This window comes from Vicia villosa, linkage group LG6, assembly GCF_029867415.1.
Source record: "Vicia villosa cultivar HV-30 ecotype Madison, WI linkage group LG6, Vvil1.0, whole genome shotgun sequence".
NCBI classification, from domain to species: Eukaryota; Viridiplantae; Streptophyta; class Magnoliopsida; order Fabales; family Fabaceae; genus Vicia; species Vicia villosa.
Window position 1 is genome coordinate 147,893,342 of NC_081185.1, and position 72,089 is coordinate 147,965,430.

At 33.6% G+C, this 72,089-nt stretch overlaps 7 protein-coding genes across 7 annotated transcripts; 2 read left to right on the plus strand and 5 right to left on the minus strand.

Annotated features, from left to right (window-relative positions):
• Positions 1-1,602: 1,602 nt before the first annotated feature.
• Positions 1,603-7,809, minus strand: LOC131610408 (nicotinamide adenine dinucleotide transporter 1, chloroplastic-like). The gene is made up of 9 exons (XM_058882355.1): positions 7,434-7,809; positions 7,234-7,329; positions 6,495-6,601; positions 4,954-5,002; positions 3,793-3,905; positions 2,903-2,997; positions 2,705-2,793; positions 2,529-2,623; positions 1,603-2,165 (listed from the first exon to the last, which is right to left on the minus strand). Exons 1-9 carry the CDS (start codon positions 7,519-7,521, stop codon positions 1,929-1,931), a joined length of 969 nt encoding a protein of 322 aa, XP_058738338.1. The 5' UTR covers positions 7,522-7,809; the 3' UTR covers positions 1,603-1,928.
• A 2,304-nt stretch (positions 7,810-10,113) lies between these two features.
• LOC131610409 (protein DEHYDRATION-INDUCED 19 homolog 5-like) lies at positions 10,114-13,005 on the minus strand. Its single transcript, XM_058882356.1, has 5 exons — positions 12,725-13,005; positions 12,476-12,630; positions 12,095-12,172; positions 11,465-11,730; positions 10,114-10,472 (listed from the first exon to the last, which is right to left on the minus strand). The coding sequence occupies exons 1-5, from the start codon at positions 12,765-12,767 to the stop codon at positions 10,367-10,369; spliced, it is 648 nt and encodes a 215-aa protein (XP_058738339.1). The 5' UTR covers positions 12,768-13,005; the 3' UTR covers positions 10,114-10,366.
• A 13,145-nt stretch (positions 13,006-26,150) lies between these two features.
• On the plus strand, positions 26,151-32,084 carry LOC131610410 (syntaxin-42-like). Its single transcript, XM_058882357.1, has 8 exons — positions 26,151-26,586; positions 26,830-27,106; positions 27,562-27,651; positions 27,944-28,021; positions 31,001-31,078; positions 31,158-31,223; positions 31,438-31,518; positions 31,665-32,084. Exons 1-8 carry the CDS (start codon positions 26,387-26,389, stop codon positions 31,770-31,772), a joined length of 978 nt encoding a protein of 325 aa, XP_058738340.1. The 5' UTR covers positions 26,151-26,386; the 3' UTR covers positions 31,773-32,084.
• Positions 32,085-33,707: 1,623 nt separating this feature from the next.
• Positions 33,708-38,085, plus strand: LOC131610411 (cellulose synthase-like protein D5). The gene is made up of 3 exons (XM_058882358.1): positions 33,708-34,783; positions 34,872-35,676; positions 36,072-38,085. The coding sequence occupies exons 1-3, from the start codon at positions 33,813-33,815 to the stop codon at positions 37,848-37,850; spliced, it is 3,555 nt and encodes a 1,184-aa protein (XP_058738341.1). The 5' UTR covers positions 33,708-33,812; the 3' UTR covers positions 37,851-38,085.
• A 2,361-nt stretch (positions 38,086-40,446) lies between these two features.
• On the minus strand, positions 40,447-43,161 carry LOC131612695 (uncharacterized). The gene is made up of 2 exons (XM_058884459.1): positions 40,996-43,161; positions 40,447-40,731 (listed from the first exon to the last, which is right to left on the minus strand). Exons 1-2 carry the CDS (start codon positions 43,159-43,161, stop codon positions 40,447-40,449), a joined length of 2,451 nt encoding a protein of 816 aa, XP_058740442.1.
• Positions 43,162-54,506: 11,345 nt separating this feature from the next.
• LOC131610412 (probable galacturonosyltransferase-like 7) lies at positions 54,507-57,270 on the minus strand. The gene is made up of 2 exons (XM_058882359.1): positions 55,625-57,270; positions 54,507-55,215 (listed from the first exon to the last, which is right to left on the minus strand). Exon 1 carries the CDS (start codon positions 56,735-56,737, stop codon positions 55,643-55,645), a length of 1,095 nt encoding a protein of 364 aa, XP_058738342.1. The 5' UTR covers positions 56,738-57,270; the 3' UTR covers positions 54,507-55,215; positions 55,625-55,642.
• Positions 57,271-64,903: 7,633 nt separating this feature from the next.
• LOC131614958 (uncharacterized) lies at positions 64,904-65,344 on the minus strand. Its single transcript, XM_058886487.1, has one exon. It carries the CDS (start codon positions 65,342-65,344, stop codon positions 64,904-64,906), a length of 441 nt encoding a protein of 146 aa, XP_058742470.1.
• Positions 65,345-72,089: the final 6,745 nt, after the last annotated feature.

Genomic DNA, 72,089 nt, shown 5'->3' on the forward strand with positions numbered 1-72,089 from the left:
AACCAACTTGAGCAATTGTTGCATTTCTGTTCTAGGACCCCTTATGTCTTTTTGTATCTTACTCTTATGTTTGTATATTTGCGTGATCCGAGTGACATTCTCCGGGTCACGCTCTTGCAATGACAATAATATGTGTCTTGGTGGAACATGACGTTTTGTCAAATCAACAATATGTTGCTTATCATCTGTATTTAGTCGACTTACGAAAGCATGACCTTCAAATCTATCAAGTAAGCCGTGGTTGTGTACTCCACATTTTACATCGATCTTCCATCCAGAACCATCTTTCAACGATGTTGACCTAATTTTGAAAGGACAACCACATCTCTTACTAGCACTTTGGGTTTCGCTATCTGTTTTTTTGTATTTTCCACCTTTATCACAACCAAATACTAATTTATCACTTCTTCCTCTCTTGCCTGTTTTGATATCTGAACGAGCTATTATAACTGTCACTTTATTCCTTATTCCAACCTCCTTAATCCAACTTATCGCCTCTTCTCTTGTAGCAAATTTTTGACCAATTACAAAAACATCAGTTGTATCCACACATGTTTGAGTTACATCGCATTTCTTCAAAGGAGGATCCACACCTAAATATATAAAATTAATTTAGTTTAATATATAATTAAAAAAAAAAAGGAACCGGAATACCCACAAAGGGGATATCCGGTTGAGACACACAACAAACCGGAACACCCACCCCTGGAATATCCGGTTGCGCAAAATTGAAAAAAACGAACTGAAACACCCACCCCTGGGTTGTCCGGTTTTGGATTTTACTAACCGGAAATCTGCATTTTCGGATATCCGGTTTAGGCAACGTCACAGTCTCCAACCCTCATTCGTCCGTACAAACAGTAAAAATGAAAAAATAAAAAAAATAAAAAAAAGTTAAAAGTAAAAAAAAAAGGATAAAATTGGAATTTTTTTAAAATTGTAGGGGTATTGGAATAAACGCTGGGGTACGGGGTATAATTTTCCGTGTACGTGTATGCTTAAACTTACTTAATTAGAATCACAATTACGTTATATTTACATAATTCAAATTGAATTGAATTAATTAATGAACTTAAGTTTAAAATATGTAATTGGTGAACTAAACTCCACAAATTAATTGTTTTGTTTCATTCATTATACCCTAATGTCGTAATCTAGCCATCTAATAATGAGGTGAAAAACACCCATCCATCCGCAATGAATTTTGTAGAAACATTCTCTTGTCGGCATTCGCTTCCTGCTGTTAAACGTTTTGTCTGGTCTGGTATTCCAAGTCCCACTCAAGATTTTGACAGCATAACTCTTTCAATAAAGGTTAATTCGTAAGCTTCTTGTTTTTTTCTGAGGCACTTAAACCATAAGCTTACACACCATATTCTGGTCATCTCATGCAAGAGATACACGAGTCTATTTGTATGTCTTAGGACCTGGGCATTAATATTACACTACTAGAAGAGTAAGGGATTTCACACAACCATATCAAGCAAGCGATAAACGAGTCTAGTCGTATGACCGCATCAACAATGACTTTATATGTGAACCAAGATTAATGATGTGGTGAGTATTTGAATGCTAATCGCAAAAAATGTGAAGCAGCAGTAATTGTAGAGTTTTAAAATGATAAAATAAGAATATTCAACAGTATTCTATCCAACTAAAATAAATGACATCCTCGTAGTCTCGTACCATTATCATCTTTATCATCATTATCATACTCAAATCTATAACTATCCATCGGTCTCCGTACGTAGTACAAACACAATAATCTTGCAGAAGTTTGGCCAGGGAATTCTATCTCAATTGTTGTGGAAATGATGTGTTGATCTACCTTAAAATAACTAAAAATATAAAGAATGGTATATGCATTGCCAGGAGAATCGTTACTCAGCTGGACTTGTTAATGTTTTGGATCTACTGCTATAATCAAATCACAAAATATGAGGTTGTGGATCAGAAGGAAAATGAGAAACAAGAAAACGGTGTATCATTTCAAAGCTGGTGAATGTGATTACGGCAGCTGGTGTTGTCCTCAGAAGGTTGGTGGCACATCCTCGGTAAAAACCTGGTATGCCTTCTTGTTGAAAAACCTTTCTAATACAGTCTGTCATACCAGAGTATCGTTTCTCTGAATGATGCCCTTGTTCTTGCAATCTGGAACGTACAACCTGCAAACAAAATGTTACAATATGTTACTTTATGATATTTGTCTGCCCAAAGAATGAAAATAAGTCATATCAAATTCAAGAATCCCAGCTCAATTCACAGGGATATGGCTCTCTAAGTAGACAATGAAAGAGAGGAGAGGATAAAAAAAGTGGATGCTCAGAATATTCGAAGAAAAAGCTAATTGCAAGGAAGAAAGTATCATTCTAGGATTCCTTAAACAGTGAAGAATGATTTTACGCGATTTTCCCATCAAATGATTGGCAAATATTATTTCATTCGCAAGACCAGGCATCTAGAAGTATGCTTACCTACGATTGTGCAAAAATATCTTGAACTAAATTAAGTGTCAGTCAGCAAAATACCTCATGGGGATATGTCAATGTGGATGCAAAAATTTTGGAGACTGATGAAGCAATAGCAACATCACGTGCACCAAGTTTATCAACTGCTGCGTCATCTGATACAAAATAGTGTTCAAACTAAGTAACTGCCAAAACTTTCAATAGTTCACAAAGAACAAGAACAGACATTAACTTACCTTGATTTGCTAGATAAAATTTTATTGTTTCATACATCGGAAATTGAATGGCAACATGACTGATACCAGCTAGAGCAGGTACAAGGCCACTGTTTATAGTAAATAATATTCCAAACGTCATTGAAGTGTTAATTATTAATTATAATGTCCAGTCCAATGACCATATCTTGTTGCATTCATGATTAAAAAAATACCAACCTGTACAGCCCCCGTATGCCCTCCTCATGCGCAATTCTCCTCAACGCAGATAGTGTGCTCTTATATGGCACAACACCAGGTCTCATTCCCTGGGTCTGCATTAAAAAGGCAGCAAACTTACAGTGCAGAATACACAAACATGCACTGATTATAAGCAAGACAAAAGATGCTTTGTAGTTCTTCTATTGTTTCTCTAAGATTTCACTTCATAATGATATAAGTAAGATGGTGTTTATCAATACTATTATGAGGAAATTTGTACACTTAAATATATGTAAAATGTATCTACATTACAATAGTTGTTTTGTGCGCTAGATCTTTTATCCAACCCATCCCACTAAATAGAGGTTTTAATTTTATTATCTTCCATAGATGCTATACATACCCAGCAAACAATAATGCACTAATTGCATATTGATACACCACAAAGAGTACAAGTAGCTCATGCATTATGCCAACTAGATGAGAATGGTTGATAAAATAATTTTAGGATTATAGAATAAATAGAAATTAGAGTAGTTAGGAGTTGTTATTAGAAGTTAGTAAGTTGGGGTTGGGGTTATTATAGAGAGCATGTGTATAAATAAGAGAACGCAAAGGGAAGAGAGCATCTTTGAATACTGTAATTGTAAATAGAGTTTAGTCTATTATGAAGAGGAAACCCTTGAGGAGAGATTCTATCCTAATCTATCCTATTTCTTAATAAAACGGTCGCCTTTGGAATTTAATTCTTGAGCTCCTAGTTATTTATACATATACTCTCGATAAGAACCCCAACTAACTACTAATAACAACTCTTAACTGCTCTAATTTCTCCGAATTCTATTCTATAATCCTAACGGATAATCAAATAATTAGAAGAACATTCAGCATGAATTGAAGAAACGCACTTGAAGTCTAGTCTTGACAACCCAAAGTGGATTTGTAAACAAGGTAGTTGCAGCTCCAGCCCCAGCAGCAGCTACCATATTAGCTCCAACAGGAAGGTGATGATGGTTTTCATCTGCATGTATATACTATAGCTATTATAATTTGTACATCCCTATGACTTCTAAAATCCTAAGAAGCCCGCACATAGTATGTCACAGATACAGGGACACAAGAATTTTTAGAAGAGAAAAATGGTACACAGCCGAGATACGTTAATACACACATACAATAAACAGAATAATTGAGATCAACATAAATGGACAGCATTTATTACGATACATTCACATGACGAATTCTTCGTTAGTGTATATGAACGTATCAGTAGTCAATATATGATGATCAATATTCATTAAAAAAAGATACTTGGTGATCATAATAAGTCAGCATAGTTACATGTCTTCAGTGATCATAATACATGGTGTGAGTGTGTGTGTGTGTGTGTGTGTGTGTGTGTGTGTGTGTGTGTGTGTGTGTTTTCTGCAACATAAATGCACAATGTTTATTGAGAGGCATTCACGACATTGCTAATTGTTCATTATTAATCGATAAACATATCAATAGTCATTAGTCAATATATGATGATCAAGATCTCCAAAAAAAAGTTAGTAGGCAGAGTGCTCTTAAAATTTGGGTTAGATCTAACTCAACCGTATAAAAGCGGTTTTTAAGGAGGGAGAAATCTCTCATTTACAAACTCATTTTCAAACTATGTCTCTTCTAATGTGACACTCTTAACGTTTTCATATCTTTCAACCACCCATACCGAAATATATTCCTGCTACTACGAATGTATCAAAGAAAAACATACAATTTTGTGCCATAGTTAGTAAGACGTATAGAAAATGTATTCACATCCAAATGACAATTGATTCTTTAGTTGGTAAGATGTATTTGAAAAATATAGGAGGAGATTTTTTTTTAAAGAATAAAAAATTATTAGGTACTTTTAGGCACGTGTCAGACACCAATACTTTTCCAGTTTTAAAGTATCTTGGCTTCATAACAAAGTAAGTTGGCAGCTCCAAAAATAATAATCAATAAGTGGGCTATGTAAGTCACAAAGAATTGTCAACAGCCCCCCTGATTTGGTCCAGTATAAAAGAAAGCAGCAATGGACTAACCATCAGAATGAAGAAGGCTTTTGAGCTGGTCATACATAGTAAAATAAACCTGCAAGTTTACAATACAGTTAGAACACTTGGTTATAACATAACATATTCAGTATTCTGCTTTCAAATAGCATGTAGACAAACTAAATTTCGAGATTTGTATAGACTAATGAAATAAACCAACAAATAGTAAAGCTAAATTGATTAGGCAACAAAAAAAAATGGTGTGAGCTAAAAGATCAAAGGATTTTACTAGCTTGGCCATAAAAATACTATTGAGCCTTGTTGTAATACCGACATGACAGCTCTACTGTGACTCACAACTATCAAGAATTACTGGGGTCAGCGGCATGTGTTCAACTAGTTTAGCTTCAGTTTTAGGCTGGAGGTATTTTAGCAATTTCAATTGGTGTCATAAAGTCCAGTGCTTAGTCTTCTCCATGTATCTGCTACTTGTGTTAGTTATTCCATAATTGATTTGACTTAAATGGCTTGTCCACGTCTTCTCTTTTTGTGGACAGATGGCTTGTCCACTATGTTACTCGGTAACTGGTAATATTAAGTTTAACTTGGGCCTTAAATCATGAACAATTGGCCCCCAAGCTCTGACTAGTCCTATTTAAACTACATTCACAACTATAAAAACTCCCATTATTCTAAGGCAATATACATCATCTATACATCTTCACTTTTTCCCCTTACTATAAGACTTAATTGGAGAATTTTAACTGCCTTCTATCTTAGTACCTTCAATCCCATTAATAAGATTTTGGTACACTCATTGTATGTATCATCTTCATTGCAGACCATAATCAGCATTTATAAGCAACTTGGATTCATTATACAAAATGCAAGGGAGATAGAAGATGTCAACCATAGGAATCAAATAAAGTGGAAGAAAGGGAAGAATACTTTTGAGTGTAATTTGGTAAAACATAATCATAAATATTCACAAAATGACTAATACACAAAATTAAAGAGATCATCTTTCGTCATAGTTAATGAGCCTAAAACATAGAGTAATAAAACTTAAGCAGAGAAGAAGAATAAAACAAAATTGAACAAAAAGTAGGAACAAGAGAGCAACGATTATCTGGGTGCAAGAACATAACATTACTCTTCAAAGGGTTCAGATTGAAATTTATACACTTAAAAAAGACAGCAGTTTTATTTTAAAAATTGAGGAATTTATCCCTAAAATTCTAATAGCGGGTGCGATAGCGGTTTGGACCAAATTAGTGTCCGCTACAACCGCTATTTCTGACAGCGGCTCGCGGACCAATAGTGCCAAACCCTACCACCGCTATGCTATTTCACTATAGCGCTGCTATAGCGTGCTATTGGCAACATAGCAAATATCCACAACAAAACTGTTTTGCAACTGTCATCCTGTCCCAAGCCATGAATGAGGTAGGAATTCATTACTTATCATAGATATAAATATTAGACAGGAATGAAATAAATTTTTGGATTCTATTTTTTGTATACTTCATTAAGAATATAATACACGCAAATTTACAAATGAAACGTTGATGAGGAGAGCAAGGACTCACAGCCCAATTTGGAAGCAAAGCTAGCACAGTGGGAGCCAGTCCACGGTACATTCCACGTAACCCCTCCTTGTGAAATATCTGTTTCAAACTGCCGACTATTACACTGCCTGACAACATGAAATTGCAGTATTCAGTTTCAATAATCCATACTAATATCAAATTTTCATATTGTTGTTTGATCCTTCATGTAATAATATTAAAAAAGCTCACATCTGAAGCAGGGGTGGAGCTAGCCCTTTTGAGTTGGTTCAATAACTTATAAGAAATGCACATATACCCCTATATATTTTGCATTCTAAACCCCGGAATATATTGTTTTTGCACCACTAGTCCAAGAGGCCATAAATTGGTTTTTTCTTCCACACCCCAGGTCAGTGTCCTAGACACGTCACAGTATTCAAGTATTTTAATTCTCAAAGTAAAATACTTCCTCCATTTCAAAATTAAGGAATCCAATAAAGTTGTTAACAAAATGAATGTAGTTTGAGGTTTTTGTACCGGATTAAGAAATGCAATAAAGTTGTTAAAAGAGACTGCAAACTAATGTTTTTAATATAGCGATCATTTCTACATTTATAAATGAGAACATCATTCATTTTGAAATAAAGGGAGTACTAAACAGCGAGCATTTCGAATTATCTAAACGGCAACTCTTCATTGTCTTGTTTTTTAATCACGATTCAAATGATTTTGATAAAAAAAATCACAAATTGATAGAAGCACGAAGCAAATTATATACCTTTAACAGTTCCATTAGCGAACTTGGGCACACCATGAACCTGAAACCTAGTTTTAATAACATCTAAAGGACAAACAAACGTAGCAGCAATGACTCCTACATCAAAATCAAACACAAATCAACAAACAAAATCAATCAGAAAAATCAAAACAAACAAATTCCACGAAATTCAAATAAATTGTGATGAGATAATTGAGTACCGGCGGAAGCACCGGAGGCGGCATTGAAGAGGATACATTTGGGGACAATATTAGTGGCGGCGGCGGTATGGGGATCGGAGGAAGGCATGGTTTGTGAAATCGATAGATAGAGAAGCGAAGGTGAAAAGGGAGTCCTCTCTGGAGAGGGCAATGGCGGAGGAGCAAGGTCGCATGGCCTGAGATTGGGGAGGAGATGGAGAGACGGAGTCTCGTTCGATGGATCGAATCAAGGGTGAATCATTTGAGAAATGGGATTAGGGTTTGAAGAAAGTCAACGCAATAGTCAACTTTGTCACCTCACCACAAGCGTTCTCGTTCCTCTGCTTCTCCGTCGTTGAACCACAAGTATCGAAATATCATTTCCCTTTGTTTCAACTTGGTGGGTCCTATATCTATCAATAACTTTAATGTTTTAATTTCTTATGATTCTTACTTGATCCAGTCAAAATTTTCCGCCAAAAAATATCATCTTATTAATTACTAAAGCCTACCCCTTTCAAACATTCTTAATTGACATTTTAAAATTTCAATATTAATTATACTAATACTTGTTGATCAAGGAACCATAAAATGTTTGGTAAAATGATAGAGTAGAGTTTTAATGTTATTAGGTGAATCTTTGTTTTAGCATTATGACGTTAAAGTCAATAAAAGAATAAAAGAATAGAGTGGGTTATGCATTAGAGAGATAATATATTTAGACTCGTACGAGATGTTTTATATTTGAATAATGGTTATAAATACTCCTTACCATTTGGGTGTGAAATGTGAGAGATTGACTGATGACATATAATTGTAGGAAACAACCCCTAGTGTGGATCTTAGGTAGAGGACCATAGTAGTTAAATTGTATCTCCGGAACTTTAACTGAGTAGACATTGTTGATAATTTGGCTTTCTCCTTTTTAGTCAATGGATGGCCTAAAACAATTGTCCATAAAGTTTGATATGGCGCAACAATGAGAAGTCTTTAGAAAAACTAAGTTTGGCTTATTGTGTAGGGTTTATCAGTTGGAGAAGTGGAAAAGATTTTGGGGTCGACCCAAGTGGCCTTGGAAATGAAATCTTAGTCTCATCATTGAAATGTCTCGTAACAACATGACTCTAGTTCTTTAGATTGTGCATGGCGCTTCCTTCTATGATGCTTAATTCTACTCGAGCGTCGTTACAATATTAAGGCAAGTCAGACACTTATTTTTCATCTGTCCATTTTCTTTTATTTGGGACCGTTGATTTACCTGTTTTGCCCTAATATATAAAGATTATTTCACCTTCCTAGCCATATTTCAACTTTGTACAAATTGTATGTCTTGTCTTCTTTTATGAACCCTGATTGTTTTCCTCTTAAATCTAATGACTCGTGTTCTTCCTCTTAAATTTGATGACTCGTGTTCTAACTATTTCTTTTCTTCTTTGAGTCGTGCATTTTCTCATTTCATCTGAATTCCCAAAATTGTTATTTGTTTTCATCATTTCATCGAGCTTTAGCTTTTTCAAACAACATGACTCTAGTTCTTTAGATTGTGCATGGCGCTTCCTTCTATGATGCTTAATTCTACTCGAGCGTCGTTACAATATTAAGGCAAGTCAGACACTTATTTTTCATCTGTCCATTTTCTTTTATTTGGGACCGTTGATTTACCTGTTTTGCCCTAATATATAAAGATTATTTCACCTTCCTAGCCATATTTCAACTTTGTACAAATTGTATGTCTTGTCTTCTTTTATGAACCCTGATTGTTTTCCTCTTAAATCTAATGACTCGTGTTCTTCCTCTTAAATTTGATGACTCGTGTTCTAACTATTTCTTTTCTTCTTTGAGTCGTGCATTTTCTCATTTCATCTGAATTCCCAAAATTGTTATTTGTTTTCATCATTTCATCGAGCTTTAGCTTTTTCAAGTATCATTTCTCTCCTTGCTTACTGCTTGTTATTTCCCTTTATTTGCTTTTTTCATGACAGATGTGGGAGACGATCCTGCAAATGTTCTAGAAATTTCTAGTGATGCTTCATCTTGCATTGAAATACAAAACCAAAAAATAACAAACGTCACTTCTTTAGTAGTTAACTTGCACTCATTATTCTTTGTGACAGCTCTTGCTCCGATGGGAATTGTATCCAAAATGGCAGTGAGCCCTTGAGTTTCTATCCCGGTGGAAAAACAAAGGGTTATGTTGGCCTCGTCATTACGGACACTAACATTGACCCTTCTCTCTTTGGCCTCGTATGAAGTCTTTAAAAGATGACTTAAGTCTCCTATTTCGAAAAAACTTTATGAAGGAGTAAGTCTTTAAAAGATGACTTAGTCTCCTTTTGGGAAAGTTTGAGAAAGGAAAAGTTTGAGTTATGAAGGAGTCAACCCTTCAGTAAGACTTACTGCCCCATAATAGAAAAGGCAATGCATTAATACAAGTTCGGTTGTGGAAGTGGCCATTGCTCCTGAGGAAAATATCTTTAGGTTCGCCTTTATTATTCACAAAATATTTATGTTGACTCTCTTTTTATTTCATTTTTGTACCACCTTCCCAAGGATGTTTATCAAACACAACTAAATAGACTTTTAAATAAACAATAAAGTTGGTTCAGGAAAAGAAAAATCTATGGCAGGCCACAATCAGGCTCAGGCCAGCAGAAAAATGTATCTAAGACCAAGTTCAACCCCTAGACAAGGGTATGCCATGTTTTCTAAACTAATTAAATTTCATAAACTTGAATGTACATTACATAATAAATATATAAATATAATTTCTACAAATAGCTTAGCTCTCTCTTCTTTTTTTTATTGAATAGCTTAGCTCTCTATATTATAGACTAGAAACATCACAATGCATGCATATGATTCTTACACATACTAATTATCATCTCAAGATGAAATGGCCTACTTTTACTCTCCTTTTTCCACCCACCAAATTGATAAAAACTGATATGTATGGGTCAAAAGTCAGGATCAAGAATAGTCGAAAACAAAAGCCCTTGTACAAACTCACTTCGCCTTGCTTTCTCCACTTTGTCTTTCTCACATAAAGGTGGTGGAACATCTCTGCAATAATATACAAGTATTTTAGATTACATATTATCAAAAGAGAGATAAAGTTATATAAATTAAACATTTTAACAGAAATGCAGTTTCATAAAATGACTTGAGACATATACCTAATAATGTCTGCAGTGTTTATTAAGCGCCAACTTTATTGTTAAACATGTTCTTTATGGATCTTTCATTGCTTCCTTAAAAATATTTTATCAAAAATTTTATAAAAAAATTAAATTCTTCTACCTTAATATGGTAATCAATGTCTTGCATACACAACCAACATGGGTTTTAAACAAGAAAAAATCAACAGAAGTTAATGAAAGTTGCGCCCAAAAAGACAAATGATTCTAAAAAATAGAAGAAACAAAAATAATTCATGAATCCCTGCGTTTTTTCAAGGACTTGCATACACAGCCAGGTTTTTACCTTATATATGGCATTCATTCATAGCATCATTGCCTATACTACTAGATGGAACTCAGTTCCGAACAAATAACACGCTTAAATTGCCTTTCAAGTTTATTTTTCAACTTTGCAGTGAAAGTTGCAAAGTTGCAATGCATATATATTAATAAAAATTAGAAAATTTAGATCAAGTCTAACTGTTTAGAGGGATGCTTTTAGTGTTTTGATGTAAAGCACCTGTTAAGAACATTTCAAGATTACTGCTTCACAAAGTTAAAGGTGCTATCAGAGCCTCAGAGGTAAATCTTTTGGAACCAACAATCATCCATAAACTAAAAATCAATGCAATGGATCAAGCAAACTGCATGGACAATAAATTTTCCCAATCATCCACAAACTTCAATTGTCATAACCAAAAGTAAAGTGTTGAAATTAAAATGAACTATGCCCTTACCAAACTTGACCAACAATATAAAGGATTTAACTCTATGAGTCGCCACTTTTAACCACCATTTCTAACTTGAAGATTAGTCTCATAGTTATGTGTAAGGATATTGAAAAAAAATACTAAAAGAGTGATATAAATATCTTACCTTTCTAACAATGTATCATCAGAGTGTATTTCTTCAATGCTTGCTTCACTTGAAGAATCAGGCTGCACAATTCCATGTTCACCAGAAGCAGGTGAGCCACATACAAATGACAGAAATGGATCATAAGCCGCCTTGGAGGTTGACATCACAGGCGAAGACAACCCGTCTGAAGAAGATTGCAAGTGTCCATGCCGTCCACCCTTTCTTGAAAAGGAAAGTTTTGAGTACGAATCATGTTTATGATGGTATTTTGATTTGTAATCACTGTAATCAATAGTAAAGGAAGCACATAGTTGAATGAAAGACAAATGAAAAATAGACTAGTAAAACGAAACAATGTTTGGTTCTACCGTAAAAAAAATCATTTTGAGTGAATTAACACGGGTTAAAAGTGAGTAGAACGTTAAGTGATTTATGTTTGAATAACTCAAAAACTACAAATTCTAGCTTCAAGTAGGATCAATTCTAGAGCCAAAATCAATTCTACTTTAGAAAAACCAAACACCTCAAAATCATTCCAAAATCAATTCTACACCTCTAGAATTATTTTTGCCCTTTCCAAAAGCTAAACCAAACATACACATTCGATGAAAGTAAAAGCATTTCTATGATAAAGTTCAAAAAGGATATCTTAAACAAGTTTCCATGTTGAGCTGTTATATGCTCAACCAAATCTGATCCCACCCACACGCCACAAACTGGACAAAGCTGCATGAAGAAACCTGAGTGAGTATACACAAATAGTACTGCAAATGATAAGCTAGTTGAGAAATCAATTTCTATGGTATAAAAGAAATTGTACACACTCTTGAATTTCAAGGACTATTTGCAAGTTGTCATCATCAACTTCTAAATCTGCCAATGGAACCCTCAAATCCAGGTCATTTCAGCAAATTTTGCGATAATCACCATCAAAGTATAAAATTTTACGAAACAATTAAACCCTAAACCCTAATTTAATGAAGAATGAAAAAAATGCTAAACTAATTAAGATGCGAGATGAATAATTACCCCAGAGGTAGCATCAATTGGATGTTCCAAATCAATATGGCAACAAAGCTCTAGAATATCAAAATCATCCTCGCAAAATGGGCACGGGTAAAACGTTTTCAAGCCATAATCATCATCGTCGTCTCTATTATCATCTTCAAAATCGATTAAGAGCTCTGTTTCAAATAATCGTAAAAAACATTTAGAGAAAAAGCTGGAACAAAATCGATTAAAAAAAAAAAAGCAGTTTGAACAAAATGAGGAAATGACCTAACTGAGATTTGAGCTTTGATTGGTAGGTATGGTTTTCCATTTGAGTAATGTGGAGAATTAGGGTTTGTTTTGAAGTGGTGGAAAGAGTAAGATGAAAATGAAAGGAATTTTGATAGAGAGTGAAGATGTGGAATGTGTATAGAGATTGAGAGATGGAAGTGAATGTGGTACGTGTTAATGGCAAAAGTAAGGAAAAAAAGATGGAGGAAAGTAGCGATGACTTTTGGGTTTGGGAGAGTTCTTAGTTGTTGCGTTGGAGACCGGATCCTTGGCCATTACGAAACCTAGTTCTTTTGCATTTACTTAAATAGCCTTCATAGTTGTGCATCTAATATAGTCATGGGTGTGGGTTGATTTGTAAATATGGTCACCTAAATCAACTTCAATTTTCTTTTTGATCCAATTTAATTATGTTTGAATTTTACTCTAATTAACTCATTCAAATTAAAAAATATTTAATTTGGACGGTGGGTTTATCTTTTGAATTTGCAAAACAATAATATATAAAAGATGTTATGTATTTGTAAGTTTGTCACTTTAACATAATGAGATAGATAGACTTTGCAAACATACCATGTTGAAGGTCCTTAGATGACTACCGAGTAAGGGTGTTCAAAACCAAATCAATCTAATAGAAAATCATAAACTAAACTAAACTAAATCGAAACTGCAAAAAATCGCATTTGATTCGGATTAGTTTGGGTCATCTTTTAACAAAACTGCACGGTTCGGTTCGGTTTGCGGTTTGTATTTTATAAACCAAACCAAACCGAATCAAACCGCATTATATTACAACCTAATTTTTACTTAACTCACATCCAACACAAACTTAAACCTATTATACCTTAACCATATGATTACGAACAATTTTCTCATCCTTATATATATAATTTCAGTCTCAATCTTCTCGAATCTCTAATAACATTATCGCACCTTCTTTGTCACATACATCTTTCCTCTTCTTCTATATTCTATACTCTCTTATATTCTTTCTTTTTCACCTTCTCATTTTTATGTAAATATTCTGTATTTCAGTTTCGTTTTTATCGCACATCTTCTCTAATCTCTCAACTCCTTTTCTTCTTTTTCACCTTCACTAATCTCTCTTCTCTTCTATTTTTTTCATTATAATAATTTTTATATTGTTTTATGTTATTATTTTATGTTTAATATTCCACTTTTGTCTAATTTAATTTTTACATATTAAATGGAAAATCGTTGCCAAAATATGACGAGTTTTGTTGTTATTTGATAGTGTATGAATGTCTAAATACAAAAGTATGTTGTCATCTATATGTGTATGTATGGCTCAATAAAATATTTGTAAAAAACCGAACCAACCTAACCGAACCAAACCGCATTAGTTTGGTTTGGTTCGGATTTTTTTTAAAAGCCAACCGAACCAAACCGCACGATTTTTTCTCTTGCGATTCGGATGATTTTTCTCGTCAAAACTGCCTAAACCGCACCGCGAACACCCCTAGTACCAACGGGACAAAATGATGATAGGATCTTGCTTTAGTGTGGTGGTTCAGTGTGTACATTTTCACAAGTTTAATGAGTGTTTGGGCCTAGATTAAGTCTTTGGATTATAAATTAGTATAACACTACATAGTCCCTCAAACACGAGGATTTTTTTAAGGGCAGAGTGTTTTTAAACTCTTGGAGCACTCTCATCGCGCTGTGATCGGTCACCATTTCTAATAGTATTTTGTCATTTATTCGACATGAATCTGCGAGAATCGGTAACACTTTGTCTTGTCTTTTATTGTTTTTCAAGTATTATTGTGTTTCGTATTTCCATTCGCGTGTTAGTGTTTTTAGTGGTTTATCTCTTTTTGTCGCATTTTATGTGTTTCCGTGATAGTTCTACATGTTTCCATGTCCAGCCAAAAGCCCGAATGATTTATCCGAGAAGAATCGGAGTCCAAAGCTTCCTATGAGTGAATTTTGAGCATTACAGAAGCTTGACACGGGTGCCCGTGTCACCTGACACAACCTATGTTGGGCACTGCACGGTTTTGTGCCGTTTTTTTCTCTAAAGAGTTGTTTTGTAATCCCGGAGGGAACTTTTGGTATTTGCTTAAACTGTAAGTGATCTGAGGCTATTTAGGCTACTTTTGGAGAAAGGAAAAGGAATTTTAATTATATGGAGAATTATAGAAGAAATAAGAGAGCTATCAAGGGTTTGGGAGAACAGAGATCTTCAAGAGCAATCGCGATTGAAGATTAACAAAATCCACTCTTTGTGTGATGTCTAAGCTTCTTTTTTGTATTTTCTTTGAATATTATGAGCGGCTAAATCCCCCAATGCTAGGGGGATGTCCCTAAATTGCTATTGTGATAAACCTAATTTACATTGTTTTATGATATTGATGTTGTTATGAATCCAATTTATCGTGCAAAGTTCTTAACGCTTTTTCTATCGGACAAATAGACTTTGAATTATGATTAAGGTTTAGGTCGGACAAACTACCTTATAGTTGTTTGCACAATAATACTACAGTGAAATTGCATAGGAATAAGGATTCCATCGTAGTAAAGGTTAGATTCTTGTTAAAAATTACATATTGCTTGATATCATCTTGAGTGGCTAAGGAATAAGGATTAAAGATGAATATCAAAGGTTTTCGGCTAAGGATATAGGGGAAACGAGATTCGACAGTGGATCATTCTAACACATGTTTCATAAAATATGGATTAAAGGTTGTTACAAGACAATTCATACATCTTGCCCTAGCATACTTTCTCGTATCGTTTAACGATTCAATTTTACGTTTTGTTTTGATTTGTTGTTGTTTATCCTTATTTCACAACAATCACCAAAATCCCCATGTTCTTTTGTTCATTTGAGTAATTATAATAACTTATATTTTTCTACGCAGTCCTCGAGATCAATACCTGGGATTAACCTCTATTATTACTACATCTATGAAAATAGTACACTTGCTATTTTTCTGATCACCCTGTCACTAATTTCTCTATATAAGGATGACCATGCTCATTGTGCGAGTCCCTTAGTTAGGGTGGGTCCCTTAAAGTAATTTATAGAAAAAGGCGAATGATTTACTAAAGAACACACATATTCATATGCGATGTTCAAAGACATCAAAATGCCAATAACTTCTAAAAGCTCGAGTGTTTAGGTGGAAAAAGGCATGAGTGGTATTTAATGCGCTCAGGGCTGGTCCTGCCTTTTCGGAGGCCCATGGCGAATAATAAAAATGGTCCCTAATAAATAATATAATTTTGTTTTAAAAAAATAACATCATTTATTTAAACTGTAAATAGCATCACCAACACAAAAAAAATGTCATATTTCAATCAATATTATCAAAATACCTTCTAACTATTTAAAAAAAAGTCTCTTTTTGAAACAAATTGTTCACGGTTTCTTTTAATTTATATCAAAACAATTTTTGCTATAACAAACTCCATCCAATTAAACAAATTTCGATTTGAAAATTTTATACAAATTGAATAGTAAACAATAGTAATAAATAAAAAATAAATTATCAATTAAAAAAGGAAAAAAAATTGAGTAATCAATCTTGAATTTTAAATTTTAAATTTTATTTTTCTCTTTTGCTTCCGAAAATGAGAAAGGAGAAAATCACTAAGAAAGATGTGAATTTTTATCTACCTACATTAATATTTTCTACCCATATTAATATTTAAAGGTTGTATTTTTTTGAAAAAAAATTACTTTTTGAAAATAAAACAATAATAATAATAATAAATGTATGTATGATGCATATTAATTTACGGTTCCTCTTTGAAAAAAAAAAGGAAGAAGAAAATAGATAAAAGTATTTGCTAGAGTCAAGAATTGAACTCATACCCTATTAATTAAGAGGAACAGTAGTTTTCTGCTGAGCTGCAACTATAATATATATATGATGTTTTCGTTATAGGTTATATATACATGACTTAATGTTTTTTATAAAGCCCATGAACAATTATTTTGAGGCCCCATGTTTTTTGAGGCCCTGGGCTGTGGGCCTGCTTGCCCTAGCCCAGGGCCGGCCCTAAATGCGCTTCATGATGGCGTTTCTCGGGAAAACTGATTTGTTTTACTTCTTACACGTGTCTTTCAGATGTGGATACTCTCCCACTTTTTGTGGTAGTTCCCTTATTAGGATAGCGTGTAGCCGTGTATCTTTAGGCTTTCATGTATTACTTCGTAAAACCCTTTCACCTTTCCTTTCCCATTTTTTCTTAAATAAACATTTCTAGGTTAGACAATTTTTCTCCCAAGTCTCTGTTTTCATTTTGATCAATGGGAAGAAAACAAAACATGTCCATGTCAAGGATATTATATTCCTGTATTTTACTGAAGAAATTATCGATAAATATCTCCTCACGGCATTAGGTTTTCCAGCACCAGTCGAGAGGCGGATGTGATCATGAAAACCTTCTTGAAGGAAGATAGTGTGAATATGGATACCTCTGGCAGGCCGTCTTCCCCCTATTTTTGTATTCATCTTCTTGTTATTTATGAACGGAAGGTTCTAATTCCCTTTGCTTCTTTTGAAGTAGAGTTTTTAACTGCTACTAATTTCACTCACTCCCATGCTACTCTGAATGTATGGGGTATACTTAGGGATTTCCAAATAGTTTGTTGTAGTTTGGGATAAAATTTCTTAGGATGAAATTCCTTCGTACCAATGGTTAAGTAAATTTGCACCCCTTTTGTAACACCTCATGTTTTCTAATTTTAATTTAATAGGAAATTAAATTATTATTTAGAATTATTTGGTATTTTCGTTGAACTAATTGGAAGAATTATGGAGTATTGGTCTTTGGGCCAAGTGAGGTATTTAGTTATGAGGGGGTGTTAAGTGTCGAGCCCATTACTAAATTATGCCATGTTTTAATAAAACAAAGAAATAAGAGAAAATTGAGAAATAGAGAAGAAAAAACTAGGAGGGAGAGAAGGAGAATTCATGGAGAAAAGAGATTTTCGTATTCATGGTGCAACCTTCACAAAATGGGTCATAACTTTCTGCTAGTAACTCCAAATCAGGTAATTCTTGAAGATTCGGATTCTACACAAAATTTCCTTCGATTTGATATATTAATTCGTGTCAGGGAAGTTCTCGCTGAGGGAGATAAGCGGGTTTGAAGATTGGAGATTCTTGCTGAAAGTGATGAAAAGAGACTTATGGGTTTCATGGAGAAGAAGGAGAAAAGTCCGGATTCTTGGCTAAGGTAAGGTGGGACTCTTTCGGTTAATTTCTATTATGTGATTATTGATAATAGGATGGATTAATGTATGATTTGATTCGATTGAGTATATTGGGATTTGATATTGTTAGGTATGTTATGATTTGGGATAATTGATGAATTTGTATAGATTGTTGGTTATTGATGCGTTGTTTTGATGTATAATGATGTGTGATATGATGAAATCGATATTTGTATGGCTGTATATGATGTTTAGAATTGATTTTGGGTGGATTTGTAGTGGAATCGCAGGTCTGTCGCAGAACTGAAATTCTGCAGAATCGCGATGTCGTTAAGCGGAGCTAGTCTCGCTAAGCGACGGTTGATTTTCTTTGAGTCGCTAAGCGGAGATTTTCCGCTAAGCGGATATTTGCCGCTAAGCGGAGGTCCCATGTAGTTCGCTACTAGAATTTGCGCTAGAGGGTCGCTCAGCGGACCCTACTGTGCAGAATTTTTCCCAAACTTTGAAATAGCGTATCTTTTGATCCGTGTATCCTTTCTTGGTGCCCGTTTGGGCGTAGTAAAGAAAATTAAATATTTTATATGATGAAATGGTGAGATGGGCGGTGGCCCGAATGATTTTAAAAATTTATTTAATTGCTTTGGTGATATACATGGTACATATGTGGAATTGTGTGAATATGGCAATGTTTTAATGTGACGGTGGATGATATGTTATTATTATTGATTAAGGTGATGATTGTATGTTATATGTTGACATGTATGATTGAATGTAACATTGTGTGCATATATTCGTGAATGTGACAATGTGTTGATGCGGTGATGGATTTGTTGTGATTATTATTATGATTTTATGATAATATGACAGTGATGATTGAATGATGTTTATGATGAAATAATCTTGTGATTAATTGATGATTGATTTTGATTGAATGATGTGATTGATGATGATTGAGTTATTTTGAATGATGTTAATGTATATGAGCATACTTTGATGATGATGATGATGTGAGTATAAGAAGATGTTACTCATTTGTTGATGATGGTATAAGTATGTTGCATATATGTTTGCATTCATTCATAAGCATTGTGAAGCTGTATCTTGTTGATGTTGGATACAATGAAGGGCATGATTCCCAGTGTGTGGAATCTGTGCTGGCAGGGCCGTATCTTGTTGATGTTGGATCGGTCGGTGGATTTATTCCCCAGACGATGATTGGTACCACATGCATAGTATCAGTTGAGTCACATTGCATTTTATCATAACATGATTGGATGGATTCCAGTGTTATGTTGTATGATTTATTGTTGTATGAATTGATGGATGATGAATGAAATCTGAATATATGACAAATTGGGTGAATGATATATTATGATATTTTGTTGCTTATGAATGCATAACACTGATTAATTGAGAATGAGACTCACCCTTACTTGTTGACAATTTTCAGATTGAGGAGTAGCGGCATTAGTGCTCGGTGAGGATGACTCGTAGAGTTTATCCGTTGTTTTGGGTCGTGTCGGTCATGCTCTAGTCTTGTAACACTGGGGGACGATAGTTTAGAGTTTCATGAGATTACTCTATTTTATTTGGTGTTGGATTATATTTCCATTAGTCGTGTTGGTGATGTATTCTTATTCCGCTGTGATGAACATGATTGTGTTTTGGTAAATTCGTTCCTAATAAAGCATGACTTAAGACTATAATGTGGTTTATTTGTTTTAATTAATTGTGGCACCCTTGTTGCATGTTTTACTCTGATTTATTCTATTAATTTCCGCAGGGTTTAGAAGGGTGTTACACCTTTCATGGCAGCTGCCTGCTAAAACCCTTCGCCAACCCTTATGAGGATTGGAAAGACAAGTTTGTAAGGATAAAGGATTAGGATAGTGATTTTTCGGTTATAGCGAGGGTGAATAGTGAACCCATTTTCCTTCTATCCTGGTCTTCGAATTCGTAGCTTACAGTAAGGATGAATCTATGTGTCCTTTCTTCCCTCGACCGATAAGTGATTAAGGCTCTAGAGTGTCTCTGCCACCCGAATTCTAGTATCCTTATTAACCGAAATCATGAAGATGGTAATAGAATGAAGGAATATTTAGGTATGGAAAAATATTTTATGACCTAACTCTGGATGTCGTTGTATTTTAATGATGTCTGTTATCTATAAGTGAGATGATGTGGGTCTCTCTCGAAGAGAAAATGGAGCGGTTGGTGAAGATGCACACGACTCAGAAGCAGTTGATGTGTTCCTTCACCCAAGACATGGAAGGTCCTAGGGAGGTGCATAGGGTGAGACTTCGCGAACGACCAAGATTTGCCTTCCCAAGGTTTCCAAGAGGGAAGAAGATCCTTCTATTTCTCCCCACGAGTGTTCCTTATGGAATAACCATGCTTTTAATATAGTGGAATTCGTTGATCACCTCATTTCATTCCCTGTGAACTTCCCTGAAGATTATCAGTTGCTTTCTAATATGTCCCTTACCCAACTGTCTGATTTGGTGGAGACCTAACTCATGATGTTCTTTTTAGTGGAGAAACCATTGAGGGAGAAATATTCTTGCATCCCGGGGGGTCTCCGGTATGGGGAGGTCAATGTCAAAAAGCTCACTCGCAAAGACAGGGCAGTGATAAAACAGTTAAAGGATGGACGAGATGTCTCGAAGGCACTCGCCAAGGGGCAGCCACTCAGGTCCCCGCTCAGGTTGTAGAAATTGAGGGTTTGATGCAATCACTTGGGAAAGCTCGTGATACCTAGAAGGGTTTGGAGGAGCAAATATATGTTCATCATTTTCAGGGAGTGAAAAGGTAGATTGCCCTTATTTGTCCTAATATGGACTTAGTTCCATGGATCATTTCCATGTGGTTCGAGATGGACGACTAGTTTATAAAGAATGATTATTATTCCCATCTTTTTTGGTTGTATTTATTTTAACTGTATCCTTATGCCCCTTCGGGGGATTTTGTAATCATTGTGAATTGCGATGTCCCTTTGGAGAACCTTTGATAATAATTATTTTTATCCTTTTAAAGGACCTAACAATTGATCGTCTTATAGGCGGTGTAACACCCCAGTTTTCGATTAATTGTTTTTAAGTGATTTATTTATATTATGTATATTTTATTAAATTATCATGTGTTTAGTTGTGCCCTAAACAGGTCAACATCCTAAAACTCTGAACTACCAATATCTTATTGACAGGGTAAGGACCAAACTTACCAGTTGGAAAAGTAATCAATTATCCTTTACTGGTAGATTCACTTTGACAAAATGAGTTTTGGAGGCCCTTCCCACACCATGCTATGAGGGACTGTCAGCAAGTGAAATGTGTGTGGTTGCAACTGCTTCCAACTAATGAAAGAGATTCCTTCTTTGGTGTGCATATCTGTTATACGGTGGGAGAACTAACTTTTTAAAATGTTGCGGATAGCAAGAGTCGCCACCGACTTTTATTTTATCCAATTTAGAAAGGCTACAAGAACAGAAAAAGACCTTTTAAAAAAGACTTTGAGTTCGGGGGGTAGGTTATACAAAGGGAAGGTGTAAGCATCCTTTGTATCCATGGTTATTCATGGGCTCTTAATTACTTAGCTCACTTTTTGTTTTCAAAATGTTTGAAGTGTAGTGTGTGAATAGGAGAAGGATTTGAATAAGGACTTTAGCTTGTAAAATAAGCGTAGCCTTTTTGAAAGTAATTTGAAAAGGAGTGGGAAAAGTATTTTTGATTTGAATTTGAATATAGCAAGCATTTAAGAGCACATACCCTAAGTTTTTTCTGTTCTTTAAGACTTTTGTTTGAAAGGGCTATCCATACCATAAAAAGGGCAGGTAGTCCTTTCATTGGATTTGAAAAGGGTCATCGAGGATTATCGTTCGCCATAAGACTATCCCTACCATAAAGAGGGCAGGTAGTCTTTAGAGGAGGATACAATAGTCATTTTAGGCAACCAGGGAGGATACATTAGCAATCGAAAGGGACTATCATCATTAATCATAGGCAACCTCGAGGGACAAGATCATTTTTGTTTTAGGCAACTTCGAAGGGACTTATGACCTTTTTATGATGATAATGAACTGAGGGCAACATTTGCTAAGGCATCCTCGTATTCGAGGGACTTGACTATTTTAAATCAAAAGACAACATAAGAAAGGTTACCATAAAGGTGTGTGGGTGTGTCACAATCAGGTGATTCAATTCAATTATATTTATCTTGTAAAGATAGTGATCTAAATTCAATTCATGGTTTTCACTCCCTAAAATACTAACCACGCAGTTAAAACAATAATAATTTATAACTATTACAAGGCTTCCGGTGGGGGATTACATAGCCAAAAACCCGTGAATGCAGAAAAGAAAGGGCAGAAATTTAAAGGCAGAAAAATAAAACCCTAAACTATTACATGGCTTTGGGGCAATTACAATAAAATAGATAAAAATTAAAATTGTAAACCTTGCAGCATATGAATAATTTAGGCAGACGATAGGAAATCAATAAGGCAAAGGCAAACCCCGAGTGGGAAAAATTTAACCACAGTTAATAGAATTAACATGATAAATCAGCAAGGCAAGGCAAAAGGCAAACCCCAAGCGGGGCAAAGTTAACCATAGTTAAAAATCAGGTTTAAAAAACCTAAACTAGGGTTAGTATTAAAATTTATTTTGATCAAAGCTCTTAATTAATTATTGGTTGGGAACCTAATTAATTAGAAAACCTAATCTCATTAAATTATCTAAACCTGACTTAATTAACCTAAAATTAATTTAATTAAATTTAAATAATTAATCTAAGTTAAATGATGAATCTAAAAACCTAAATTAAATTATTAACCTAAAAACTTAAGTTAAATTATTAATTTTTTTTAAAAAAAAAACTAAATTAAAAACTAATTATTATACTTAAAACCAAAATTAATTTATTTAATCTAAAGATAAAAAACAAACTTGATTTTAATTATGTAAAAAAAGGTAATTATTAAAGGGGATAAAAGGTTTTGTTTTAATTAAAAGAAGATAAAATAAAAAATAAAATAAAATAAAACCAAGTTAAAAAGTAAATAATGAAATAAATAAAAAAATAAAAAAATTAGCGCGTTATCAGGTGTGGTAAGGTTCTGAAGATCCATGGTAGACTTGCGTCCCTGCGCACGTTGGATTAGCTGAAAGAAAGATCTGACGGCTGAAGTTGAGGGATCACCGTATACACGTGAGTCTTAACGCACCGTATCCATGAGCTTTGCCACACACGCGCGCCTTTTTTCGTTTGAATTAGCCAATGACGTGAAGACACGTCTTCATCTTCTTCCCCTGTCCGTTGACTTAGCCTTACTCTATACCCACAGACGAAGCTTCCGTCGTTACGGCTTCTGCAAACAAAAATCAAAGCAATACACACAAAAAATATATTCCAGGGGCATGGTTTGATTGGATTTAAGCCCCTGAACACACTAGTACCATTGGTTTACACTGATTTTGCCTTAAACGAAAAACCCTAATTAAGAGCTTCAAAACCCTACAATGGCGATTTGCTTATACCGGCACATAAACACAATTAAACATCCAGAATCCTTCTTAACATTATATAGAACACAAATATGCAAATAAAATTTGTTTATGATGCATGAATATGAGTAATCGAAAGAGTTTGAAGGTGTGCAAACCATGGCTTATTGGGAATGATTCTGAGAGTGTTTAGCTTTGGTAAAGATCCAGATAACTTTCAAGAGTCATAGGGAATGTGATTGAATCCTTTAAATCCTTTGAATTGGCCTCTAGAACCGAAATCGTGATTGACTTTTTCTTGAAATTTTAAGAACAAAACCAGAGTTCTTGGAGGCTGCAATCCGTTTCCTTGTGTCTTGTACAAGTTATGTACTTATAGGAGAATAAATTAGGTCACTAAAATTGACTTGTATCTTGTTAAATCTATGATTGCCATTCTTGAGAAATTTGCTTTGTAAAGGTTTCCAAATTGCTTAAATTTCAATCTTTTTCCCTCAATTTTGCTTTGCACGAAATTGTATGAAAAATATGCTATTTATGAGATTGATATTGATTGAAAATCAAGGCAAATCAAATCTCCTTGTATTTTCCATCATTTATTTGATTTAAATCACTTTTTTAAGTGAATAAAAATTCAAATAAAATCCAATATTCATCATAAATTCGTGGCTATTGGATTTGAGGTCTTGGATAACTTGAGGATCAAGATTGAATAAAAAAAGATTGGGCCCATTGGCAAGAAAACTCATTTTGAACCATATTTGTTTCACATTTTTCACCCAAATTTGTCCAACTTTGACAAGGCACATCTCCCTTAATGTTTAAGATATGGAAGAGTTATAGGACTTTTTGGAAAGCCCAAGATATCCTATATAAGCCAATTTGGAACCTTTTTTGCATTTGAGGATTTTATCTTGATGATATTGGCTTTGACAAAAAACTACTTTTGGTTCACTTTCAAAAAGGACCTGTAATGTTTTGGCTCATATCTCCCAAATGAAGCATTTTTGGCCTTGGCTTTAGAGAGACGAAGTTGTAAAGAATTCAATTTCCTTCAAAATAGGCTTGGGTTGGGAAATTTCCGATGTTCCATGTGAAAGTTATGGCTGGTCAAAGTTTAGTTGACTTTTAGGTCAAAAAAACCCTAATTTAGAAACTTTGAGTTTTGTTGATTTCTGAACTTTCCTTGATGAATCATGATCAACCCTTGATCAAATGATGAATGTTACTTCAAAATAAGGATATTGACCAAGAATCAGGAATTTTGACTGTATTTTGACCTCAGTTGACTTTTAGGTCAAACTAGTCGACTATTGACTTTCTGAGCTTTTGACTGAGCAATCATGGGAACTGAGGCTTGAAACTTGTCATGGGGTTAATTTGAATCATAAGAGGTCATATGAATCCTTCTTGAGACCTTGATTCACTCATTTTCCTTAAGAGATCCAAAACCCTAATTTGAAGGCCTTTGATTAGGAGAGTGTGCACTTAGTCCAACCTTGAGCCTTTGATACTTGAATAAGCTTAACAGTAAAAATATGATGGGCAAATTTTGGGGTATGACAATATGCATGACTGGAAAAGCTTAATCTGAGAATGCAAGTTAGTGTTGTTGAGAACTGGTAAGCTACTTGGGCCACCACTTGTCATCAATTATGGTTTTGGATAAATTAGAGGATATTTGTGCCATATTACTTTGCTCCGCGAAACCCGACTGAAGACATTGTATAATTGGTTAAGAACTACAACCACAATATTGCTCTACAGCGTAAGGTTAGCAGCACATGTAATACCTCAAATGTTGCATCTTGCACTAGGCTTGAGAAGGAGTGGATATGCCTTAATACTAATGGTGCCGTAGCTAGGAATGACGAAGCAGGATGTGGTGAGCTACTGAGAAATAGTGAGGCCCACTGGGTGGGAGGTTTCGCTAAGCACGTGTGAATGTTCAATGTCCTAACTACATAGCTGTGGGGTGTTCAGGAAGGTTTACATTTGGCTCAAACAAAAGGTTACACATAAGTAGAAATCCAGGCGGATAACCATGAAGCTGCAAATATTATTAGGGCTAAAAAGATTAAGTTAAAGGATTTGAACTTAATTCGCAAGATCAATACCAGTGTGGCTTCTTTTCGGGAGATTAAAGTGATTTAAATTCGAAGGAAGCTAATAAGAATGCGAATGTGTTGGCTAAATACAACTTAAGGCTTCATAAAGGAGAGAATATTGATTTCTCTAAGTGTCCAGATTTCTTGGTTAGTGCAATAATTACAGATGCAAGTAGTATTGGTTGACTAGTCTCTTTTATGCCTTCCTTAAGCGTAATTTTATAATATATATATTATAAAATTTCAATTTGCCTGTCAAGAATGTCTAGGAACCATAGCAAATATTAGAAAGAGATTAATGATAGGGTACTCTCTCAATTATGATATTTTAAAGTCCTATATCATACAACTAATTTAAAATTTAATTTCTGCACCATCATTTTTCCATTAGAAATGGAGAGATAACCCCTATGATTTTATTTTTTTTATTTTTCTTAAAACATTAATCTGACACGGTAAATATTGAATTTTGATTGGTTGATGTCTAAATCGTTTTTTATACAAAGTTTACAAAAATCGTTTTACAGCCCTCTTTAAACTCAAAAATAAATTGGCAGTAATTACATTTACAAAAACTGTAATTAAATTAAATTAAATAAGTAAAAGAAATGAAAAGGAAAAAAAAGAGAAGAAACGTTTACCGGTTCCTCTTTCTTCTCGAGTAAGGGAAGAAAATCCCGAGGCTAATTTACCAAAAAACCCTTCCCACAATTCCTAAACCCAAAAACAGAACCTTCACCCATTGCTATGGCGTAGTTGAATTCCAGTTCCCAATTCCAATTTCCACACCGTTTCTCAGAACCAATCCACTCTCACAAACCATTTCAGAACCAAACCATTTCATCAACCCGATTTCCATTCAATGGCGACGAGAAACCGAACTTCAGAGTTCAGAAAGTACAGAGACACCGTCAAAAGCTTACGCACTCCTCTTTCTTCATCAGCTTCCGCTTCTTCCGGTGGTCCTGTCATCGAAATGGTTAACAGTTCGCTTCTTCGTTCCAATAACGGATCTTCTTATACTCCTCTCAGTACGCAAGACCCTGGTCCATCCTCCTCTAGGTTTTTCTCTTCTCAATTATACTCTTCTACTTCAATTCTATGCATTATAGCGATCATAGCGATGTAAGTTATACTAGTATTAGAGTTTGATACAATAGTTAAGTTTCACCAATCAATAACCTAACGAGGCCTTAGCTTATTAGAAATATTTCAACATCAATTTGGGAACACAGATTTCACGCATGTGTATGTATGTGAAATGCATTGCAATTAATCATCAAATGTTGTGTTTTGGTGTGTTAGTGATGCGTTTACTGCGGGTATGCCGCCAGATTGGGTGGATGATTCTGAAGAAATAGCTACGAATATACAACGGGCGAAGGTTAAAATGTCTGAGTTAACTAAAGCTCATGCAAAGGCTTTAATGCCTTCTTTTGGCGATGGTAAAGACGATCAGCGGCAGATTGAGACTCTAACTCGGGAAATTACGGCTCTCATTAGAAAGTCTGAAGTGAGGCTGAAAAAACTCTCTGCTGGTAGAGGATCTTCTGAGGAATCTAATGTCAGAAAAAATGTGCAGGTAATTGTAGAAAAGTCGTATGTAGTGCATACTACTCTGCTTGCTCTTAGTCAGGACTCAGGAGATTGTCCTAAAGATATATAACTATGTAGCACTGACACCTCTGAAAAAAGCCGTATCCGTGTCTGACACCTGCACCGACACTTGTGATTACGTATAATTTATTCATTTTTTCAAATTATTACCAATCAGTGTCGGGGTCATGTTCGGAGTTTATGTGCTTCATAGATATATAAGTTATTGTTGAAAGGTTATCTTTAATTCCACTATGAATAACTGGGGTTATTGGTGAACTATAGCTTTAGTCTCCCTTTCCCTTCAAATCCCAAACCTTGTTTTTTCTCGTTCCTCGTTGTTTTTCATTTATTATTTATATTAATTTCTATCCTGTCTTCATTTGGCTTTTTCATTTCTTTTAGTTTCACTTAACTGATTTCTGTTGTTCCTTTCATCAGCGTTCACTTGCTACAGACCTTCAGAGCCTGTCAATGGACCTCCGGAGGAAGCAGTCAGCATATTTGAAACGTTTGCAGAAACAACAAGAGGTTGCAACTTTTCACTTGTAGCCAATTTTTCAATTCCAAATTCTTTCATATTATCCTCCTACATTTTTATTGTTTTTTATTCTTTATTTGTTTACCAATTTACGTTTATTAAAGTGTTTCTGTTTTTTAATCTATTTTTCTTTTAGTTTTTTAATTATTGAACTTGTTATCACTTGCCCCATTCCCAACCCTCAAATCCTCTGTGCCTCGAACTGCACCTGTTTTTATGCACCTGTTTTTATTTTATATCATATCATGTCACTGACTTCTATATTTGGTTGTAATCACACAGGGTTATGATGGGATTGACTTGGAGATTAACTTTAACGGGAGTAAATCTGGATTGCAGGATGATGAATTTGATGATGTGGTATGTTATTTATTGTAATTATTCTCTCTAGCCGGACATTATTATTTTAAGAAACCTCAATCTATGTAACTGATGGATAAACAAGTAACTTTTGATGATTTTTCTTCCCAACCAAAGCAAAGTTGTAATGGTGAAGCTGCAAGATTTTAGTTCAAACTTGGTAGTTACTTGTTTTGATCCCCTTACATTCCAGTAATTGCAAAAGTTGGGGGTGGGGGGTGCTGGGGCACGGTATAGACTTTAGAAAAATATATAAATTTCAAATTAATGTTAGTATAGTGGATTTATATACCTCACTCATCCCCAGCGATCCCGATCTCAAGTAGAATGTAGCCAAATTGTAAAAAAATCGTAAAATCATTGATTTTGTGAGATCTTTGCCAGTTTTGGCCATGATCGGCCGTTTTCCGACCACCGCCATTAAAAGGTGAAAAGTATGACAAGATGCAGAGGCACAAAGTTAGAGATCGATAGGGATGAATGCATGTCTAACAAATGTTCCATGTGGAAGTAATAAAGTATAAAAACTCGATCATACCTGTCTAAAAAATATGAAAAAGAGTCACTTTCTCACGAACACACTTGCCTACTAACATATATGATGGAAAATTCTTTTAAATATATACCATTATTTTTTTTTCCTTCCATTTTAGTAGGATCTTACGATTTTTGTTACGATCTTATGTTTTACGATCTTGTTACCTCCTCTTGATCGTACAAAAATAATTGGGTAGGATCTTCCGATCTTAGCTACAATTTTATATTTTACGATCTTATGTAAGATCTCGATCTTGGCAACCTTTATATTATTATACATAGGGCATAACCATATAACAATAGTTTTAATAATGGCTAAATAACAAATAAGGTGCATATTTTTATGTCATGATTTTTTGCATTTTTCTAGCTTTGCCGTGCTTTTTTTATTTAGATCATGAATGCAATGACATTTCTTTATTTTCCTCACTTTCTCCTCTCGCCGTTTCCTCTGGTTAGGAGGATTAGATATCCTCAAGAGTCAAGAACCTTCTATTCATGAGTTTTTCTTGCTTTGCTGTGGGTTTTAGACACTTGACACACTTACTCAAAATGTTTTCCGTGTTTATTTTTTGATTTTATGTGGAATAACTTGTTTCGTCTTACAGCCACCAGTCCTCTGTATGCTAGGCAAACATATATTTTTTACAGTAATTTATTTTAGAAATGAGAATAGGAAATGGAAAAGGTAAACAAACATGACCTTAGTGTTTTCCTCTATTTTTATCTATACACAGTTGCCGCCCCGGTTGGTGGATGACGTTCTCTTCGAGTTTGTGCTTGAACCTTTGACTACGAGCTTGTGACCCATATTTTTTTGGCTCAAACCTGCAATCTCTCCTCTATTTCTTTTCTTTTTGGGCTGAACACCCATCTTAACTATTCTGAGGTTTTTTAACTATGTCATTAATCTCGGAAAGCGACGTGAAGTGCCAAACTCCAAAACTGCTAAATCGGTTTAGCGGATAGCAGGATAACTGCCATTGCAAAGACTAGAAACAGTATACAAACCAAACATAAATCTCAACAGGATACATAATTACTACAAAATAGCGAAATACGCAATAAAAGGGGTAACCATATTTTTATAATAAACATTTGTCATTTGTCACTAACATTAAGAATTAAAACTAATATAACTTAACCACTAATTGAAGTTCTAAAGTTAATCAAAAAAGGTCAACACCTGAAAACAGTGGAAACCCGAAGAACATATGGTTTTGCAGAAACCGGAAGAGTCGATGTTATTCTCACTACACATAAAACAGAAGGAGAAAACCAAAAAAAGAGAAAATGAGAAGAATGAAGAGGAGGGCTTTGCTCGAGGAGAAGGCAATCGGGTTACTTATAATAAAACAAAAGGACCAATACACCCTTACAAAAGAAGCTGAACAATTAAAACAGAGAGGGTAATTGAGTGCTTTCGCTCGCCTAACCTAGATGCCAATACAAATGCACGAGTAGATTGCAATCTGGCTCTGATTCGCAGCCACACTGCTACACCTGTTGAGCACAGATTGCTGACCAAACGCCTCGCTCTGGACGCCGACTCTGCTCCACGGTCGTGCACTATAGCAACACAATTGGTAGCACAGTCTTGTTAAACTTAGAAGTTGGCCTTGTTCCGGGCTTCACTTATTTGTTTTCTACCGGATCTTTGGTTTTTCTTGTCTACCCTCTTCTTGCATTTTGTTTTCATAATTGCTATTTAATCAATAAAAAATATTAATAATACCATAGCTATGCATTAAATATTTTAATTTTACTTGAATTTTAGGGATATTACTGCTGTTATTGGTTAATTATATATCATACTTTCAATTAAAATACAATCCTATATTTTTGGAAGGATTTATTCAGAAGATTAGACTGTTTATGTGAAAGGAGAAACCCTTGGAGGATAATTATTTCTCCTTTGCTGTTCAGATTTTCATTCTTCAGTAACAGATTATTAATTATTATCCTATTCAATTCTGATTTGTGTGATTCATTATTTTACCATACTGTTTTTAGTGTAATCATATTCTATTCTTCGTTAAAATGCCTTCTCCTTCAATAACAGATTTTCATTCTTCAGTAACAGATTAGTCATATAATTATTCTATTTATTCTAATTTCTACTTTGTTAAAATGCATTTTCGTTTTTCTCATTCTCTGGTTAGTTTACGAAACTGTTTTGGTGTTATCATATTCAATCATCAATAAAAACCAGTTGTTGCTATTAAATCCAATTACGTACCTGTTTCTATTACACCTCATGTAGGCTTTTTCAAGAGGGGATTAATGTGATTCATTACAGTTTTTTGTAAGGGTTTGGTTTCTTAAGCCAACTGTTTCTATCCTTAGCATGAAATGCTAATGAAATATATATTTTTCATTCTGTTTCATATCCTGATGAACCTGTATCCAAAGAAAGAGATGACAATATTTGATTGGTTTCAGGGTTTTAGCGAAGCGCAAATGACAAAGCTAAAGAAAAACGAGCACATCTCAGCGGAAAGAGAAAGAGAAATTGATCAGGTAATTTGAAGCAACTGTTTTATTGCTTGTAGATCAACCACTGCGTGTATCTTGTCTGACCATGTGAAATTTACTGTAGGTCGCTAGTTCCGTCCACGAACTTGCTCAGATCATGAAGGATCTCTCTGTCCTTGTTATAGACCAGGTTACTGCCCCACTCTTTATAATTTGTTTTGGAGAAGTAGAAAATTATCATTAATTAAAGTGACGATAATGATTATTTTGCAACTGTCCTCGATGGTTTGAACTCTGTCCCTTGAGTTGAAATTCTGGGGCAATTGCACAACCCTCGATATTGTAAAACAAGATGGATTTATTATTTTAGTGAAAGATAACTCAAGAAGCTGATATTCATGCAGGGAACAATTGTAGATAGAATCGACTACAACATTCAGAGTGTTGCTACAACTGTCGAGGAGGGCTTTAAGCAGTTACAAAAGGTTCTGTTTTCTCTTACATTCTGAAATTATTACTAATACATAAGGTTTTGCTTTTCTTTGTGAGTTGGTGCATTTATGGACCTTTGTTTTGGAATTTTTTAGCTGCTTTAAGCACGGTATCATTTCGTAAACCATTTTACTTACAGGCGGAAAGAACACAGAAAAAAGGAGGGATGATTACATGTGCAACCGTGCTTGTTATAATGTGCTTTGTCATGCTAGTTCTGTTGATAATCAAGGAGATAATTTTCTAGCCACAATAATTACCCGCATTACATTCCATCTTACATTAGAGCTAATTCATTTTCCTGGCGTCGATGTAAATCAAATCGGCTTCTGGTTGAAGACTGTTAGGTTCAGCGCTTCAAGTACTGGAATCCCTAGGGCCCCTTACAAAAAATAGCCATTATTGAATTTCAATGGTAACAGGGGATGACAATGTACCAAACTACTTCTTGCAAACATATAATGTACCCACAAAATAGATTGTTGCATTTTAGGTGCCTGAGATTTTATAGATACATTTGTACATAATTTAGTTTTATCATACCAAGTAAATTGCAATTTTTTCAAAGTGCTACATCGAAGAGCCATCGTTTTCTTTTTACCACTTCACTAAACTACAATGTTCATACTCTCCTACAAGATAAATTTCTATTGAATATACACAGAAAATATTAATAAATTTTCAAATTTAGAAGTAATTAGCAGTTTTTAATGCATTCACGGGGAATATCTGCCTTTTGTCCTTTTTGGTCCCACACGTTGCATGCCAAATTGACCTGACAATCTATAATATATATATTTTAAAATATCGAAATTCAGGAAATCTTTAATGATGGAATTCAAAATTTTGGTGATCTAGAAACTAATAAATGGCACTGACAGAGGATAGGTGAGTTAGTTGAAATAATCTTTTTGTACTGAGCTTTATTTGAACTCCTAGCACTGTTGCTAAGGCTTTTTGTTAAATTTATTACTTGCCCACATTTTACATAAACTTTTTTAAAATAAAAGTGCAGGTCATAGCTTACTTTATTGGGTGAACATTGTAGCATAGCTTATTATAGTAACAAATACATATTTACAGTATTTTTTTTTTTAAATCATGACTAATTATGCCAACTCAACAGCATTTAAAAACACAAAAACAGCCTAAGTTAGTTTGCAGAATTTCAAAGCCATTTTAGTAATTTCTTTTGTAGCACGTAAAAACACAACTTGTTCACACGGAAGAAATAGACACATACATTGATCGTCATGTCATTGGACCGTTTCATTTGAAAAATCTAAACTCAGTTTGTAATACTACGGTATGCCTTTTGTCCTTCTCCTTATTTGGTCCCGCATATTGCATGGCAAGTTGTCCCAACCGTATATAAAAACATATCAAAATCAAAATTCAGGAGATCTTTATTTGTGAAATTAAAAATTCATATGTGATCTAGAAACTGACAGACGAGAGAGGCGGGTTAGTTGAAATAATCCTTTTGTGTTGAGCCTTATAAAAAAATAAATAAATATGTTGTCTCTCCAATAAAGTTTTATTAATAGCCTAATAACTTATTATTATCATAACTTAACAACTAACCTCACATGTTATTGAAAAGAAATGAATAGTTCGTATTCCAAGTAAAATAAATTAATTGAATTTAGTGAGTCACTTATTTAAAATATTTAAAATAATTAAATAAATATAGAAACATGTTAATTAAAATAATATTTTAACTATCAACTCAAACAGAATATTTTAACTATCAACTAAAAATAATTAATAAATAAAAGTTAAGAGAAATAAAATAATAACTAATTATTAATAATTAAAAAAGTTTTTAAATTATAACTATTAATTGAATATCTAATAATTGCATCAATTTTTTAAATAGCATATCTAATCATTGCATCAATTTCTTAAATAGCCATTATAATTAATCGAATAAATACATAATTTTTAAATAAAAAATTATATTATTTATATAAATTATATTTTACTCATTACAACAATTAAAAAATATGTATAAAGTTGAAAGTTGAAACTCCTTTAGTTGAGTATAGTTGACTACTATCAAACAGACCGTTTTATATTACAAAAAGCATATCCCAGATCCACCTAAATAAACGGTCTAGATTTATCGACCGTTGCATTTAAATCCCACCCTGACTTTTTCTTTCCTATTCAAATTCAAACCTTCTCCATAACTAAACCCACTTCTTCCCCTTCATTCTCATTCACTTTCCAAATGAAATAACCGTTTTTTCTCTTTCCACATCTTCATTCTCATTGTTTCTCAAAAATGGTGAACACTTCTTCTTCTTCTCCGGTGAAAATCACCGTCTCCTCCGGCGGCAAAACCGGAGGAACTCGAAGAAGAAGCATCGGTCTAACTAGTCCACAACCACGTCCTTCAGTCTCCAACAACAACAATAACGATAATAACAACCCTAATTCACCTCTCAACAACCGATCTAACCGACTTTCCACTGGAATCAGCACCGGAAGAAGGCTATCAGCTGGTGGAAACTACTCCGATGCTACTGAGGAAACAACTACAGAGTATGTTTCCTACACAGTTCACATTCCTCCTACGCCAGATCGGATGCCGCTTTCGTCTTCTCAAACAAGCCTCCCTGAAGAAAACGCAAGAAACAACACCGATTACATCTCCGGTACTATCTTCACGGGAGGTTTTAACTCCGTCACACGAGGTCATGTCATCGAATGCTCTGACAATCGCGATGATAATCCGCCGTTGAAATCTAAATTGATCTGTGGAATGAAAGGATGCGACGAGGACGCGATTAAGGGCTGTACTTGTGAATGTGGGTTCAAAATTTGTAGAGATTGTTACAAAGAATGCTGTGGAAATGGAAATGGAAATGGATATGGAAATCGAGGAGGTGGTGGTAAATGTCCGGGATGTAAAGAACCTTACAACAATGTTAGTGATGAGGAAGAAGAAGAGGAGGAAGAAGAGGTGTCTGAGTGTGAAGATCAGGCTTTACCTTTACCTTCCATGGCGGAATTTAAGCTGGATAAAAGGCTTTCTCTTGTGAAGTCTTTTAAAGCGCAGAATCATCCACAGGATTTTGATCATACTCGTTGGCTCTTTGAAACTAAAGGAACTTATGGTTATGGAAATGCTGTTTGGCCTAAAGATGGATATGGCTCCAATGGATATGAACCTCCTCCGGATTTTGGGAAGAAAAGTAGAAGACCTTTGACTAGGAAAGTTGGGGTTTCAGCTGCAATTCTTAGTCCTTATAGGTGAGACTTTTTGAATTCCAAGCTTTTGATTTTTATTCTTGGGATAAAACTTGTTTCCTAATGTTTGTTTGTTTGTTTGGTTGTTAAGGTTGCTAATTTTGATGCGACTTGCTGCACTTGGTTTGTTTCTTACATGGAGGATTCGACACCGGAACCATGAGGCGATGTGGTTGTGGGGAATGTCGGTGACTTGTGAGCTATGGTTTGCATTTTCATGGCTTCTTGATCAGCTTCCTAAGCTGTGTCCAGTGAACAGAGTTACCGATTTGGCTGTTTTGAAAGATCGGTTTGAGTCGCCGAATCTGCGGAATCCGAAAGGGAGGTCTGATCTCCCTGGAATTGATGTCTTTGTTTCCACAGCAGATCCTGAAAAGGAGCCACCTCTTGTAACTGCAAACACCATTTTATCTATTCTTGCAGTTGATTATCCGGTGGAGAAAGTTGCTTGTTATTTGTCTGATGATGGTGGAGCTCTTTTGACATTTGAAGCTCTTGCAGAGACTGCTAGTTTTGCAAGAGTCTGGGTTCCTTTCTGTAAAAAACACCAAATTGAGCCGAGAAATCCTGAGGCTTATTTCGGTCAGAAGCGCGATTTTCTCAAGAACAAAGTTAGGTTGGACTTTGTTAGGGAGAGGAGAAGGGTGAAGAGGGAATATGATGAATTCAAAGTGAGGATCAATTCCTTGCCTGAATCTATAAGGAGAAGATCAGATGCTTACAATGCTCACGAGGAGTTACGAGCCAAGAAGAAACAGATGGAAACAGGTTCTGATATTTCCGACCTCATTAAGGTCCCTAGAGCAACTTGGATGTCTGATGGTTCTCATTGGCCTGGAACTTGGCCATCAGCAGAACCTGACCACTCTAGAGGTGACCATGCTGGTATAATCCAGGTAATAACTTCTTCAACATTATCAATTTATTGGTTGTGTCAATGTTGTATTTATGTGCACTACTATAGTGTTTAAATCATAGATATTAGATATCACTAACTATAGAATTTGAATCATAGATTCATGTGATTTCTTCAAGATTATCAACTACTCGATGTTGTGTCTTATGTGTAATAATAATAGTGTTGTGTTTTATGAGTACTAACTATAGAGCTTGAATCATAGATTTAGGTATCTTCTTCAATATTGTCAACTACTTGGTACTGTGTCTTATGTGTAATAATGTAGTGTTTTATGCTAATGTAGTGTCTGAAGCACAGATTATCATTATCTTGGTGTTGTGTCTTGTGTTTAATAATAATAATAATGTCGTGTTTGTTAATCTGTTTTTGCAGGCAATGTTGGCTCCACCAAATGTAGAACCAGAATATGGCACAGAAGCTGATGGAGAGAACTTGATTGACTCAACAGATGTTGATGTTAGGTTGCCAATGCTTGTTTACGTGTCTCGTGAGAAAAGGCCGGGATACGATCACAATAAGAAAGCTGGCGCCATGAACGCTCTTGTTCGAACTAGTGCCATCATGTCCAATGGACCTTTCATTCTCAATCTTGACTGTGATCATTACATCTACAACTCATTAGCCATCAGAGAAGGTATGTGCTTTATGCTCGACAGAGGCGGTGACAGGATATGTTATGTTCAATTCCCTCAAAGGTTTGAAGGTATTGACCCTAGCGATCGATACGCAAATCACAACACGGTTTTCTTTGATGTGAGCATGAGAGCTCTTGATGGCTTACAAGGTCCAATGTATGTTGGAACTGGCTGCATATTCAGAAGAACAGCTCTGTATGGTTTTAGTCCACCTAGAGCTTCTGAACATCATGGATGGTTTGGAAGGAGGAAAATTAAGTTGTTTTTGAGAAAACCTAAGGTGTCAAAAAAGGAAGAAGATGAAGTTTGTGTGCCAATCAACTGCGATCACAACGATGACGATGCAGATATAGAATCCTTGCTTCTTCCAAAAAGGTTTGGAAATTCTACTTCTCTGGTTGCTTCCATTCCAGTAGCAGAATATCAAGGAAGGTTGCTTCAAGATTCAAAAGGAAATGGAACACAAGGAAGGCCTGCAGGTTCTCTTGCCGTGCCTCGCGAACCGTTAGATGCTGCTACTGTTGCTGAGGCAATTAGTGTCATTTCTTGTTACTATGAGGATAAAACTGAGTGGGGGAAAAGAGTAGGATGGATATATGGTTCAGTCACAGAAGATGTTGTGACAGGTTACAGAATGCACAACAGAGGGTGGAGATCAGTTTACTGTGTGACAAAAAGAGATGCATTTAGAGGAACAGCTCCAATCAATTTAACAGACAGGCTACACCAAGTGCTTCGTTGGGCAACAGGGTCCGTTGAGATCTTCTTTTCAAGGAACAACGCGTTATTGGCGAGTCCTAGAATGAAATTCTTGCAAAGGGTAGCATATTTCAATGTTGGAATGTACCCTTTCACTTCAATGTTTCTGATTGTGTATTGCTTCCTACCCGCATTATCCTTATTCTCAGGACAGTTTATAGTCCAATCTCTCAGTGTAACCTTTCTAGTGTTCTTGCTTGGAATCACAGTCACACTATGCTTACTTGCACTTCTCGAGATCAAGTGGTCAGGTATCACACTACATGATTGGTGGAGAAATGAGCAGTTTTGGTTAATCGGTGGAACGAGCGCACACCCTGCAGCTGTTTTACAAGGCTTGCTGAAGGTAATTGCAGGAGTAGACATCTCATTCACACTGACATCAAAGTCAGCAACCCCAGAAGATGGAGAAGATGAGTTTGCTGATCTTTATGTAGTGAAATGGAGCTTTCTAATGGTTCCTCCAATCACAATTATGATGGTGAATACTATTGCTATTGCTGTGGGAGTAGCCAGGACTCTCTATAGTCCATTTCCGCAATGGAGTAAACTGGTCGGAGGATTGTTTTTCAGCATTTGGGTTCTGTGTCATCTTTATCCTTTTGCAAAAGGGCTTTTGGGAAGAAGAGGAAAGGTTCCAACAATTATCTACGTTTGGTCTGGTTTACTGTCAATTATTATTTCTTTGCTTTGGGTTTATATTCACCCTCCTGCTGGTGGAAGACCACAAGATTTCATGAATTTTCAGTTCCCTTGATTAGTTTGAGGAAGGTGATGAAGTTTCTCAACTTCATCTTGCATCTAGATTGTCTATGTTGTAATATTTTGGGTACATTTTACTTTCTGTTGTTATTGTGTGACACTATCAATATATATATAGTACTACTATATTCAAGAGAGTAGGAATTTGCAAACTTGGTTCTGTAGTTGTTAATCTCAAATGACTGAGATGGTAATATCACTGAATGTCTCTAAAGGTACATTCTACAATGTTGTTTGTTTATCACTATTATTACTGGGTTTCATTCTTGATAGAGTTTTTTTCTTTCATTTTATGTCTAACATGAGATAGTATTTTAGTTTTCATCCCAAACTAGCTTTTATTGTGGTATTTGATCACAATATCATCATATATACTCAAACAAAAATTATGAATAAGGTAGTGAAAATTTAAGTTCATTTCACTTTTCACTTTGGTGTGTTACTCCTGAAATTTTTTAATCAAAATGGCATGAATACCCACTCAAAAGTTCCTAATGATCCTGAACATCTAAATGTCATTTTAGGTACATTTCTTCTATAATATTTAGTTATGTTCTGCACACCCATCCATTAAGCTTAGAATTTCATTATCAAACGGCGACTCTATTAACATGTCAGTTATAGGAGCAAAATTAAAGTGTCAATTGTTTACATTTAAGCCTCTAAAATTTATGTACCTCTTTCAAAGAACCATTTTTCTTAACAAAAGAAACTATATTAGACCCAATACCTAATTGTTCGAATAAATTTTTTCTCGAGAAATGTTTCATTCTCTTCTTTGATCTCGATATCCACTTCATGTGTAGATAAGTATTTTTAAATTTGAATATTAATCTGATTAAGTCATCTTTAAGGGTGTGCAACGCAGGATACTGTACAGTCCAAAATTATTTACGGTTAAATCGTAGTTAAATAGAGCATCCGTAAAATATATATTTATGTTAAACTGTAGGTAAATAGAATCTCTAATTATTTTATCATAGTCGAGCCAAGACTTACATACACAAGACTTCAAAAACTTAAGACGACGGTAGAAACAAAGTAAAGTTTGCAACTGACTCACTTTAACAGCTGGTGGCATTAGTGATATCCTGATCTTGAGGAAATATGGAAAGAAGACATTGATTTCAAATGTGTTATACATTCTAGGTATGAAAAGAAATCTACTTAGCATTGATCAACTGATTGAAAAGAGCTATAAAGCAAAGATAGAAAACAAGATGATAAGAGTACATGACTCAAGTGGAAGATTAATCTTAAAGGCACTTATGTCTCAGAATAGTACCTTCAAGATTGAACTTGATGTGATGGAACACAAATGCCTATAATTTACAACTAGCAGAGATGAATGACTGTGACATTACAGGCTTGGTTATCTCAATTTTAGGGACATCGACCATGTGAATAAGAGATACATGGTTTCAGGTCTACCAGAAATCCATATTCCTAATGAAGTGCGTGAGGAATGTGTGTAGGCCAAACAACATTAGAATAACTTCAAAAAGATGTAGGAAGAAATTCTAAAACCTCTCTTGAATTCATATACTCAAACGTGGGTGGGTCTATTCAAGTGGATTCAATTGGAGGTAACAAGTATTTTTTTACATTCATAAATGACTATTGCAAAAAATTGTGAAAATACTTGATAAATAAGAAAAGTGAAGTGATTAAAGTGTTCGCTAAAGTCAAATCCACGGTGGAAAGGCAAAGTGGTCACTGGATCAAGACTTTGAGGACTGATCGTGGGGAATAATATGCATCAAATGATTTTGATGCACTGTGTGAAAGAGAAGTGATTGTGCATGAGGCGGTGCCAACATCCATACCTCAACAAAATGAAACTGCGAGAGAATGAACAAGACCATCTTGAACATGGTAAGAAGTATGTTAAAGGGCAAGCATCTACCAAATGAGATATTGAGTGAGGTTGTGTCCACTGCATATACATCTTGAATAGATGTCTAACCAAGAGGTTAAAAAGGATCACACCAGAAGAATGTTGGTCTGGTGTCAAGCCAAGTCTAAGCCACTTGAAGACATCTGTGTTTATTGGACATAGACATGTGTTTGACCAATTGAGAAGAAAGCTTGATGACAAATCAAGCCAAATGGTCTTGATTGGCTATCATTCAGCTGGTGGCTAAAATTGTTTGATCCTGTGAATAGAAAGATTGTGATCAACATGGATGTGATCATTAATGAACTCAAAAAATGGGATTGGAGTAATTATACCAAGAAGGATTAAGTGAGAGTCATGTGTGATTTATGAAGCTAATAAAGAGATTCAATTAGATGGTAGAAAGGTTAGAGCATGCACCAACAGACCTCAAAGGACTAGAAACATGCCAACAAGGTTGCAAGATTTATAATCCACCAATGTGTTGATCCAAACAATTTTGAAAAAGTTGGAGATATTGAACCATCGAAGGAGACATGGGCAGTGGCGGAACTAGGCTAAAAAGTTTGAGGTGGCCACCAAATTAAATTATGAATTATAAATAAATATTCATACCATAATATATATAAAATATCTAAATTGTAATAAACACAAAGTTAAACATGAAATAGTTAAAGAATTACATAAAAATACCTTAAAGTAATGCTCTACGAGTTTTGAGTAGCTTGAAATCATCAATAATAGTCTCAGAATCAATACTTGCAGCAATTTCTCTTTCAATGTTAACCGTCATGCTATCTCCTAGAAAATCAGCTTCCATTTTGTTTCTCAACCTTGTCTTGATGATTTTCATTGCTGAAAAAGATCTTTCTGTAGTTGCTGTAGATACAGGGAGGGTCATAATAAGGCGAAGCAGTCTATCAATCAAATACTCCCTCCGTTCCTTTTTAAGTGTCGTTTTAGAAGATTTTTTTTGTTCCTATTTAAGTGCCGTTTTATAATTTAGTGTTATAATTTGTCATTTATACCCTTATTTTTTCAATAACTCCACCTCAAAATTTTCAATTAGTTATGGAAAAAAGAGAATTTATTATTGAATTTATTTGGAAAGAGAAAAATAAATAAGGATATAATAGGAAAATTAACTCTAATAATCCACTATCTTGGTTGAAGAGCTTTTTGCTAAAACGACACTTAAAAAGGAACGGAGGGAGTAATAAATTTCCTTCCTTTCAGTTGCAACCAAAGATGAACATAATTCTTGAATAGTTGACAAATTATTCAAACTTGATGCTTGACGAGCGTCAATAATAAAATGCCGAAGTTGAAATTTCAAATTAATCTTCTCTTGCTCATTGAAGTCCATAGGATAATATTTTTCAACTAGAGTGCAAATGGTATCAAGATTAAAAGCCTTGTAATTATCCGTTGGAGCCAAAGCGCAACTTAAAGTTAACAAATCAATCGCTTGCTCACTAAATCTGTTATTCAACTCTTGCAATTGTTTGTCAATGGTAGTGAAAAATATTTCAACTCTAAAATAATGCTCAATGGTTACCTGATTTTCTTCAAGACGAGAACGACCAAATCTTGTTGTTGAATGGACATCATTAAGATCAGGAATCTCAATATTATGTTTTTCACAAAAAGACTTCATAGTAGCAAACAACTCATTCCAACCAATTTCTCTTAATTCTTGAATAAGAGTTTTTGTTGAACAAACCAAATGCATAGCATTAACTACATCCTGAGATTGTCGTTGTAAAGCTTGACAAAGAACATTTGTGATCCCCATAATTTCTTTCATCAAATGCAATATGAATATGAAATCAAATGACTTCAAATAATTATAAGCACTATCTGCATCTCCACGTGAAGCATAACTTAACCCTTCCTTTGCAAATTTTCTTGAAACAGAACAAGTTGCTTCATACATATTTATCAAGCTAGAAATAGAAGAGAAATGTGATCCCCAACGAGTATCCCCTGCTCGCTTCAAAGTACCAATTTGATTTTCACCTTTACCCGTTACAATCTCACCAATCTCTAATAAATGTTCAATTTCATCTAATTGGGAAGCTTGTAACTCATCATGGCGCTTTGTAGAAGAACAAACAACATTGACAACTAAAGTCAACTTCTCAAAGAATTGATGAATTGGTTTAACTTCTCTTGATGCAGTAACCAAAGCAAGTTGCAACCGATGAGCAAAACAATGAACATAATATGCATAAGGACAATCCTTCATAAAGAGTGCTTGTAAACCGTTCCACTCTCCTCTCATATTGCTAGCACCATCATACCCTTGACCACGAATGTTAGAGACATCAAGATTATGCAGAGAAAGTATATCACAAACTTTTTGCTTAAGAGTTAAAGATGTAGTGTCATTAACACGTGCAAGGCCAAAAAATCTCTCTTGTATAAAACCATCTTTATCAACAAATCTCAAAACAAGAGACATTTGCTCTTTTTTAGATTCATCACGCGCTTCATCTACAATTATACAAAATTTGGAATCACCAATTTCTTCACGGATATACTTTTTCACCTTACTTGAAAGAATGTGCAAGATCTCTTTTTGAATTAGATGTGAAGTATACTTGCTATTAGATGGAGCATTTTCCAACACAACTTTTGCAACTTCATCATTATAACATGCTAAGAGTTTTATCAATTCAAGAAAATTACCTTGATTTAATGATGTTGTACTTTCATCATGACCTCTAAAAGCACACGCTTGAAAAGTTAACCAACGAACAGTGTCAATTGAAGTCTTGAGACGTAGGCGATTCTTCATTATATCAATTGAACTTTGAGCTTGAACAATATTCCTAATGTGACCATCTTGATTCAACAAGTCTTGACAAGCTTTCATAGCATTGTTATGTGGTGAACAAGGATCTTTCCCTATGTGTTTAAGAAATGCACAATTCTTTCCATTTCTAACTTTCTTCCAACCTCTAAAACTTGTAGAAATGAAGACATCAGAACCAGGACGCCCACTTGGTCTTTTGCTAAAAAGATAACATGGTAAGCAATAAGCAGCATCTTCTGAAGGTGAATATTCTAACCATGAAGGAAAAAGGCTAAACCAAGCGTGTTGAAAGCGTCTTTGATGATCTTCTTTACCAGATAATGGATATTGCTCTAAATTCATTTGATATGGACCCCACTTTAAATAAGCTCTTCGTATTTCATCCATTTGATTTACATTATATTCCCACATTGAAGGACGTTTTCCAGGATCGCGTTCTAAAGAACTCTCAATGTCATCCGAACAAACTCTATTAACGTTTTCTTCAATTCTTGGATTCTCAAGAACTCTTTGAGGTTCGGGGATAGGTGTGAAATCCTCTTCGTCTCTTTCTCTCCTCTTGAAAAAAGAATCAATTTTTCTACTCTTCATTATCACTTTTGTGTGCTGCATAATCAATTAAATAAATTAACACAACACAACAAAATCCAAAATCAATCTCAAGAACCTAAATCAAAATCACAACAAAATCCTAAATTAATCCCAAATCAAAATCATAACACAACAAAATCATAAATCAAACTCTAAAATCACAATCTAATCTTACACAACTTAGTAAGTTAGTAATAAACTATAACAAATTACAACTCAAACCTAGAGAGTTTGAGGATAAATTTATTTTTTTCAAAAATATAACAAACACATAAATTAAATCTTACTCAATCAATCAAGAGGTAGTAAGTTTTAGATGATGAACAGAATTGGTACCGTGGTGGTCGGACTCGGCGGAATGAAAGAAGGTTGGTGGTGCCGTGGTGAGTTGAAAGATGGTTGCCAGTTGGTGGTGCCCAGGTGCCGTAAAAAAAATTGAAGGAGAAAGTATTTTGTTTGATGAAAAGAATAGGGCACATGTTTGGTAAGTGAAGAGGTAAAGTTAATGGCAATATTGTTAATTTTTATTTTAAAGAGGGGTAGTTTAGTATATTCACACTATGAAAAATAAAAAAATAAAAAAGTTTGGGGTGGCCGTGGCACCCCCTTGTCTATACTATGTTCCGCCACTGGACATGGGATATCTTAGAATAGTCATTTGGTGGTGCTGAAAAAAGTGAAGGAGGTGAGGTTACAAACTCACAAAAGGTTGTATGAATTGCTTCAGATGGAAGAAAACAAAAGTGTAGGTGATTTCTTCACTAGGATGACTAGGGTGGGAAATCATCTCAAAATGTTTAGTGAAGTGATGTCATCCAAGTCGATGGTTGCAAATATCTTGAGATCTGTGCATGTGTGCATCACTCGAGTGAAGATTGTTTATACATGTAGTTGCATCAATCGACACTTGTTCCAACAAATATCACTTGTTCAAATCAAATATAATTATATGTCATCATCTTGATTATCAAGTCAATAGATATTCATTACATCCTGAAATAAGACTAGAGTTTTTTTTTTTTAATGAATCGTCACTCTTATTGATGTGGCAAGAATATAGTTATGGTGAATTGCTACCAAAACATTTTTTATTTGAAATTAAAAATAGTATCAAAATCATTATTTTTACATAGAAACTGTTTTATAATTCCTCTACTTAAAATTAAAAGAGAATAAAAGTATAGTTATGGTGGGTTGCTTTATAATTTTATCTATCTATCTAATAAAATTAATTGCTAATGTTTATCTACTAAAAAAAAATTAATTTAATAAATACCAAAAAAAAAAAGAGCTAGCTGTCATGCGTTCAAGTTTCAACACCTCATATAGTCATGTTTCATTAATAAAAAAAGCTTGTATCCTTTTTCATTTAATAAGATAAAAAGAGAGAAAGGAGAAAAAGAATTAAAAAAAAATTGTATATCCAATAACGGTATTATATGACAACTACGTGAAAAAAGATGTCCATAACAAAATAAACAATGATTCACTTTTGCAGCTTGAACAATAGTTGGCACGTCCCAATCCGTTAGTATTTAGTTTGTAAATATTATCCTAAATCCAACATGGTACATCATTCCATTTAATCCATTATTTAAAGGATACTAATGACTATTTAGCAACATTTACTAATGTTTAATGCATGCTTTTGGATATTGTATTCACTCCTCGTTGAAATTCTTTTTGCTGAGAATTTTACAGCTCAATCAAACCTGAATTGTTAATACAAAGGTGACCCAAATGGATCCCACCAAAAACCTATAATCTCATAAGACCAAGTTATCTATAGCATCATCCTACTAATATGCTTCCTAAGCTTTGGGTTTAGTCAAGCTCTATTAATTAAAATATCTATGACTTTGAGGCCTAAGCTAATATTACTTACAATGTTTTCAAAACTAATTGCATTCCTATACATCCCAACACTCAGCGTTGCAATTTTTATCAAGCCTGCTTTCCCTCCTTTTCCTTTACTTTGCTGTATAAACCACTTAAGCTCTTCCTTCCAATTTTCGGGCATATGAATCAACTGCATCCAATTAAGCACATGAGTCCAAATTATGTTTAGCTCTCCACATTCAAAGAACAAGTGGTGTATGGTTTCCTGCATTTGACAAAAATAATAGGTATTTTCTGAGTCAAGATCCTCTTCATTTTTCTTCTCTATTTTCCCTCTTTATTACTATAGTTTTGAAGATATTTATAGAGTATTAAAAATAAGTGGACCCATTAAATATCATATTATTGCATTTTTATTTACAAAACTTTGATAATTAATAAAATGGAGAGGATCTTAACTCGTATCTATCTTCTACTAACATTCCAAACTCTGCAATCTCTCTTTTGCCGCTAATTTTTCATGGCAGACAAGCCAAAAAACAAATAGAGATCTTGGCCATGCCCGATTGTCATAGATAATCTTCCTGTACTTTTTCATGTTCCTCTATAATAGCTTTTATATATATATATATATATATATATATATATATATATATATATATATATATATATATATATATATATATATATATATATATATTGTGTCTCCTAAAATAATAAATACAATTAAAAAATTAATTTTATCAATAAAAAAATAACGACACAGTTCATTGTCCATTTTCTAATAATCTTGAACTCTTAGGGGGCGTTTGTTACATGAATTGTAGATTTAGTCCTAGGAATATTACTTTAAATTTTTACATTCTCATGTTTTTTTTTTTGGAATCAATAATAAATTTTATTTCCAAAAACAGTGAAGTACACTAGCCGATCTACAGATCCAGGCTTGAGCATTCAAACAATCTACGTGCTCTCTACAAGAGTAACATCCCTAATGTGTTTGCTAAGATTTCTATTCCTAGAACATCTAGCTATTACAATCTGTTTAACTGACATACACATATTTGCATCCTTATCACCATTTGCAAAGATAATAGAATTCCTATTTTGCCAAATGCCATAAAGGAGTTCAGCAACTGTTGCTTTTAAGAATTGTCTTTGCCAACCCTTCTTCACTGATTCTGCATTGATCCATTGTATTTCCTATTCCCATACAATCGGTATTCTGTAATAGCCTAATCAGTTAAGCATTGCAATCCAAAGAGATTGAGTCCAATCACACTCAAAATAAAGATGCTCCAAGGTTTCATGCTCCTGACAAAAAGCACACCTCAGATCAGTTGTCACCCCAAATTTCTGAAGTCTTACCTTGGTGCTAACTCTCCCCATAAGAACCAACCCCAAGTGAAATTGTGCCCTTGGTCTAGCCAAATTTTTGAAGAACATTTTCCTCCAATCCACCTGTGCTTTCTCTCCTCTAAGGCTATGATACATCTTTGTTGTGCTAAAGATACCATTCTGTAGTACTTCTTGTCAGTAGGATGTATTGGTGATATCAGTGCTGTACTCAGCCAACTTCTTGAGCAATCCTGAGCATTCTGTTCTAGGCTGCCAGTTCAGAAAATTCTGATTTTTTAAGTAGTATATATTGATCCATTTCACTCACAGTTTATCGGCTTTTGACTGAATATTCCAGAGAAGTTTCCCCATATTAGCAACATTCCATTCATGCAGAGCAGTAATACCTAAACCTCCTGCATTCTTGGGGTCACAAACCTTGTCCCAAGCTACATGAGATTTCTTTGTTACCTATGCAGTGCCACTTCACATAAAGCTTCTACACATAGCTTCCACATGATGAATAACATATTTAGGCATAGGAAACACCTGCATCCAGTAATTAGTGATAGAAAAAAGCACACTTCTAATCAGTTTTTGTTTGCCTGCATAACTTAGAAGTTTTGCAGTCCAATGATTGATTCTAGAAACAATTTTCTCTATCAACGGTCTGCACATATTAACAGTGAGTTTCCTGCTAGCAAAGAGCACACCCAGATATTTGAAAGGCAAGCAACCAGCCTTGAAGCCAGTGATGTCCAGGATCTTTTGCTGCACAGTATCAGACGCCCCCCCAAAATACACCTTGCATTTGGTTGGGCTAGATTTGAGACCAGTGGCTGCAGAGAAATTGTTGACAGTTTCCATCATAAGAGTCACATAATTTTCATCCCCTCTGGTGAACAACATCAGGTCATCAACAAAACATATGTTTGTAATGCCTACTCTTGCACATTTAGGGTGGAAATTGAACTTAGGGTTGTCATGTAACTTCCTAAGACATCTATGTAAGTATTTCATTACTAACACAAAGAGCATATGGGAGATTGGGTCACCTTGTCTAAGGCCCCTTTTAGCTGGGAGATACTCACTCAGATGGCCATTCACTTTGTATCCATAGGAGACAGTATGAACACACAACATCACCCACGTGATGAATTTTTGGGGAAAGTTCATCTCCCTCATGATATCCTCTAGGGCTTTCCACTCAAGAGTATCATAAGCTTTCTGAATATCCAATTGGATAGTGCACCTGGGGGAAATATGCTTCCTAGTATAACCTCTAATAAGCTCTTGAGCTATAATAATGTTATCTTGGATCACCTTACCAAGAATAAATGCAAACTGGCTATAATCTACTACAGAGCTGATTACTCTACTCAACCTATTGGTAAGAATTTTGGAGATGATTTTGTATATGGTAGTGCAGCAGGCAATAGGTCCTAGGTCTCTCATGTTCTTAGCATTAGTGGTTTTAGGAATTAAGGTAACCACATCACAATTCACAGCTTTAAACATCCTATTCCTATCAAAGAAATCATGAATGGCATTCTTAACATCAGTTTGAATTATAGACCAAGTAGATTTGAAAAATTTAGAGGTATAGCCATCAGTACCTGGTGCCTTGTTCTCCCATATGCTAGTCAAAGCAGTCCATATTTCTTGGTCAAAAACAGGGGCAATCAAAGACTCTGCTTGGGTCTATTGAAGATGAGCACCTCTTCTCAAGGCTTCAATGTCATTATGTAACAGAGAAGCTGTTTGTGTGCCTACCAAATCCCTGTAAAATCTCAAAACTTCAGTTTCAATGTCTTTGGCACCAGTAAGCATCTTCCCCTGGCATTTTTCCAGCCAATGAATTCCAGTGATTTTGTTTTTACCCCTGACAATAGCATGGAAATAAGAATTGTTTCCATCTCCCAATTGGAGCCATGTCACTTTGGCTCTCTGCCTAAGAATCTTCTCTTCAATTTCCATGGCCTGGATCACTTTTTCTCTCCATCTTTTCACATTAGCAACATATGTAGGATTGGTCAAATCTCCAGTTAGAATATCTTCAGCCTGTTTCAGCTTCTCTCTATTTATCTGGATGTTAGCCACCTCTGCAGTAGTAGTATTCATAATCTTCTTCAGCTTGGGTTAAAGCTTTTTGAGCTTCTCCCAGACTCTATACATTGGAGTACCATCAATGTTACAATTCCAACTAACAATTACACAAGGCAGAAATAAGGGATTCTTAGTCATGCAGTTCAGAAATTTGAAGGGGTGCCTAAACCTTGGATGCTTCTGTTGATTCTTAACTTCCATTTTCAGGGGGTGATGGTCAGAGGTGTGGGCATTAGGGACCTCAATCTCACACTCTGGATAGTGAAGAAACCACTCATTATTACAAAGAGCATGGTCTTTTCTAGAATAAACCACACCATTAGACCAAGTGGAGTGTTGTCCTCTAGTATCATGGGCAAACAGTCCACTATATTCCATCATTGTTGTCATATCAAGATATTCAAAGTCCTTGACCTTATTACCTCCAATCCTATCTGTTGTACTAAGCACATTGTTGAAATCTCCAATAACCATCCACGGTTCTTGAATGGTTTGAGCAGTTCTTTTCAAGTTCCTCCAAAGGTCTTGTCTTTCCTGCAGTTGGTTTTGAGCATATATAATTGTCAACCATATAGTCCTCCCATCAGGCTGCAGAGTCTTACATTCCCATGTTTGTTTCAAGTATTTATAAATTATGATTGGGAATATTTTATTCCTGGGAGTTTTATTTACACTTGGTTTTTTTTTCTTTTTCATTCCCATGTAAAAGGGTGGAATCTTATATATGGGAATAAGAGGTAACCTCCAATAACTTCCCACACTTATATATTTATTTTATTTATTTTTTATTTTAAAATGTTAAACAAAATATATTTTATAAATATTTCTTGAAACTTATTATATTTCCCAAACACAAACATAGAAATAAAATTTCTGATAATAATGTTCCATGGAATAATGTTCTCGGGATTAGTTATATAAATAAAGTATTATTTCATTTTTTAAAAATTATTAAAACTCAACGTGAAATGAAAGATGGTACAAAAAGTGTTTAACAAATAAAATAAAATCAACAATAAATAAAAACAATAACCAACAAATTAAAGAGAGAATAAGGAGTAAAAAGAAAAACTTACTCAATCAATCATGCTTAACCCAAAAAGAAAAAATTGATTAAAATTTAGATTATCAAAATTACCATCAACAGAATTGAGATTTCGTAACAAAATTAAAATCACGTAACAATCTCGAAAACAGATCAAATTTTTTTATCGCTGTTGTGGATTAGTATAACCAATAAATTATTTTGTTTCTTACGAGTATATAATTGAAAATTCATATATATTAAACTGAATAAAACAATATAATATATGAGAGTGAGTAATTCTTATTATACTTTTATTTATAAAATATATGTAATAAATAAAAAATTAATATAAAATCTCATAATTGATAAACATTCATAATCATATCATTTTAAAACTAAACCAAATTGTGAATTAATTAATTTATGTTCATGCACCATGAATACTTGTTGGAATGGATCACCCCACCCTAATATTTGAAAGTTCGAGTTATTAAACAATCTCATGCATTTTGCAAGATTGATAATTCTTTGCTGTTTTCACAAGTCACAATTCGAACGAATTTAAATATTTTTTTCATTTTGAAAATCTCAATAATTATAGCACCACGTGTGAACACCAAGGACAAGGAGAATTGACCCGAAAAACCCTGGTTTAGGATTGAGAAACATTTCACATGGTGTTTGATTAGTGGGGAATAAACCAAGGGGAGAATTATTTCTAAGTTATTTAATGCAAACTTTAAAAAAATTATGTTCTCTCATATTAACTCGATTAAAATTCCCTTTTCATCTAGGATCCTCAATTATTCACCTCCATTCATCATACATACAAAAATACAAACTTAAACCCCTAAACCATCATCATGGAATGGTGCTTCACGTTAGCTTTCTAACGCTTCAAACCGTGCGTCAAACATAATTACTGAATTCTATATACGTCGTTTTCAATTCTACAATTTTCACCCGAAATAGCAGTAACCGGTTACATTCAGTGTTTAACCAATTACAGGCTTGAAAAACAGTCCATAAACTTATTTTTCACCATTGAAGATCTTCCGGACCTCTGATTTTGATTTCGTAAAATACTACAATTATTTAATGATTAAAATAGAGAGTTCATAATATATCACCGATTGACATCAAAAAATAATCATTTTTCAAGGTTTTCAAGTTATGTTTTCGAAGCTTTTTCAACATAACAATGGAGGAGGTTCAAAGCAAACATAAACAAAACTTTCAGACATAATAGTACACGAATTTTATCACCAACATTGTTATATATCAGCAACTCATCATCAATTTTCATAATTCAATAAAAAAATCCGATAATCCTTTTGGAGGTTAAGGACACCTCTTTCAACCCCTCATGGATATACCCATTAGATGAGTAGTTCTCCCCCTTACCTTGGATATCCTAGCAGCAATAAAATTATGATTTGGGTGATGCTCTTCCCTCTAGCCTTTTCCTTCTCTCACTTGTATTCCTAACCTCTCTGTCTCTATTCTCTTCAAGTTTGTTTTCACGTAGTATTTGGAAGTCTCTCCTAAACCTATGTTATCTCCTAATTTATATAATTAGGATAATCTAGTTAAAATTATAAGCTCACCTCTCACTTACTAACATTCTCACTCCTTCCTCCTCTCTATTCTTCTAATCCATTTTTCTTATAAAAAACTTATTTATGCTTTTTAAGGACCTATGTAAATTTTGTACTTGTGTCCATGAATATATCTCACACAACGGGTATATTCAACCTTATGTAGAACGTACTAGTTTTGGCCATGTTATCAAAATTATGTCCTACTTCGTTGATGCAAGTTTATCATCACTCTACAAGAAAAATGGAGACTCAGAACACACATTTTCTTTCTTTCAACCAACAAATGTACTTTAATACCAGAGAACGTCTACATTTTATTGGGTTTATCTATTGATGACAATGCAATTAATGGAATGTACAATCTAGCCAATTAAATATGCGAGGAACTTTTGGGTGCCAATTGTTAGATATACTCCGATGGGCTAATATGTTTTACTTACCCGCCTTAAAACTCATTACAGAGGTATGATATTAACTGAAAAATTTTAATGAACAAGAGAAAATAAATAAAACTAGATATTATAGTGTGCTACTTAGGAGTGGGAATAGGTCAAGCCAACTAACAGGGGCTTACGACCTAGCCTACACAGGCCCAGGTCAGGCTTGACTTTTTTTCAAATAGAAAAGGCTTAGGCTTTTTTAAAAGCCTATTTAGCTAAAAAGACTAGGCCACAGGCTATACAAAAAACCTTCAAAGCCTAGTATACTGGCCTATATATATATATATATATATATATATATATATATATATATATATATATATATATATATATATATATATATATATATATATATATATATATATATATATATATATATGTATGTATGTATGTATGTATATATGTATGTATGTATGTATAAATAGTTTAATTATTATTATAATATTGTATTTATAATTTGAATTAAAATATAAAAATCAAGCGTAGTCATTTGGTAGAACTGATGAATATTAACTGCAAAAACCTTATGAACAATGTCATAAGTTATCTTCATAAGTTCTCTCAAATAAATAGTAACACAAAATTTATGTTAATAGGTAAACTTTAGTAAGTCAACGCAAATAAGTATTTAGTCGTACTAATCTTTTAATTTGTTAGTCTATTTAAACATTCGTTAAATTTCTTATTTACAAATGCCCAAATAAAAGAGGCTTTTATGTAGGCTCTTAGGCCAAAAAGGCCTTTGAAAAGGTCAGGCTTAGGCCTAAAAATAAGCATTTAATAGGCCACGGATCAGGTTTAGGCTTTGAAATTTTTGACAAGCCAGACTCATGTTTGGCAAAGCCTAACTTGGCTCAGCCTATTCCCACTCCTTGCTACTAATTGATTTATTCATATTTTCTAATAATATTGGTTGTAGTGTTATATATTATGTATTTACCTTTTTTAAGAAACATAGATAAAATCGGAATGTATAGTTGGAGTTCTGCTTGTTTGTCCTGTCTCTATAATTATTTGTGTAAAAACACAAAGAAAGGTACATCTACATTTTATAGATGCACCATTTTGCTCAAAGCATGAGGTTTGTCGAGATTGCCGTCCCGAGTGCATTTCTCCCACAACGGCTACACAATTCCCTATGCAACAAAGTAAGTCTATAACATTAATTTTATTACTTAATATATATTATTAATTCTATACAAATTATTTACAACTTTTTTGTTTAGGCATCTAGGATGAGTTACAACAAATATCCTAGAAACTACATCACAACCTATCAAAATCTCTTGGATCACCTGAGACCAGGCGATGTATTACCATTAAACTATTCATTTCATAATAGTTTATTTTTAATATTAATTATTTACTAATCTAATTTATGTTTTCTCAACAGTTTATTTGAAGGTCATATCTGGTTCTAGATCGTTAACATGAAATGAAAGAAGAAGATGCAATTGTATGGAGTGCAACAACATTAGTCATCAAGTTCATTACTATGGAGATGCACCATAGTGACAGTGTAAAACCGCAGTTCGACATGCATGAAGAAATCTCATATCCCCCAAAGTGCCTGACATAATGCTATTAAATAAAGACTCAAAACAATGGAATTTTTCTGAATGGGCAGAATTCGCTAAAGTTGAGTTTCGTCAATGAAAGCGTCGTTATTAACTGCTCTTAACTAATGTTGTCATGTCAATCAAATCTAAACCAACTCCTAATTATATGTATTCGTATAGATCAATTACAACTGAGTTTATATCCAAAAATAGGTATTTAGTCGATCCACGCCAACAAGCTTCAACATATATCCCCCAAAAAATTACCATACCACTTACATACAACTCTCACCCAACAAAATTACCAACCAACAAACACCCAACCCCTCAACTAATACATGCCACATATCCAACCACAAAACCAAGAGCATACCACATACCACCAACAACCACATGATTATAATCAAAACATCCAACAAACATATACCGCCAACACATCCTCCCTTAGCCAAAACACCCAAGAAACATGACACCAATACTTTCTATCGTAGCCAACACACCTAAACATCATTAACCAAACACCCAACAAACATATGGCTATCAAACACCCCAACAATCATTTCTTACTTTCTCCATTGAAGTATTCACACTAATGTCGTCATTCAATCGACCATGTCGCCTACCAGTAACCCCATAAACCCAAACAAACTACCAAACTACAATGACATGGGCAAAACTCAATTACGACACATTATCATAGACACAAGACTACGTAAAATTACAAAAAATTCTTAATGATGATGGTGATTGGTGATGCTCCAGAGACTTCGTATCAAATACATTAGAAAAATCAAAAGAGACCTATACGGGAAAGAAAGGGTACCTCTAGGGGTTGTTATCACTAGGGTAAAAAAATATTCTCATAAGCAATCTGTTTTAAAGGAAATAATATTAGTATATCAAATTTTAAGAAATTGGTTATTTAAATTTAAAAACCAAAAAAATTTAAAATGTATATGTCAGATGAATTGGTGCTTCTATTGAAATACAAAGTGTAGGCGTCAATCAAATTGACTTGCTCTACTAAAGACTCCAAACTTTAGAGACTCCAAGTAGATTGGCTTGATCCATTGAACACGCAAACTTGCCCGATTTGTCTTCTAAATGTTTTTCAAGGACGCCAATTCAATTGGCTTGAGGACTACTCATGCAATTTTTATTTATTTAAAACATAAGTATTTTGAAAAATATTGAAAAAACATGGTTATTTTAATATTAATGTTTGAAAACATAATTATTTTTTAAAAAAATCTTATTAATAATGATATTTTACAAAATAATAAATAGTTTTTCTTTAATCTATAAAATAAAATAAAAAAATCTAAGACAGAAGAGGACTGACTTTCTTGAACACAGCAAAATTCATAAAAAATATAGTTTAGATTTATAAGCAGAAAAAGTATATATACAGTTTTGATTTCTGACTCTCTGTCCTAAAAACATTTCCGTTTATTTTAAAAGTAATATTAAACAATACAATAGTGTCAGGATCGTAGAAGAAAAGGACATGCAAGTTTGATATAATATTTATTTATTGTGAGGCCAAAAATGCAGCAGCATAATTAATCTGACGGTGGAAGAAAAAACAGAACAAAGCATTACAATGCCAGCTATTATGCAAGCGGTGTAAAGGACAAAGTGACAGTGACGGACAGACAATAAAAAATTGAATAGAATAATCCAATCAATCCAATACAAAAATTCACAAAGTGCACAAAACGTTCCGTTCCCTTCTCCCCTGTCACCAAACCAAACCACTCTTTCCTCAGAGTGCCCGCAAACTTAGCTTCACTGCCAATAAAATCCATATACCTTAACTTAGCTTCCCTCGTTGGATTGTTTGTTTTTGATACCTCTGCCGACTAAATTAGATACTTCATGTGAATCATGTCTCTTGCCCAATTGCTTCAAATTCCTTTTCACATTAACTTATTGCAGACGTGGACAGCTAAGCTATCCACCAAAATACGTGTCTTCCACTTCCACCATAGATACATACAATAAATAAAATTTCGAGTATCTTTCTTTGTTCCCTTTCGCAACATGCCACTTCCCAACATACACAAATTCAACAGATAAAACACTAAAATCACTGAAAGGCCAGTGCCTACTTACTGCCTTGCCAGACACCACCAGCCATTACACTAAATAAGAAATCAAATTATAAGCACTTAGTTTTTTTTCTTCATATTGATGGATAAGCTTAAACAAATTCAACACAATTGTCACAATTCTAGTACATTATGATTATTACAAGACACCCAACTTGTGTACAACAAGAATTAACAACCAAGAACTAAGAACCAGAAGAATCATCTTCATCTAAATATTTTTCAATGCAGGAAATTAATCAAATCAAGCAGACTACAGACTAAAAGATTTGTTTATATGAACAAGAACTCAGAAACAATGACTAAATATAACTATCTGGTTAATAATCTCATTTCATCAACACAAAAAAATTAACCAAAATAATGAGAATTCAATGAAATCAAAGATTACACAGAGTTGAGAAAATCTAGCTTCACCAGAAGAGAAACATTAACCAATTACCGTTGTGTCTCTGTCTTTCTATGATGATGATGATTCATGAATGTGTCCATGTCCGAGTCCGTGCCCGTGTTCATACAAATCAAACGGTGCCCAAAGAGCATCAAGAGGACAAGGGTTTCTAGAATCAAGTCGAATCCATGGCTTCCCACTCCCAGACCAATGCAGCAAACTCACAGGCCCAGCATGCAAATCTCTGCAACTACCCTTCACATTATCACCACCCAAACCATGTTGATTCCACCGGTGTTCAATCCCCGCCACACGTCCTGCAAAAACCAGCAAAAACGGTGGCAGAGAACCAAGCTCATAGATCCTCTCACTCTTCTGAATCTCCATCCATTTTTCTATCTTCTTCGTGTACCCTTCTTTCCTCCACCGCACCAGATCCATAACCATCACTCCAGTATTGAAGTAACAAACCTTCCTCCCCTCAAACGTCGCCGCAAAACCTTTCTCCGACCAAAACCCCGCCGTGAAATACTTCGTAAAATTCGCATGACAATACTCCGGCGCCCCTATCGTCTTCACCCCCAAATCCGTACCCCAAAGCTTCGCAACATCATCCACAACAACAAGATCTGAGTCCAAATAAATCACTCTCCTCACACAACTCTCCAACAGATCCGCCAGATAATTCCTCGCGTAATTCAACGGTTGCTCCAACGCCTGCCTCACCGAACTCGAAATCAAACCCTTCACAACACTCGGATCGAAGTAATAAACCTTGAACTTCAACTCCGGGAAAGTCGACTGAACCAACGCCTCCAGATTCGTGTCTGTCACAAGGAAGTGAAAGAAAATACTCTCCGGACAAAAAGCGTGACGCAGAATCGAATGAACCGCCGCGATTGAACCGCGTAAGTAGTCAATATCTAGGGTTATCGCAACATGAACCAAACTAGGGTCACAAACACTGATTTTATCTGAAACCGAATCGCATTCATCGGCATTATGGAAAGAAGGCGAATTCCGGAACGAGAATCGGTAATCGTGAGGGATATGATAGGAAGATCGAATCGCTTCGGCGGGAGGATAGGATTGGAGAGAAGGAGAGAGAAAGATTACCAACATTGCGGCTGAGAAAAACCGTGAGAATCTTATAATCCACTGCATTTTTTTTCAACCACGGAAAAATAGAAAACCCTCTCTTCCTCCGGAATTAAAACGGTGATGATTAATGAGTGTATATAAGAAAGGAATGAAATAGTATAATATGATTTCTAGGGTTTCCTTATAGAAAAAAGGAATCTTGTTTAGAATGAGTGTTAGTGAGAGTAAGGAATGCGTGAGAAGAAAGCGAATTGAGGAAGGAAGTGAGAAGAGTTTAGTAGGAATTAATTAATTTGGGTAATATACTATAATGTTCCTGTGATGTTGAAATTTTTGATACAAGTAGTAAAGTATTGTGACTTAGGAGATTGAATTGAATGTGTGTGATTTGTTGTGGAGGAGTAATGAGTAATGATGATGATAATAAGAGAGATTGAAAATTGATTGAATGGATAGGGAGGGGGAAGATGAGGGAGGAGTGATGAGATGAGAGAGTGGTGTGTGCAGTGGCAGGGAGTGGTGCAGAAAGACAGCTTTTCCTTTCCAGCTTTGCAATTGGCTTTTCCACCACTGATCGAGTATCTCAAATGTATTGCACGGTTCTAAACTTATTAGTACTTTCATTATTAATTAATTAGTATTAGTATTATTTATTATTATTGTCATTTGAAATGATTAGTATAATTTGTAACCTAAAGTGGGGTGGCAAAATTAATTAATTATTTATTTTAAATTTGGACGAATTTGGAAGGAATTAAAGTCTCTTTAATTGATAAGTAAATTAAATAATAAAAATGCATGTTTTATTATAAATAGATAAAATATGAACTTTCATTTTTTTTTAATAATCTCTATTTTAATATTTATTCCAAATCTGAAAATAGACGATTTTTAAAATTATTTATTTTAAATTTTTTCTCTTTTTTAATAATAAAAATGCATGTTTTATTATAAATAGATAAAATATGTACTTTCAATTTTTTTAATAATCTCTATTTTCAGATTTATTCCAAATCTAAAAATAGAAGATTTTTAAAATTATATTTTTTAATTAATTTTTGTCATGCATACTGAGTGTAAGAGTTTTTAATATATTTTATCTTTATTAAAGTTTGACTAATCAAAAAGATCATCGGTCGACCATTCTGAGAGATTTATAAAATGTTTGAATTGTTCATGGGATAGAGAAACTATTTTATAATTATTGAAGAGTATAGAAGATTTAGAGTCAAGATACATCTAACGGTTCTCCACATCACACGCTTAGCAAATAGTGGATTGTTATAACCGCTTTATTATATAAAGGCTACACGCTAAGAATTCAAGTACGCAATCTCAAATTTAAATTTCATTTACTCTTTTTCTTCATAGACTGACTTGAGTGTTGGAGTGTTAGCCTTGCAGGACAACTCCTCCTATGTGTCGGAAACTCAGATCCACCGTCGTCCATCGCAACCATTGATTCTCCAACTATTTATGGTTTCGTAACAGAATCGACTTCTAATTCTCGTGTTTTCCAAAATCAGACATTCTTTTTTCTTTCCATTGATTCAAAACCTTCATAATTTATCATAATAGAGTTTTCAAAATCAAACACGCGATCCACCTCGTTTGGCCTATTCAAGAAGCATATCAACCTTGATTTTCTAATTTTCTAGATTCCTGACTCCCAAACCTTTCGATAATGGTTGGATCTAAAGCTACTTGCTCTGCCGCTCTGCACAAAACAGTCATCGGTGCCGCTCAAACAGATATAACTCAACTCCTCCTCCTCCTCAAGCTATTGTAGATCAGGTTGTGCTAAACATTCTGTTGCACCAAAATCTACTTCAACTTTCGTATATTGTAGGATCTACTCCAATACCCTCACTCGGACCTCCAATACCACCGCCAACTTCAAAATAAAAAATATTTCTCCGTTTTAACTAGTACGAGCCAATCTCAAAATACAAGGTACTAATGAGTTGTTGAACAACATGTATAACATCGTTCGATAATTGAATTCATAAGTAATATAAGAGAAGTTGTTTCACCTTAAAGAAAGCTTACACAACGCGCCTCCAAGGGGAAACACTATGCATGAAGCCCTTTCAAAGAAAAGCTAAGTTGTTGTCCCAGATCCGATGGCATCGCCGAAAGATAAAGCTCAAAAATTGAAGAATCACTAGAAGAGTAAGAATCACCAAAGTCCTCCTTAGAGCCCTAAGGTAAACTGAGGCATCCATGCTCCCCTGCAAGATTAAGTAGAGAAACCACTGTAAAGAATCTGTAGAAACATTCATTATGCACCCACATTTTGAACAATAGGATACCGAAGTCATTAGACGAGCTTCTAAGCTGAGTGAATACAACGGGAAATGAGATTTTGACGAGCACGTGCAACTCGTTTGAAATTGAAATAACTGCATGTATAATTTTAATTTTGATGATTTATCAATTTGCACGTATATGCATTATTTGATTTATAATGAGTTTGTACTTTGTCCATTATATAAATTTATTTGCATTGTTCTTGTAATTTGTTTATAATAATAATTTGTATTCGCTGGCTTCAACTATATTTACTCTTTGTACCTTTGAGAAGCTTGTCCATTCATTATCTTAGTTATTGTATCCATGTAATTGTCTCATTTTTTAGCCTGTCAATCGGTTTTGTCTCAATATATTGAGTATTGCTTGAACCACAAGTTAGAATGCTTGAATCAAGGATGCAAGGATATATGATTCGAATCAAACATAATGTGACTCAAATCATGAAGTCTCATGAAAGCTAGGAGTTAGGTCTGTCTCATTTAAGGAAAATCAAAGTAAAGTGTGATTCGAATCACAATAAATATTAGGATATTACAAAATTTAATGTTATTAAAGTTGTTACTCAATTCTTTTTGCAGGATTGGATACTGCCTAACTATAATTCCAACACTTTGATCTTTGTCCTAAAACTAAAGATGCTAACAGATTAGGACAGTATAAACCTGTAGCTCTAGCCAACTTTAAGTATAAAATTATCTCCAAAATCTTAGCTGACAGGCTCAACAGTATTCTTCCTACTCTTATCTCTAAGGAACAAGAAGGTTTTGTTTCAGGAAGAAACATTAAGGATGCCATATGTCTTGCTTCTGAAGCTATTAATATCCTTCCTAACAAAAACTTTAGTGGCAATATTGCTTTAAAAATTGATATAGCTAAAGCCTTTGATACTGTTAGCTGGGAATTTCTTATCAATACTATAAAGGCTTTTGGTTTTAATGAAAAAATTTGTGGTTAGATTAAAACTATTATCTATTCTGCTACTATGTTAGTTGGTATAAATGGTAAAGCAATAGGATACATTAAATGCTCAAATGGAGTTAGACAATGAGATCTTTTGTCTCCTCTACTTCTTTGTATTGCTGAGGATGTGCTTAGCAGGGCAATATCTAATCTTGTTTCCTCCAATCAAATGAACTTAATCAAGGCCAACAGGAAGTGTTTTGTTAATTCTCATATCCCATTCGTTGATGACATCATGATTTTTTGTAAGGGTGATGTCAAGTATCTTAAAGCTATCTCTAATCTTCTAAAGGATTATGCTAGCTGCTCAGGGAAATTCTGCAACTACAGCAAATCCTTGATATATGCTGGGGGAATGTCTTTTAACAGGCATTGCAGCCTTGCTGAAATTATAGGATTCACTAAAGCCAACCCTCATTTTATGTACCTTGGGGTTCCTTTGTTTGTTGGTAAACCTAAGGGTTGTCATTTTGTTCATGTTGCAGATAACATCAGGGTGAAGCTGGCCTCTTGAAAAGCTAAGCTTTTGTCCATGGCTGGAAGAGTTCAACTGGTTAAAACTGTTATTTCCAGTATGATGATCCACAACATGTCTATATACAACTAGCCAACCAGCATAATCAAAAAGGTGGAGGTATGGATGAGAAACTTCATCTGGAGTGGATGCATTGACAACAAAAAGCTCATCACTGTAGCTTGGAAAGCTTGCTGCAAAAGATTGGATGAAGGAGGCCTTGGAATTTTATCTCTCAAAACTTATAATTTAGAAACTAATATTCATCTATGCTGGAAACTCCTAAACAATAATCAACATTGGTCAAAGCTTCTTAATGAAAGGGTGAAAAGAAATGGAAAAGTCATCAAATACACTATAAAGTATTCTATATGGAGGGGCATAAAGGAAGCCTATGACTTGGTTAGGGAAAACTACATTTGGATAAGCAGGGTACTCCAAGGTCTAGAATTTGTTACTAAGGGGTTTTGGCTTGGTCCCCCCTTCTTGTTCTCCTTTCTTTTATTTATAAAATCTTTTCTTTGGTTAAAAAAAAGAATCACAACTCCACTTTACTCTAATCATAAGGTACACATGACTCTAATGATGGCATCTTTCCCTTCTTTCCAATCTTTGATTCAAGTTGATTGTTTCTTTGATTTGAATAATTACTTTATGATTTGATAAAAATCCATTGTCTTTGTTATTTTTAGTATGTAGCAACACGTGAGAGTGTGTTCACCCTCCTGCATCAATTATTCTTCTTTTTTATTTTTGTTATATCAATGAGTGAGAGCGTGTCACCTATGAGAAAAAATCTCAAAAAAAGTGTAAAGAATCACATATCTTGAATAATCATTGTGTCTTCTTATTGAAGAACGAGAACTCTAGAGAGAGAAAGAGAGAGAAATATAGATAGATAGAGACAGGGAATTGATAAATCAAGTGATGGAATTGATCAATATCTGAACAATTACGAAGAACCTAGAAACACATGTTTACCAATAACCGCTAGAGAACCTTATGGGTGTGTTCTATATTCACAAACATCTAACTCGTTGTTGATACATTGTGATTAACCTTTTAGAATATGGATCTTATAAGTATTAGCTTATTGTGTGTGTGAGATTTTTCATATACTACTTATCATCTCCAACCTTTGTCAAGAACCATTGTTATGAACCTTCAACTCTAAAGATTTTGTGTGAGAGGTAGACTAAAGGTACATTAGGGAATCTTATATTTTCTTTGAAGTTGTATTTTTGTGTATTGGGTGGAAGAATCGTTTTTTGGAAATGAATTTTGATTGTCTGTTGTTCACAACGAGAGAAAAGTGTCTCTATACTCCATTGAAGACTTTGGTGAAATAAAGTGAAGGTTGTCGTAGAACAAATTTGGGACTTATCCAATTATTCGAGGCTGATAAAAATTTCTTAGACAAGTCTTCATCAAATTCGAGGAAAGAATGACGCGGAAAGGAATCTTGGAGAAGATTGTTGTGGATAGCAAGACTATTGGATCAAGATAATTGAGGATCTTGTATATAGCAGTTGAGTATCTTCATCAATAGAAGGAATTGTAATTGGATTTGTGTGTAGGCTAATGCAGTGTGGCTATTAGCATTAGGATTGATGATATTTTGTTCTATAAAAATACTTGTATATTAACTCTTGAAAATAGTGGAAGTCATGATTATTTTCTCAATAGTTTCAAACCATTAAAGAGTGGACTAGGCATAACTAGGATGGTTATCGAAGCACTATATATTTGTGTACTTTCTTTCTTCCCTATCCCTATTTAATTTTCATCACTCACCAATCATCATGTAAAAGTTAAATCATAGCATAAGTTGTATGCCATATAGGCTAGATCATGCTTGTAGTGATTTATTGTATAAACATAGGTCTCTGTTGTATCAAACCTATTGAATCTTGATTGAGTTAATTATGATAAAAAGCATGTCTATGTTGATATATTAAATTGCATAAATTATGCAATTTGAATTATCATAGTTTACTTAAGTCCTTGACTGATCATACTCTTAGTGATAACATTGAAATACATTTGTTAGAATTCCTATTAATGATATTATATGTTTCCATTCTATTTTGTTTTAGCTTCCCGCTCATCAAACTTTGATTTTGTATTAAAAATTTTGAAATTGTTTTTAAAGGGGGTCAGACTATTCAACCCTCCCCCCTTCTAGACCTTTTTCACACTTATATTCACAACCAAGAAATAGCCTCTGAGATTAAAATTTGGGGATTTAAAGTCTTTATTATCCTAAAAACTTTAATTTTGGAAGCTCTCTCATCGAAGTGGAAATCAAACATAGTACATATTATGATAGGATGTCATCAGAGATCTTGGAGAGGTCATGCCAATTCCCATGTAAATTTTTCTTCTTTATTTGGTTTTGTGGGCTTTATTCAACTAAAGGGTATTGGGTATTTTCAATATATTTCATGAAAATTTTACTTTGTACCCCTACAATTATACCCACACCCTTATACAAAAAAAATTGGATGAAAATACCCTCGTATAAATATATATTTTTAAAAAATTTATTTTTTCCTCACATTTTATAAAAAAAAATTTGAAATACCTCAAAAATATATAAACCGGAATATTTTTTTAAAGTCTTCCGGTTTAAAAAATAACACACCGGAACACTTAGAAAAAGAATTCCGGTAGTTTTAAGTTGTACGAAGTTGCATACTGGAACACTTATTCAAAGTGTTCCGATGGTTTATTTTTTTAAAAAAGTTTTAGACTTTACGCGGTTTATTTTTTAAAAAAGTTTTAGACTTTACGCAACGGTTTAAAACGTTGTCTAAAGTGAATGACAAATAAAATAAAATCGTTGCCTAAAGTATATTTTGCATTAGTGGGAAGAAAGATTAAGAAATCAACTAAGGTAACTTCTCTGTGGCCAGGCAACGGTTTTTTAACCGTTGTCTAAAGTCTAGATTTTTTTTTAAAAATTATACCATCGGAACACTTTAAATAAGTGTTCTGGTATGCAACTTCAAAATCCACTTTAAAACTATTGGAACACTTTAACTAAGTGTTCCGGTATGCAACTTGAAAATTTTGACTACCAGAACTCTTTTTTGAAGTGTTCCGGTATATTAAAAGCTAAATTTTTTTTATCGAATTACTTTAAAAAGTGTCCAATTTATATATTTTTGGGTGTTTCAAAAGCATTTTTTAAATGTGAGGAAAAAGTGAAATTTTTTAAATTAAGAACCATTTATACAAGAATATTTCAGTCCAATTTTTTCGTATAGAGTACAAAGTAAAATTTTCAAAAAAAAAAAAAACCTTTACAAGCGCAATAACCGTTATGATTTGTGTGTCACACCCCCACAAGATTTGCTTGTGAGCCCTCTATCTAAACCTCAAAATGTATTATCAATAGAGTTGATTTATATTCATTATTACAATAAACAAAAAGTGTAGGATATTGAATTAAGAATGACGCGTAATATTAATTAATAAAAAAAAAATACTTGAATGAAATAGTTAATATTATATTAAAAATAAAAAATATCAGTATAAGACTAATTTAGATTGGAACAAGCAAAAAGTGAAATCTATTTACATACAAAAAAATTACTAAAACTTAGCCAATAGAGATGCTTTCACTGTTTTGAAGACGTAAATTATGATGCACAAAACTGCACGTCCCTATGACAAATTAACTACTGAAAATTGAATTGTACTACAAACTAACATGAGATCAATACGTAATAATGTCGGAAATATGCACCCTATCTACCACAACAAACTCACTAATTCACCACTCCTCTATTTTCTTAATCCATAAGCATTTTTTACTGTACATGCTCAGTTCCCAAGTTTTCATCTAAATTTTTTTTATAAAAAAAATCACTTTTAATAACTGAATTATTTTTAAATATTTTTCATTACTTTACATAAACACTTTAAATCATAACCCAGAGATTATGATTTTACATTCAAATCCCATTAAATATTAACAATCGGTTTAAAGATGGCACATCAATTTAAATGAATCTCAATAATCAATTTTGTTTTGATAAATTATACCGAATTCTAATTCTATAATAGTATTACGAGTCTATCGATTTGAACCACCTACGATTTATATGAACATCAAATTCAATAGTGCTGACCGCAAGAGATGTATTGAAAAAATTTCAAATCTCACGTTTCATAAAAATAAAATCTTGAAAAAGTTTATATCGAATAATACACTGCATCCCACTATGAGTTTTGTAAAATTGAGGTTGAACAAACTCTAATAGGGTTTAGGACATGATACCAAATCAAAAAAAACCCTTAAATCATACAATTGAATACTAAAATGATTTTTGTTTATAACCCATAAAAATGTACCCACAATATGACAGTGAGCAATAGTAAAATTGCAGTTATGGATCATACTGACCATACTAATAAATGATGAAGAAAATATGAAACTATAGTAATTGGTTCCCGTTTGCCAAAGTAGTTGTTGAACCCAATTTCGAACCTAAATGTCCCTGAGACACAACAAACGAATTATACATATGAACAATCATTTTACTATCATACTCCTTAGGTTGCTGATTCCTCCCAAATCCACCAGTAGGGTCACCCAAGCTCCCCATTTTCACCACCTTGGAGTTAGCCAAAGCCACCATCATCCTCACGTAGGAGTCTCTCATCCACACCATCCATTTCTTAGGGGAAGAGATTGCTGGAATTTTGATCTTCGGCGAGATTTTGATCCTCCATTTCCTCTTTGTTCCGGTGGTTGATTCTCCTCCTAGCCTCACCGTGTTCCGCTTTCGACTCGATTTGATCACTCTTTGGTATCCCTTTCTTCTCTTCCAGTATTTGTTGAAACTTTTTTTCATGCTGGATGTGATGCCTTCCATTATGGCTTGGCTCTTTGTTGGCTCAAACACGGAGATTAAATGAATGGGAAGATATCAACACGTAACAGATGGGGAGGTGGAGTAGAGGAGTTGGGTTGGTACAAAATTTATGAGGGAAAAGCACTTCACTTTGGTGTCTATATATGTATATATGAAATGTATTGAATATTAGTACATTTTTGGGCTAGAATTTTAATATTTTTTAATATGGTAAGAGTTTATCATTTTCCATAACCAAATTTTTGTTAGTTATGAGTTTGAATTCGGTCAATAGCATCATTCTGTTTTTAATAATATTTTTATTTTTTTACTTTTTAATATTTTAAATTATTCTCTTAACCAATAATCTTATAATTTTTTTACCAATAACCATATTATGCATTTGACTTCTAAATTTTATATAAATTATAATATTAATTTTAAAAGTATATATATATATATATATATATATATATATATATATATATATATATATATATATATATATATATATATATATATATATATATATATGATTGAAATTAAATATTTTTTATTATATGCTAATCATAATCTACATATAGTGCAAATATTTTTAAATAAAATTGTATATAAACTAATTTAAATAATAGTATTTTAAAAAAAATAGTTGCATAAAGTGTAGGACGGTATCTGTATTTCTTAATTATTTTAATTGAAAAATTATTTTTTGTTTAGTAGATAAAAAGTCTTAATTCTTATAATTGATCTCACGCATGTCATTTTCTCTAACAAAAGACAATTGTAGAATCGATTGCAATAGCATCCTAATCCTATTGGGTTAGTATATTTCGTTTTCGGGTTACTAGTAATAGTAACATAATAATTAAATCCAATCCTATTAATGTTTTTAAGAATCGTGGGAAAAGCTTTTCTAGAAAAATGTTAACATCACAAAACATTTATTTTATTTTACTACTATTATTATTAGGAATGTTGTTTAATTTTTTTGGTCTTATTTTCTCTTCAACTTAAATTTGGAGGAAATTGAAAAATAGACTATTTAATTACAGAGTTAAAAAATCCTAAGAGATTAAAATTGTCCAAAAAATTCATTGAAGTAAAGTCAAAGTTTAAGTTAAAAATAGAGTGAAACCTTAAAATAGTTGAAAATGATAGATATCGTGTCCCTACAAAAATTAGAAACATAACAGGTTAGCATGTTATTGGCTTGGTTAATTGGGGACATATATAAAATTAACAAAAATTTAGAATTTTTTCTGTCATCATTTTAATTTTTAACAAATCATTCTAAAATCTAAAAATATTATAAAGATCCTAAAATTCCACATTAGTCGGAGATAGAACATTGGTCGAATACACAACTTAATTTTTAGCACTTATGCAATTTTTCATATAGGCCAAAATTAAAATAAAAAATATTTCTATTGTCTCGCTTTGTATCAAATCTTGTTCAAACTACCATGTTTTCAACTATTTAACAATATGTTAGTATGTATTAGCTTCGATCTTTGATTTTTTTTCTTGCATTTTTTCTTCTTATGTACAACTAATATCATGCACATTATAGTATCTAAGAACGCATCCCACTAGGCTTTTTTTCACATTCTATAAACTAAACGAGCATAATGATATGCTTTAAGATTCCATAATTTAATAAAGTTTATCATAATGCAGGTTGGTTATTTGATTTATTGATGTCGAATTTAGTGATTAGTTTATATTTTTGTCAAATTTTAGTAATGGATATAGGCAATATGTTAAGGGCATGCCCTATGGGTGAGGGAAATTAATCCATTTCCTCGACTAAAGAGGATCATCTGGTAAGGCTTAAGCAGGTTGGGATGGATCAGTTTAGCTATATCCTCAGTCCGAGGTGGAGGAGTTTGAGGTTCGGGTGAAGAATTTTTCTAAAGGTTCATCAAACACACCAGTATTATGCCTTTACGAGAACCACACGGCCAAGAATATCTAGAAGGGGGGAGGTATACCACATCTTTCCATTAATCATTTTCATAATTTATTTTCATGTTATTTTTTATTTTTTTGCAATTTTGTGATGGGTAACTGAAATTTATAAATAACGAAAAAAAATTTATAAAAAAATGACTACGCCACAAAACTCCTCAAAATTATCCGGATTAACACATTTTTTAAATCAAATTACTTATATATTGATTCAAAAAACCAATTAATACAAATCGACCACTACGGGTCCAGCTAGCTAAAGCGACTATAACATCAAAGAAGCCAAGTGAGATCTAAGATTCACCTTGGCCCAACCCCTATGCACTACCATATCAATAATATTCGATACAATACTATTTTTATCAATAATTCTGCAAGAGCCATCTTCAGAATGCTAGCTCTAATAGACTTCCCTTTATAATTATGGATCAACCAAAGTATCTCCTCAGCCCACGTTTTTGGCACATGATTGATACCAGTCCAATGCAAGACCTGCTTCCAGATTCTACTTGTCTCGCTGCAATTATAAAGAGTGATTTATAATTCTTCTTCAATTCTTTGTGTGCATCTTTTTTTTCATCTGTTGCATTTTCTGCAAGTGGTGTTACTCCTTCTTTCACAAGATCTCAAAGTTCTTGATAACATAAAACTACCTTCATCTGCTTGCACCAATTCTCATAATTCTGATCCTTCAGAATTGAGAGACTCGCCGGAAAATGCCCGTTCGGATGATTCATTGCCATCGTGTTTTTCTTCCCACAAATTGCTTATCCAGGCTCTATTACCAGAGGTTGGAATTAAACCTAAAAATTTGAGTAATTCCTAATCAATCTTGATGAACAAGATTCAATCAAACCGATCAAAATCTCCTGTTCCTTACTCTTTAGTCGAGTGAACCACCAACCTTGGTGCAAGATGACTATGCGCTGCAATTAACAATGGAGGAAAGAAAGAAAATATGAATTTGGGGAAGAAAGGTGAATTAAGGTTTAAATAAAATAGGGGAAGATGGATAGATTTCTGCAGAGTTTCTCTATGCTTCTCAACTTAAAACTTTATTCTCTATGTTATGCAACTACATTGGTATTTACAATAATAGGGATTACTCCCTATTTATAGTTGAGCTTGTTTGCTCCCTAAGCAAAGCCTAAAATACATATTTCAGTTAACTACAAAAATAGGCTTAAGTCGAAATCCTGTCGAGACAACTCCTTCTACATTTCAACATACACTCTAGGCTATTCGACACTACCTTAAATGACACGGCATGCCACGTCAGCATCCTTGCCACTTTTTCACCACTACGTGTATGTCTAGTCACCAAAAATCTTCCATGTGAAGTGCCACGTCACCTTCCGTTAGAAAAAGTAGACGACATAAACAAAATTGTGGACGAAAATTTTTAGGAGGTCCATTATTCGAAGAAATTATTTATAAGTACTAAAATAAAATTATGAATTATATATAAGGACGAAAAACATATTTAACCCAAAAAAGTTATATATTGTCTCTCAATAACAATCATTAAGTTATCAAAATGTTTGATTTTTATAATAATTAACAATAAAATCTTTTTAATATTAATTATTTTTATTAAAAACTTGTTAATTGCATAACATAGAGCAACAAGAGGTTGAACTCTAAACCAATAACTTGCAGTCATCCAACTCAGACCCGGCCCAAAGCAAGTGCAACAAGAGCTGTTGCACAGGGCCTCATATCTTAAAGGGCCACATATCTTAAAGAGTTTTGTTAAATAAAAAATTGACTTGTTATATTTTTTGTGTGGGAATTAAAACAGAGTTTAAATTAATTTAGTATTGTTCCAGCGGATCCCACATATGGACTCTATAAGTCAACTTTAGGTACCTGTGAGTTACTTATTTTTTGATTTACTCCTTTAAACGTTTATCAATTTTTTGACGTGGAATTATAATGTTTCATTATTTCTTATTTGACAATAGTTCCATGTTTTAATAGCAGATTTCTTATTAATGTGTTTCTTTTGTTTGATTTAGACATCAATCAATTTTTTAAAAATATCAATGTTATCATACTTATATATATATATATATATATATATATATATATATATATATATATATATATATATATATATATATATATATATATATATATATATAAATTATATAAATTATATAAACAAAATCTATTATTTTATTTAAAAAGTATACACTTATTTATTAGTATACTGTCTCTTAATAAAATTTTATGTGTTTTTTAAAGAAATATTTTATATTTTATACTGAAAATTATATATTAGTACGTTAGAGTATTAAAGTTTGTCATATACATTGTCTTCAACTAAATTCATAGTTGTATTAGTTAACAACAATTTTAAAGAATTAAAAAAATTTATCGATAGAGATGATACGAAAAATTATAGTTGTATTTGTCGAAATATTTCTAAACAATTATTTAACTTTTTTTAGTTCTTATGCTACAATCTAAATATTTTTTTTTTTACTTTTAAATACTTTATTTTATAATGAACCTATTGTTAAATTAAAACAGGGCCTCTAAATGGTTAGGGTCGGCCCTGATCCAACTCAACTAATAAATAAAAGTAGCTCAACTGATAAATAAATAAAAGTTGAACTCAAATTATTTTTAAATTAAGGGTAATGCTAACTTGTGCCCTAAGGGCACATGTTAAGAAATTTATAAATGGAATATTTGAGTTGGATATAAAAACTTTGGGTTTGAAAATTGTGTATTGATTTAATTAAAAGTTCATAGTTAATTTATTTATTTACTTTTTCAATACAAACATTCCGTTTATATTTTCTTAACATGTGCCCTTGAGGCACAAGTTAGCATTACCCTTAAATTAATCATAATATGTTATTGAAGTAAAAAAATTATATTGACATTGCATAATAATTAAAAATGTTTCCTTCGCTAAATAAAATTAATATATAGTCTTTCTTTTAATCAAAATTCAATAATTTAAATCAATTTTCATCATGACATAATCAAACACACATTAAAATTAGGATGAGATATGCATTTCTTGTGTTATAAAGAAGGGAACAAAGAGCATTGACTTGGAAAGGGCTAGCTTCAAATGGACTTTTAAAAGATGATAAAAACAGTTGCTGTCATTTAATGAAGTACTTGAGGAAATCTCTAGTGTTCTCCGTCTTTCGGTTGGTTGTTGAGGAGGTGGGAGAAATAATAGAAACAACATGCACACAATTTGATTAGTTTCACTACTTATCTCATTTCCATTTTCTTAAGTGTAAGCTAGTAAATTTTAATGATAAAAAAGTTGAAAAAAGGGTGTCTATTTGAATTATTGTATTTATAATTATATTATTTTATAATATTTAAGTTTTTAATTAAGAAATTAATAATATTTTATTGTAATAGTAAATAGGAGAATGTTAGCAGTGGCCAGAAAAGTTATAAAGTCTGGCAAAAATTTAAAGACCACAAATTCACACGGTATATAACATATAAATAATCATCAATTAAAATAAAAGAGACTCTTTATTTTGTCAATAAAAATATAGTTTAAAATAAAAGAGATAAATATAATCTTACAATAGTGGGTTAAATTAAAGGTGAACACTTCGGTACCCTTGAGTTTAGTTGAATATTGATACTCTTATCCAATCAAATACTATGATTCAATGACACGTCATTTTTTACAATTATTTTATTTTAAAATAAATCCAAATATTAAATTAATTAGTACTTAGAGTACTGGTACCCAATTACTTATCATGGTACCTAAGAATTTACCTAAATAAACTTAAGAGATGGTACCTAAGAATTTATCTAAATAAAATTACGAGTCAAGTGTCATTTATGAGACTTCTTTGTAGTGAATATTCGAATAATATCAATATTATCGACTTAAATATCTCTGTTCGATGTAATCAAAACAAAACAGTGCTGTATACCAATTTAATAATAATACCAATTTATGAATAACCTAAATAACCTAAAAAATTTCTTCATCAAACCAAAACATATATTATTAAAATTTAAAATAAAAAAATATTTAAAACCATTACATTAGTTTTAAGAAAATGAAGTTACCGATAATATTTGTTTCCAAGTTATACCACATAACATTACATTAGTTTTAAACTTCATTATTTTAATTATATAGTTATTTATTTATTTATTTATAAGAAATAATTAGGTTGAAAAGGTCATTAGTATTAAAAAGAAAATCTTGCAGAATTGATATGTTAGTCACGTTGCTCCATTGCATATATTGTGTGAAAACACTGTATATTACATCACCATAATTTCATGTGGAGACCGGGCATAGGCCTATGTTGACTGTATGGTGGATTCGCCTATGAATGTTAGCCTAATAAAGTTGATATAGTAATGAATTAGTGAATTCAAGAAGTATCATTTATTTATTTTTTTAAATAGTCTAATAGTTAATCTACACATCTTAAGAATGTAGGAACAAAAATTTTTGGGTTTGAAAGATCTTGATCTATCAACATTGAAACTATCAATTAAGTAGTATTATATTTTTGGCTTAAATGCAGTTTTAGTCCCCCTATTTTACTTTTTTTGAACTTTTAGTCCTCCTATTTTATTTCTCAGCTTTTTGGTCCCCCTATTAAGCTTTGAACTTTTACGAACCCTATTTTATATTGGTTGTGTGTAGATGTGTGCTCTGTAACTTTCGTCGCGTTTACACCTTTGTGCCGTAGCCGTTTTCATCAAATTTTCACCTTCTATGTTCCTCAATATTGTTTACGACGCTCTTCACCTTCATTCTCTCTGCGTTTAATCATTATCAGAA

Bases quoted from the DNA above. Each gene is read 5' to 3' on its own strand.
- LOC131610412 (XM_058882359.1), bottom strand. From the start codon at position 56,737: ATGCAGTGGATTATAAGATTCTCACGGTTTTTCTCAGCCGCAATGTTG.
- LOC131610410 (XM_058882357.1), top strand. From the start codon at position 26,387: ATGGCGACGAGAAACCGAACTTCAGAGTTCAGAAAGTACAGAGACACC. The intron at 27,652-27,943 runs GTTGCAACTTTT...GTAATCACACAG, and splicing joins GTTTGCAGAAACAACAAGAG to GGTTATGATGGGATTGACTT. The intron at 31,224-31,437 runs GTTACTGCCCCA...ATATTCATGCAG, and splicing joins CTGTCCTTGTTATAGACCAG to GGAACAATTGTAGATAGAAT.
- LOC131612695 (XM_058884459.1), bottom strand. From the start codon at position 43,161: ATGAAGAGTAGAAAAATTGATTCTTTTTTCAAGAGGAGAGAAAGAGAC. The intron at 40,732-40,995 runs GTTGCAACTGAA...GCACTTAAATAG, and splicing joins AAGAATTATGTTCATCTTTG to GAACAAAAAAAATCTTCTAA.
- LOC131610411 (XM_058882358.1), top strand. From the start codon at position 33,813: ATGGTGAACACTTCTTCTTCTTCTCCGGTGAAAATCACCGTCTCCTCC. The intron at 34,784-34,871 runs GTGAGACTTTTT...TTGGTTGTTAAG, and splicing joins GCAATTCTTAGTCCTTATAG to GTTGCTAATTTTGATGCGAC. The intron at 35,677-36,071 runs GTAATAACTTCT...CTGTTTTTGCAG, and splicing joins ACCATGCTGGTATAATCCAG to GCAATGTTGGCTCCACCAAA.
- LOC131614958 (XM_058886487.1), bottom strand. From the start codon at position 65,344: ATGGAAGGCATCACATCCAGCATGAAAAAAAGTTTCAACAAATACTGG.
- LOC131610409 (XM_058882356.1), bottom strand. From the start codon at position 12,767: ATGGAAAACCATACCTACCAATCAAAGCTCAAATCTCAGTTAG. The intron at 11,731-12,094 runs ATATCCTTTTTG...ACTATTGATTAC, and splicing joins AACATGGAAACTTGTTTAAG to AGTGATTACAAATCAAAATA. The intron at 10,473-11,464 runs GTAAGATATTTA...ATATTATTGCAG, and splicing joins GATGATACATTGTTAGAAAG to AGATGTTCCACCACCTTTAT.
- LOC131610408 (XM_058882355.1), bottom strand. From the start codon at position 7,521: ATGCCTTCCTCCGATCCCCATACCGCCGCCGCCACTAATATTGTCCCC. The intron at 2,998-3,792 runs GTGCGTTTCTTC...TTTTTAATGCAG, and splicing joins TTGTCAAGACTAGACTTCAA to ACCCAGGGAATGAGACCTGG. The intron at 2,624-2,704 runs GTAAGTTAATGT...ATTTTGTATCAG, and splicing joins ATTTTATCTAGCAAATCAAG to ATGACGCAGCAGTTGATAAA.